The sequence below is a fragment of the Musca domestica genome, unplaced genomic scaffold (assembly GCF_030504385.1).
Source record: "Musca domestica strain aabys unplaced genomic scaffold, Musca_domestica.polishedcontigs.V.1.1 46, whole genome shotgun sequence".
NCBI classification, from domain to species: Eukaryota; Metazoa; Arthropoda; class Insecta; order Diptera; family Muscidae; genus Musca; species Musca domestica.
Genome location: NW_026712336.1, coordinates 34,442 through 95,389, shown reverse-complemented (window position 1 = coordinate 95,389; position 60,948 = coordinate 34,442). Strand labels below are relative to the sequence as shown.

Below are 60,948 nucleotides of genomic sequence, written 5' to 3'. Positions count from 1 at the left end.
TTTCTGTTGCGGTGTTAGTTCTTGCACTTTTTGGATTTTCAATGGCTTTAACCCGAGCTCATTTTTCAATATTTGCCGAATGGAATATCGCCATATGTTCAGCTCACGAGCCATTTTTCAGCCACTGCGACGCGGGTTTCGATCAAGTCGTTTCTTTACTTTTCGAACCATTTCTGCTGATGGTGCTGTTTTCTCTCGTCCACTTCCTTGACGTCGGGCTACGTTACCAGTATCACGGTAACGACGGATTGTACGAGACACAAAAGATTTATTCACATTTAAATGCTGGAGTGCTCTAACGATAGCCACTTGTGGTTTTCCTGCCAAATATAAAGAAATCACCCGATCACGCTTGAATTCCATCACGAATAACTTTTTTTCTGGAAAATTCTCACCAAAATGCTTTTGTACGCTTGTAAACAATATAATGAGCTGTCACTGTAATAATTTTAACAGCTGTCGGACAAGTGGCTTAGAAATGACAGCAGTCTGAATTTGGATGCAGTTTTTTCATCTCACCCTGTAGGCTTATGGGGAAGCTAAAACTTGTCTTTATTCTCCGAAACATAACCAGCAGTCATTCTTTAGTTACTCGAAGGACTAAAATGGTTAAAGAGCACACGTTAATTTCTTCGTGGATCTTTATACCCGACACCACAATGTGGTCAGGTTATTATGTCTTTGTGCATTTATTTGTAACAGGCAAAAGGAAACGAGATAGACCCATAGTTCCTTTTGATGATCTGCATAGAATCACATTCTGAGTCGATTTATGCATGTCCGTCCGACCGTCTGTCCGCCCGTCTGTCCATGTATTTTTGTAAACAAATTACAGTTCGCAATTATTGCCCTATCCAGATGAAATTTTGCACAAATCATTTGTTTGACCCAAGGACGAACCCTATTGAAATAGGAGATAATCGGTCAAAATTTAGATATAGCTCCCATATATATCTTCGTCCGATTTGCCTTTTATTGTGCACCAAACTTGTAATATCAGCCCGAATAGTTAGGCCTGAAAATAGGTATGCCAAATTTGATCAAAATCGGTTCAGATATAGCAATAGCTCCCACATATATTGTTCATCCGATTTGTTATTTTTGTCCTTCGCAGCCGTAATATGCACTCTGTTAGAACAATATTTGGGGAAATATATCAAATACAGCCCAGAAATACATGTGCCAAATTTTATCGAGATCGGTTCAGATTTGGATATAGCTCCCATATATAACTTTGTCCGATTTACCTTTTATTGTGCACCAAACGTCTAATATTGAATTGAATTGGATGAAATTCGGCACTTACGACGAATTGAGTCTTAAAGCTAGTATGTCAAATTTAGTGAAGATCGGTTCAGATATAGCTATAGCTCCCATATATACTGTTCATCCGATTTGTCATATTTGTTACCCACAGCCGTAATATGCTCTCCGTAATAACGATATTCAGGGAAATATATCAAATACAACTCAGGAATATCTTTGCCAAATTTTATCGAGATCGGTTCCGATTTGGATATAGCTCCCATATATATTTTTATCCGATTTCAAATTAATTGTGCACCAAATGGGCAATACAAGTCCGAATTTAAGAGATACAAATGCTTTCTTTACTGTTTTTTTTTATTGGGCCAATATGGATAACCTTTTCCCATCTTTTTAAAAGGTTTCAAAAAATTTTGGAACAAAATGAACAATTTATTTCCAACTTACAAAATAAAATATCCGTTTAGAATAATTACTCAGGACCTGAGAGCTGCTTTGGTTATGTGTTCTTCCTCATTTTAGCACCTGTCATGCTTTAGATTTTAATAAACTCTCCAATAAATTGAAAACAAATGCCATTCGGACGTTTGTTCACACCATTTTCATATGCCGTCAAAGTGGTCACAACCTTGTGACGACCTTCAATATTAACTTGGACATCGAATACCGGGCTTATGTCGAACAGCGGCATGTGATAGGTTAACTAAAAAAATATATAAAAATTATTAGGAATTTTTTTGGGATATGACCGTAAAATTTACCCCATTGTTGTTGAGACATTTCCGCTCTTCGGCGGGAATGTGTTTCGTCCACAACTGATGCCAATAGGAATCCTTGTCGAATTGATCGGCACAAAAATCATTGGAGATCAAACTAAAAACTGTAGGCTGCCAGGCACCGCGCTGGTATTTGAAGACCTCACAGCGTAACTAAAAAAGAAATTCGGAATATTTTTTTTCCAAAAATCTTGGAACCAAGTTTTGCTCACTCACTTCAATGCGATCTTCCGGCTGGACATCCCAAACGACGGTTGCGTTGCCCTGGACAATGATACTGCCATCAATGAATTCAATTTGGTACTCCGATATATCGCACAAATCGTGTATGCCATTATTATCCGGCACATCGGGACACTTGTCGAACATAATTTCATTTTCGAAAAAGAATTGAAAGTGGGAGGCCTGAGATTTGTGTAGCAAGGCGATGATGAGGAATCCTAAAACGGCAGCTAAATCCTTGTTCTGTTTGTTTTGAAATTTCTGACTAACTAATGAGGCAAATTCTAAGGGAGAACTGTTAAATAAGCTGTGGCTACACTGGTCTACAGTTCTATTGAAATTTTTAAATTTTGTTTTTAATTTCTGTTTGGAGATAAGAATAATTTTACCTCACCGAATCCTTGGTCCCTCGACTAAGCCCTGATGAGGTATATATTTTTTTTTTGAAAATACTTACAAAAAATTCGTCTTAAAACTTTGTAGCATAGTGTAACATTGGGTGGTAAACAATGTTAACATGCTAATTAAACAATTTATTTTAAGCGGATATGAATGTGAAAAATAAAGGAAGAAGATTCCGGATAGTGTAACATTAATTAGATATCGTAAAACGTCATCAATATCTACGTAAATACATATTTATGTCAACTACGTTACATGGATGTAGGACACAACGGTGTGTGCTCCAAACACGAATAGAGATCCGAAAACCAAGTCCATGAGGGAAATTTTCCAAACAAACAGATAGCATGGATATTGGAAAAGTTTGGGAGAACGTTGTTTAATTTTAGGACAATTTGAATAATAAATCTAATTATACAGGGTGAGATGAAAAAACTGCAACCAACTTCAGACGGCTGTCATTTCTAAGCCACTCGTCCGACAGCTGTTAAAATTACTCCAGTGACAGCTCATTATATTGTTTACAAGCGTACAAAAGCATTTTGATGAGAATTATCCAGGAAAGAAGTTATTCGCGATGGAATTCAAGCGTGATAGTGTGATTTCTTTATATTTGGCTGGAAAACCACAAGTGGCTATCGTTAGAGCACTCCAGCATTTAAATGTGAATAAATCTTTTGTGTCTCGTACCGTCATCGCTCGTTACCGTGCGATACTGGTAGCGTAGCCCGACGTCAAGGAAGTGAACGGAAGAAAACTGCAACATTAGCAGAAATGGTTCGAAAAATAAAGAAGCGACGTGATCGAAACCCGCGTCGCAGTGGCCGAAAAATGGCTCGTGAGCTGGACATATGGCAATATTCCATTCGGTAAGCTCGGAGTAAAACCATTGAAATTCCAAAAGGTGCAAGAACGTACATCGCAACAGAAAGAAAATAGACTCAAAAGAGCTAAGGAGTCGCTTCGCTTGGCCGAAAGTGGTGAACTGTCGAATTTGGTTTTCTCCGTTCCGATGAGAAAACATTCGTTGTCCAGCAGTTGGTGAACAAACGAAATGATCGTGTTTTCTTGCCAAAGAGGTCAGCTGAAAATGTGCACCTTCGGTTGGGGGTTGGCCACCAGAACTCAAGCGCCGGCCATGGTGATGGTGTGGGCCGCCATAACAGCCGATAGTCGCTCTCCGCTCGTATAAATCGACCGTGGCATCAGAATAAATGCTTAGTATTATCGGGAAAATATTCTGGAAGGTGTATTAAAGCCATGGGCACGCAAACATTTTGGCCGCAGGATCATCGCACTCAGCTCGCGCCACCCAAGAATAGTTACGAAATGAGGTTCCTCGCTTCATTTCCAGCGCACAATGGCCACCAAAAATTTCCGGATACCAATCCGTTGCAATATTTGGAGTCTGGAGTATTTTGGAAAGCAAGGTTGGCACTAAAAAATACCAAAATGTCGATCACCTCAAACAAGCGCTTCTCCGGGAATGGACCAAAATACCGCAGAGTAACATTAGGACAGCGTGTGATGGTTTCATTGGCCGTTTGAAGGCCATATTTCGTTCCAAAGCTGACCAATTCGAAAAAAATTGAATATATCCTAAAATTTGATGCTATTTTCAAAATGTTTTGCTTTCATTCAATAAAATCAAAAAAAAAAAAAAAAAATAAAATAAAATAAATAAATAAATAAATAAAATAAAAACTATGGCGTCTGCCTTTGTTGCAGTTTTTTTTTTATCTCATCCTGTATTAGGAGAGGTTGGATAATATTTTGAAAAAAAATTGGCAAAACGTGAATAACCTTTTCTTTCATAGTTTTGGGACGAGAAATCAAATTGGGAGCAACTGGGATACTTTTTTTAATTTTGGGACAACTTTTGGGACAAGGCAGATAGTTTATAAAAATATATAATTTCTGGAGCAACATTAACCGATTTATTTTTTTTTATAATTTTGGGAAAACGTGGCTCATTTGTGTATAATTTTGGGACAACATGAATAATTTTTTCACATTTTGGGACAACATGGATATTTTTTATTAGTTTGGGATCACTGCTTTTTAATTTTGGGACAAAGTGGGTCATATTTTATAATTTTGGGACAATACTAATAATTTTGGTAAATTTTTGGAACAACGTGGGTTACTTTGTTATAATTTTGGGACAAGATGGATCAAGCATTTTTAATTTTGGGACAAAGTGGGTAAGTTTTTTTTATAATTTTGGGACATTTTGGTTAATTTTTCTTATAATATTGGGACGACGTGGATAATTTGAGACAACGTGGATCAGTTGTGTATAGTTTTGGGACAAGGTGGATAAGTTTTTTATATTTTGGGACAACATGGATATTTTTCTAATTTATATTTATATAATTTTTAGACAACGTGGACATTTTCTTTATATTTTGGGATGGGATATTTTGGGAATATCGATATTTTTAATTTTGGGACAAAGTGGATATTTTTTATATTTTTGAGACAACGTGGGTAAGTTTTTTATAATTTTGGCACAAGTTAGATGAAGCATTTCTAATTTGAGACAACGTCGACCATAGGTTCATAATTTTTGGGACAATTTGAATATTTTTAAGTGTTTGTTTTCTCTTATTTTTTTATAATTTTGGGACAACGTGCGTATTTTGAGACAACGTGGATCATTTCTGTATAATTTTGCGACAAAATGCATAATTGTTTTTATATTTTGGGACAACAAGAATATTTTTTCTTATTTTGGGACAAAGTAAATAACTTTTTTTAATTTTGGGACAAGGTGGATCAATCATTTTTAACTTTGAGATAACATGGACCATTTGTTCATAGTTTTACAGAAAGGGGGGTTTTTTTATAATTTTGGGAAAACGTGGATCATTTTTAATATTTTGGGACAAAGCAGGTATTTTTATACCCTACAACACTATGTGTTGGGGGTATTATAAGTTTGATTGGGCCACAATTTATGTAACACCGCGAAATATTGGTTTCCCACATAGGAAAGTATATATATATCTTCCTAGCTCGCCGAGCTGAGTCGATCTAGCTATGTATGTCCGTCCGTCCGTCTGTCCGTCTGTCCGTCTGTCCATGTTAATTTGTAATCACTCTACAGGTCGCAATTATGGTCCGATCTTCACGAAATTTAGAATGGAGGTGGGGTTAATATCAGAATAGAACCCTATTTCTTTTGGAGATGATCGCCACATGTTTAGGGGTTGAAATGGACCAAATACTGAAAAAATGTCGGATTTTGCAGTAGCTATACATGTCACAATTATAGACCAATCGACGCGGAATTTCGCATGTAGCTAGAGTTTAGGGGAGGGAAGAAGCCTACCAATTTGGGTGGTCATCGGATAATATTTAGCGGGAAAAAAAGACCATATCTTTTGTGTTGAAAAATTCAAAATTGTTCATTAAACCGCAAATATTTTAAATCTCGGCGAAATCACAAAGCCATGACAAGGTTACTTCTGATCTTTACATTGATGTTAACATCCAACCAATCGGATATATAGCAAAATATGTGCGATCTATATGTCTATCAAAGAAGATATGCTTGAAAGATCTCTTATATGTCGAGAACGGCTGAACTGATTTCGACAGTTCTCATTAATTCAGAATGGCCTCTTGGCAGGAAAGAAAAATCGTCTAAAAAAACCGCATAAAAATATCTCTCTAAAGATGAAAATATTGATTTTGTAAAATTTTCTCATATTTTTTCAATTTTTTCATATTACCTTGTCACAAAATCTTGTCTTAAAAATCCGCAATGTTCCAAAGAGGTGTCTCAAATTTATGTTAAAAGTGCCCATCGAGTTGTTCTAAAATCAAATATAAGATCACCCTAGTTGTCCCAAAATCGTATATAAATGAATTCTGTCATAACAAAAATCCGTATAAAATATCCACGATGTCTAAAAATTGTTTATAAGACATTCACGTTGTTCCAAATTTGAATATAAGACCTCTACATTGTCCTAAAATTGTGTATAAGAAAATTACATTGTCCCAAAATTGTATATAAATCATTCATGTTGTCTTAAAATTGTATATAAGACATTCACGGTATCCCAAAATTGTGTATAATATATTCACGATGTCTCAAAATTTGGTACAAAATCCAAAATTGTGTATAAGACCTTCACAATACCACACAATTATGCAAAAGACATTCAGGTTGTCCTAAGATTATTTAGAAAATATTCACGTTGTCACAAAATTTTATAGAATACATTCACCTTGTCACAAAGTTGTGTATAAGAAAATCACGTTGTCACAATATTGTGTGTAAGACATTTGCGTTGTCACAAAATTTGTGTATAAGACATTCAAGTTTTACCAAAACTGTGTATGAGAATTCACGTTTGTCACAAAATTATGTACAAGACATACGCGCTGTCCCAAAATTGTGTATAAGAAAATTCACGTTGTCCCAAAATCGTGTATAAGACATTTATATTGTCCCAAAATTTTATATATTAGAAATTCAAGTTGTACCAAATTTGTGTTTAAGGCACTCACGTTGTCACAAAATTATGTTTAAGATATCCAGGCTATTCCAAAATTGTCCCAAAATCGTTATCCCAATGTTGCGCAATGTTCAAAATCATGTCCCAAATTATATTTATTTTATTTGGGTTGATCCATAATCATGTCAAAGCTATCCACTTTGGGACAGCATGGAAAAAATTTCTAGTTTGTCCCAAAATGTTATAGAAGTTATCCACATTGTCCCATATTATTGTAATACAGATCCTATGTGTCCCAAAATGGTATAAAAATTTACTCTGTCCTAAAATCGTATATAGGTTATCATTGTTGTCTCAACATCATGTATAATCATTCAGCTTGTCCTAAAATTATATAAAAACAAGTAAGCAAAGGCTACAGTCGAGCGGGGCCGACCGTTGAATACCCTACAACACTATGATAAACGATACAGTTTATATAGGCGAGATACTCGAAAGAATTCCACAAGATATTGTGACAAATAATAAAAGAAAACCATCATGTTTCGTTCTCTAATTTCCGAATGATAGCAACTTAAACGAATTTGCTCATATCCAATTTATTGGTAGATGTTGCACTTAAATGGTCTTCCTAGATCTGGAACCAATATTTTCCAAAGACCTATAATCTCTCAGAAGTGACAAAAGATTAACATTTATTATTGGTTTTTGACTGAAACGCATCTATATGAGATACAGGCATTTGACTATATTCTTCAACGAAATCAGCGTTAACGAAATAGCCAGAAGAGCGTCTTTCCTGTGTTTGTGAATTCTCCAAAAAGTCACTGGAATGGACATTTTCGTATTTTGTCTACAAAAGTTGGCAAACTCCTTCACACGTTGAATATTTTTGGATGGCCATCCAAAACTGCTTGGCTTTTGTAATGTTCGGTAACCCCCATTGAAATGTGCGTGAGGATCGGGGGATAATTACGACCTGCAGACAATTTTGCAGTTTTTTGGTCCATTTCAACCCCTAAATATATGGCGATCATCTCCAAAAAGAGTAGGCTTCTATTCTGACCCTCATCTTATCCCCATGCAAAATTTCGTAAGGATCGGGCAATAAATGCGATCTGTATATGATATCTTGATATCTCAACTACTTAGTTTTGTTAGCTGTATAAATATTACCAAATGTTTAATTCAAAACGAAAATATGCCAAAAATATGACAAAATTGAAAAAATATGAGAAAATATTACAAAATCTATATTTTCATCTTTAGATAGATATTTTTAGACGTTTTTTCTTTCCTGCCAAGAGGCCATTCTGAATTAATTAAAATATGACAAAATTGAAAAAATATGAGAAAATATTACAAAATCTATATTTTCATCTTTAGATAGATATTTTTAGACGTTTTTTCTTTCCTGCCAAGAGGCCATTCTGAATTAATGAGAACTGTCGAAATCAGTTCAGCCGTTCTCGACATATAAGAGATCTTACAAGAATATCTTCTTTGATAGACATATATATCGCACATATTTTGCTATATATCCGATTTGATGGATGTTAACATCAATGTAAAGATAAGAAGTAACCTTGTCATGGCCTTGTGATTAAGCCGGGATTTAAAATATTCGCGGTTTAATGAAAAATTTTGAATTTTTTTAACACAAAAGATATGGTCTATTTTACCTAAATATTATCCGATGACCACCCAAATTGGTGGGCTTCTTCCCCGCCCTAAACTCCGCGTCGATTGGTCTATAATTGCGACCTGTATAGCTACTGCAAAATCCGACATTTTTCAACCCCTAAATATTTGGCGATCATCTCCAAAAGAAAATATTCTGACCCTAACCCCACCTTCGTGCAAAATTTCGTAGGGATCGGGCCATAATTGCGACCTGTAGCGTGATTGCAAATTAACATGGACAGATGGACATACATAGCTAGATCGATTCAGCTCGGCGAGCTAGGAAGATCCATATATACTTTCCTATATGGGAAACCAATATTTCGAGGTGTTACATAAATTCTGGCCCAATTAAACTTATAATACCCCCAACACATAGTGTTGTAGGGTATAATTACCTCTAGTAGAAGTTATCTTCGTTGTCCCAAAATCGTGTTGGAGACATCCATTTTGTTCTAAAATCGTGCCTAGAGCATTATTGTTTTTCCAAAATTGTGTATAAGTTATTAGTGTTGTCCCACAAAATTTGTATAACATATCCCCGAATCGTGTATAAAATAGTTTATAAACTATTAACGTTTTCCCAAAATCGAGAAAAAAGCAAGTTATTTGTATTGTCTCCGAATCGTTTATCAATTCTGCACGTTGTACCAAAATCATGTATAAGTTACTCATATTGTCCTAAAATCCGACTTAAGGTATCAACGTTGTCTCAATAACGTGTATAAGAGATTTTTGAACTCTCAATCGATTTTTGTGTAGAGTAGAGTTTATTAATTTTCCACTACAACTCTCCTACACATCTTTGTGCCAAAGACCCTTTTCAACATTGTATCAGCCTCCTCCCTCTTCCTCTTTCTACCTCTTTTAAATTGAATTTAATACAACCCTTCCACATTATTATATTATACCTCTATCATATTATACCTCTCCTCTTAAAAGTTTCTATAAATTTCATTTTGGCTTCTAATGAATATTGACATTATCGATCTGTAAAGACTAATTAAAAGTATGCGCTCCATTATGAACGTTCCGCCGACGGACACCTACATGCATTGCGGGCCCCTAACCAACCAATGCCAATGATGCCTCCAATACCTACGGGTCCTAGCAGTTTCTCAGTTTCAGTTTTTATCCAAATACATTGTCGTGTCTCGCTGTGTGCGATGTGTAAAATGCTTGCCAGGCCAGACAAGCGTTTTACAGATAGCGTCTAGCAGTCACAACGTAAAAATATCAATGACTTGTAAATAACATTGACATGGATATCATGACATAACCAAGCAAAAGAAGACAACGACGACGTAGACGACGAAGAAGATACGACCAATATCAGGACACACTCACACAGATGTTGTACAACATACCCTTGGGCATGTCGTGTCTACACGCATGCATACATGCACACACACACACTGGAATATGTTTGCCAGACATAAATGGAGATATTTTATTACACCTTATTGGCATCATTAAAAGGTTATTTCCAGTTGGCAAGGTAAGCCAACATTGGCCCCACCCGACTGACAGACAGGCCGAGAGGTTGGCTGGTTTGTTCTTAACTTTTCTGCCAGAGACAGCTAGGTTTTGGACTACGCACCAGGAAGACACGCAATGAGGAAGATATGAATATATGAGAATGTATGTTTGTATGTATGTAGCTACAGGCATACATCCTTTGGTATGTGTGTATTAACCACAAATGGGTGAAAATGAAAATGGCAAATTGCGTCATTGTTCAAGTGGCACAAATTGAAATAATTATGTTTATCCATATGTGGTTAAGAGAATTTCCAATGAAAATATGTTAAAATGAGGAGGATAATGAGAAGTTGAGGCAGGTGCAAAAGGAGTAAAGAAAGGAAGGAGTGAAAGAAGTTTTATGAACGAACATGGAAGGACGATGGTCGTGTTGTTCAAAGAGAAGTTATTAACATTGTCCCAAAATTGAAATTATAACTCATTGTCCCATAATGGTGTACACTAATACACGTTGTCCCGGAATCGGAATTATGATAGCTAAGTTGTCCCAAAATTATGTACAAATTTGTAATTGTCGAAAAATTGTGTATTAGTTATCAAAATTGTCAAAAAATATGTATAAGATATCCACGTTGTCTCAAAAATTGTGTATAAGACATCCAAGATGTTAAAAAATTGTGTATAACATATACATATTGTCACAAAATTGGGTATAAGATATCCACGTTGTCCCAAAATTGTGTATAAGACGTCCACGCTTTCCCAAAATTATGTATAACGTATCCACGTTGTTCAAAAGTTGTGTATAAGACACCCATTTTGTTCTAAAATTCTGTATAAGATATCCATGTTGTCCCTAAATTGTGTAAAAGATATCCAATTTGTCACAAAATGGCGTTTAAGTTGTTAACTATGTCCCAAAATAGTGTATAAGACATTCACGTTGTCCCAAAAATTGTGTATAAGACATTCATGTTGTCCCAAAATTGTGTGTAAGATATCCACATCGTTCGAAAATTTTGTATAAGACATCCACGTTGTCCCAAAGTTGTGTATAAGAAATTCAGGTTGTCACAAATTAAAGTATAAATATTCCATGTTCTCCCGAAATTGTTATAGGCTGTCGACATAATTCCAATATTGTGTATGAGTCATCCTCGTTGCTCGAAATTTTGTGTATAAGACATCCACGCTGTCCCAAATTTGTGTACAAGATAATCATGTTGTCCCAAAATTGTGTATAAGATATCCATGTTTCCCCAAACTTGTGTAAAAGATGTATATGCTGTCACAAAATTGTGTATAAGACATCCACGTTGACCTAAAATTGTGTATAAGATGTTTATGTTGTCCCAAGTTGTATATAATTTATCCACGTTGCCCCAAAGACATTCACATTGTATAAGATACCCGCGTTGTCCCAAAATTGTGTATAATATATCCATATTGTTCCAAAACTGTGTATAAGATATCCACGTTGTTCCAAAATTGGGTATAAGATATCCATGTTGACCCAAAATTATGTATAAGATAATCATGTTGTCCCTAAATTGTATATAAGACACCCACGTTGTCCCAAATTTGTGTATAAGATATCCACGTTCTTTCAAAATTGTGTATAAGACATCCACTTTGACCTTAAATTGTGTATAAGATGTCTTTGTTGTCCCAAAATTGAATATAAGACCTCCATGTTGACCCAGAATTGTGTATAAGATGTTCACGTTGTCCCAAAATTGTGTATAAGACATCCACGTTGTCCCAAATTTGTGTATAAGGTATCCGCGTTGTCTCAAAATTGGGTATAAGATATCCCTGCTGTCCCAAAATTGTGTATATGTCATCCATGCTGTACCAAAATTGTGTATAAGTCATCCACGATGCCCCAAAATTGTGTATAAAACATTCATGTTGTCCCAAAATTGTGTATAAGACCTCTAAGTTGGCAAAATTTGTGTATAAGACATTCATGTTGTCCCAAAATTGGGTATAAGATATCCATGCTGTCCCAAAATTGTGTATAAGATATTCACATTGTCCCAAAATTGTGTATAAGACCTCAAAGTTGTCATAAATTTGTGTATAAGACATTCATGTTGACCTAAAATTGTATTAGGACTGCATGGAGGTTTTATAAATTTTGTAAAGGATACTCAATTTGTCCCAAAACTGTGTATAAGATATTTACATTGTCACAAAATTATTTCTACAGTGTATTAATTGTCCCAAAATCAAAAACATGACATCCCATATGTCGCAAAATCAAAAATATGGCATCCGTTTTGTCCCAAAATTAGGAACGTGCTCCGAAATTAATAATATAGTATCCAGGTTGTCGGCAAATCAGAGTATGGTACCCACGTTCCCCCAAAATCAAAAATATTGTTTCCACTTTGTCCCAAATTGAGTAATTTTTTCAGATTGTTTTCAGGTTGTCCCAAAATCAGCAATATTAAATGCACCTTGTCCCAAAACCTAGAATATGGTATCCGTGTTGTCCCAAAATCGAGAACATGAAACTCAGGTTGTCCCAAAAACTAGGATATGAAATCCACGTAGTCCCAAAATCAAGAGAATTATATCCACGTTGTCCCAAAATCAAGACTTGGTACCAATCTTTTCCCAAAATCGAGAATATGAAATCCACGTTGTCCCAAAATGAAGAATATAAAATCCACGTTGTTCCAAATTTAAGAAAATGACACCCACGTTGTCTCAAAATAAAAAATATTGTATCCAGTGTGTCCCAAAATCGAGAATATGGTTTTCATATTGTCCAAAAATGAAATTTATGTCATCCAATATGTCCTAAAATTACGAGAATGGTATCCAGGTTGTCCCAAAATCAACAATATTGAATCCACGTTGTACCAAAACCTAGAATATGGTATACATATTGTTCCAAAATCTATGATATGAAATCCACGTTGTCCCAAATTTAAGAAAATGGTACCCACGTTGCCCCAAAATAAAAAAAATATTGAATCCAGTTTGTCCCAATATTAAAAATATTTCATCTAATATGACCTAAAATGAAGAGAATGGTATCCAGGTTGTTCCAAAATCAACAATATTGAATCCACGTTGTCGCAAAAAAAAAGAATATGGTATCCAGTTTGTCCCAAAACCTAGAATATGGTGCCCATGTTTTCCCAAAATAGAGAATATGAAGTTAAGGTTGTGCCAAAATCGAGTATATGAATTCCATGCTGTCCCAAAATCTAGGATATGAAATTCACATTGTCCCAAAATCAAGAGTATGAAATCCACGTAGTCCCAAATGTAAGAAATTGGTTCCCATGTTGTCACAAAATAAAAAATATTGTGTCCAGTGTGTCCCAAAATCGAGAATATGGTTTTCATATTGTCCCATAATGAAAAACGTGCCATCCAATATGTCCTAAAATGAAGAGTATGGTATCCAGGTTGTTCAAAAAAAAAAAAAAAAAAAAAAAAAAAAAAAAAAAAATATTGAATCCACGTTGTCCCAAAGAAAGATACCCACGTTATCCAAAATCGAGAATATGAAATCCACGTTATACCAAAAACTAGGATTTGGTATCCAGTTTGTCCCAAAATCAAGAAAAGGAAATTCACGCCCAAAATGCAGATTATGGCATCCAGGTTGCCTCAAGATCATGAATATGGTATCCACGTTGTCCCAAAATCTAGGATAGGAGTATGAAATCCACTTTGTCCCAAACCCTAGGATAGGAGTATTAAATCCACTTTGTCCCAAAATCTAGGATAGGAGTATTAAATCCACGTTGTCCCAAAATCTAGGATAGGAGTATGAAATCCACGTTGTCCCAAAATCTTGGATAGGAGTATGAAATCCATGTTGTCCCAAAATCTAGGGCAGGAGTATTAAATCCACGTTGTCCCAAAATCTAGGATAGGAGTATTAAATCCACGTTGTCCCAAAATCTAGGATAGGAGTATTAAATCCACGTTGTCCCAAAATTTAGGATTGGAGTATTAAATCCACGTTGACCCAAAATCTAGGGCAGGAGTATTAAATCCACGTTGTCCCAAAATTTAGGATAGGAGTATTAAATCCACGTTGTCCCAAAATCTAGGATAGGAGTATGAAATCCACGTTGTCCCAAAACCTAGGATAGGAATATTAAATCCAGGTTGTCCCAAAATTTAGGATAGGAGTATTAAGTCCACGTTGTCCCAAAATCTAGGATAGGAGTATTAAATCCACGTTGTCCCAAAGACTAGGATAGGAGTATTAAATCCACGTTGTTCCAAAATTTAGGATAGGAGTATGAAATCCACGTTGTCCCAAAATCTAGGATAGGAGTATTAAATCCACGTTGTCCCAAAGACTAGGATAGGAGTATTAAATCCACGTTGTCCAAAAATTTAGGATAGAAGTATTAAATCCACTTTGTCCCAAAATCTAGGATAGGAGTATTAAATCCACGTTGTCCCAAAATCTAGGATAGGAGTATGAAATCCACGTTGTCCCAAACCCTGGGATAGGAGTATTAAATCCACGTTGTCCCAAAATCTAGGATAGGAGTATTAAATCCACGTTGTCGCAAACCCTAGGATAGGAGTATTAAATCCACGTTGACCCAAAATCTAGGGCAGGAGTATTAAATCCACGTTGTCCCAAAATTTAGGATAGGAGTATTAAATCCACGTTGTCCCAAAATCTAGGATAGGAGTATGAAATCCACGTTGTCCCAAAACCTAGGATAGGAATATTAAATCCAGGTTGTCCAAAAATTTAGGATAGAAGTATTAAATCCACTTTGTCCCAAAATCTAGGATAGGAGTATTAAATCCACGTTGTCCCAAAATCTAGGATAGGAGTATGAAATCCACGTTGTCCCAAACCCTGGGATAGGAGTATTAAATCCACGTTGTCGCAAACCCTAGGATAGGAGTATTAAATCCACGTTGTCCCAAAATCTAGGATAGGAGTATTAAATCCACGTTGTCGCAAACCCTAGGATAGGAGTATTAAATCCACGTTGTCCCAAAATCTAGGATAGGAGTATTAAATCCACGTTGTCCCAAACCCTGGGATAGGAGTATTAAATCCACGTTGTCCCAAAATCTAGGATAGGAGTATTAAATCCACGTTGTCGCAAACCCTAGGATAGGAGTATTAAATCCACGTTGTCCCAAAATCTAGGATAGGAGTATTAAATCCACGTTGTCCCAAACCCTAGGATAGGAGTATTAAATCCACGTTGTCCCAAACCCTAGGATAGGAGTATTAAATCCACGCTGTCCCAAAATCTGGGATAGGAGTATTAAATCCACGTTGTCCCAAAATCTGGGATGGGAATATTAAATCCACGTTGTCCCAAAATCTAGGATAGGAGTATTAAATCCACGTTGTCCCAAAATCTAGGATAGGAGTATTAAATCCACTTTGTTTCAAAACCTAGAATAGGAGTATTAAATCCACGTTGTGCCAAACCCTAGGATAGGAGTATTAAATCCACGTTGTCCCACAATCTAGGATAGGAGTATTAAATCCACGTTGTCGCAAACCCTAGGATAGGAGTATTAAATCCACGTTGTCTCAAAATCTAGGATAGGAGTATTAAATCCACTTTGTCCCAAAATCTAGGATTGGAGTGTTAAATCCACGTTGTCCCAAAATCTAGGATAGGAGTATGAAATCCATGTTGTTTCAAGATCTAGGATAGGATTATAAAATCCACGTTGTTTCAAGATCTAGGATAGGAGTATTAAATCCACGTTGTCCCAAAATCTAGGATAGGAGAATTAAATCCACGTTGTTCTAAAATCTAGGATAGGAGTATTAAATCCACGTTGTCCCAAAATCTAGGATAGGAGTATTAAATCCACGTTGTCGCAAACCCTAGGATAGGAGTATTAAATCCACGTTGTCTCAAAATCTAGGATAGGAGTATTAAATCCACGTTGTCCCAAAATCTAGGATAGGAGTATTAAATCCACGTTGTCCCAAACCCTAGGATAGGAGTATTAAATCCACGTTGTCCCAAAATCTAGGATAGGAGTATTAAATCCACGTTGTCCCAAACCCTGGGATAGGAGTATTAAATCCACGTTGTCCCAAAATCTAGGATAGGAGTATTAAATCCACGTTGTCGCAAACCCTAGGATAGGAGTATTAAATCCACGTTGTCTCAAAATCTAGGATAGGAGTATTAAATCCACGTTGTCCCAAAATCTAGGATAGGAGTATTAAATCCACGTTGTCGCAAACCCTAGGATAGGAGTATTAAATCCACGTTGTCTCAAAATCTAGGATAGGAGTATTAAATCCACGTTGTCCCAAAATCTGGGATAGGAGTATTAAATCCACGTTGTCCCAAAATCTGGGATGGGAATATTAAATCCACGTTGTCCCAAAATCTAGGATAGGAGTATTAAATCCACGTTGTCCCAAAATCTAGGATAGGAGTATTAAATCCACGTTGTGCCAAACCCTAGGATAGGAGTATTAAATCCACGTTGTTCCACAATCTAGGATAGGAATATAAAATCCACGTTGTCGCAAACCCTAGGATAGGAGTATTAAATCCACGTTGTCCCAAAATCTAGGATAGGAGTATTAAATCCACGTTGTCGCAAACCCTAGGATAGGAGTATTAAATCCACGTTGTCTCAAAATCTAGAATAGGAGTATTAAATCCACTTTGTCCCAAAATCTAGGATTGGAGTGTTAAATCCACGTTGTCCCAAAATCTAGGATAAGAGTATGAAATCCATGTTGTTTCAAGATCTAGGATAGGATTATAAAATCCACGTTGTTTCAAGATCTAGGATAGGAGTATTAAATCCACGTTGTCCCAAAATCTAGGATAGGAGAATTTAATCCACGTTGTTCTAAAATGTAGGATAGGAGTATTAAATCCACGTTGTCCCAAAATCTAGGATAGGAGTATTAAATCCACGTTGTCCCAAAATCTAGGATAGGAGTATTAAATCCACGTTGTCCCAAAATCTAGGATAGGAGTATTAAATCCACGTTGTCCCAAAATTTAGGATAGGAGTATTAAATCCACGTTGTTTCAAAATCTAGGATATGAGTATTAAATCTCAACATCATACATAAAGTATTTCCATTGTCCCAAAACAATGTATTTACAATTTATTTTATATTGTCCGCAAATCCTGTATATGGTAACCACATTGGCCTCTCCTCCCCCCTCCAAAGGTTAATTGGCAAATCACGTGCAGTGCAACCTGAGAATGATGTTACACTTAACTGCCAACACAACATCTCTGCCTGCTACTTAGTTGCTTGCATGCCACACACACACCAACTTTGTTGCCAAACTCATCAGACTTTAACTTATCCATCCGTCTATCCGACCAACAACAACAACACCACTTCACACTTCGCTCCCCAGCTCAAGGAATGTCGAAAGACAAAACGTGACACCGTCAACAATGTATTACATGTTTGCCGTTTTGTTTCAACTTCTTCTTCGGCTGGTACGGCAGTTAATGTCCCTGTTTGTCTTCGGTGTCGACGGTTGGTAAATCTTGTAGCGGAACAGAAATGTCATTAGGTTTGACATTTATTTACAGGAAAAAACAAAACAAAAGCAAAAAATGAAGAAAAACGAAATAACTCAAACAGAAAATTGCCACTACCCACTCTTAAAGAGTTGCGTCTAGGCTGTTGGGTGGCAAAGAGCAGAAAGTTAAAGGCATTCCATTGCAAGAGGTAATGTGGTCATAACTTAGTGCAATCTAAGTGTAGTCTTAATCAGGGATAGATATTTTTAGGATACTAAAAGGCTGGCGAAACAAAATATGATGGAGGTCTGGGTGAAAAAAAAAAAAATCAAGAAAAGGGAAATTCTAAAATTATTTGTTCTGGGACAGCTTTATTCTAACTTGCATGCGGCCTAAGCTTTAATCTGAAGAGTTTTAATAGGGCTGCCAGCTTCCTGGACGTTTGGAATAAATTGGTATTAAGGGTCAAAAAAAAAAAAAGGAAAAACTAAATATTCCGGTGGAAAATCACCGTCGCTTTTTAAACAAATACATTTTTTGTTATAACCTCCACCATAGTATGGAGGGTATATTAAATTTGTCATTCCGTTTGTAACACCTCGAAATATTTTTAGACCCCACAAAGAATATATATTCTTGATCAGCATAAAATTCTATGTCGATTTAGTGATGTCCGTTCGTCTGTCCGTCTGTGAAAATCACTCTAGCTTCCGAACGAATTGAAGTAGATTGATAAAATTTTACTCAAATGTATGTTATGTCTGCAGGACTTTTGATATTGAAAATGGGTCATGTAGGTCCACGTTTTGGTATAGGCCCCATATAACGGTACCTCCCGATATTCGGTATTTTGATGATTTTAGCGAAATTATTCATCGGAATTGTTTCAAATTTTGGTATTTGAAGTTCGTAATGGATACTACAGCCTAAGACAGAAAATTATCTGTGCAGGTCCACGTCTTCGTATGGCCCCCATATAAGGGTATCTCCCGATATTCGTTACTTTGATGATTTTAGCGACATTATTCACCGGAATTGCAGATTTTGGTATTTGAAGTTCGTAATGGATACTACAGCCTAAGACAGAAAATTGTCTGTGCCGGTCCACGTCTTCGTATGGCCCCCATATAAGGGTATCTCCCGATATTCGGTATTTTGATGATTTTAGCGACAATATTCACCGGAATTGTTTCAGATTTTGGTATTTGAAGTTCGTAATGGATACTACAGCCTAAGACAAAAAATTATCTGTGCCGGTCCCCGCCTTCGTATAGCCCTCATATAACGGCACCTCCCGATTTTCGGTATTTTGATGATTTTAGCGACATTATTCACCTGAATTGTTTCAAATTTCGTTTTTAGAGTTCGTAATGGATACATCAGCCTAAGACAGAAAATTCTCTATGCAAGTCCAGGTCTTCGTATAGCCCCCATACAACGGTACCTCCCGATATTCGGTATTTTGATGATTTTATCTACATTGTTACCGATTTTTTTAAGTTTCGCATTTGAATATTGTAATGACTTATGACAAATGTTACCTATGCAGGTCTATGTCTTCGTATAGACCTTAATATTACAGCTACATTCGGCATTTTGAAGATTTTATCAGAATTTTTAACGGAGTTTATTGTTTTTGAGAATTGCAAAATTCGTTCCAAATGGCGGAGTGTATTTAAATTTCGGCCCGGCTTTTTTACTTATTTATTTTTTAAATTTTGTCTCCCAACCTTAACCACCCCTCTTTTCTGCCGTCCACCATACTTTGTATACTATTTCATACAGCAGCATACTATTTCACTCTCAACAGCTGTGGTTGACATTCAACCGGACAAAAGCCACCATGGCAACGTTACACAACTGAATTGCCAATATTTTCTAGGGAGTGTGGGAGAGCGGGAAAGCCAGGTGAATGGCTAAGGATGACACATTCACAATGTGTTAATGTCAAATTTCCCCTCTCGCCCACCTCCAAAGATTTAAAAGGTGAAATATCAACCCGGTACTCATACAGTCATGCCACTTGCCTCAAGTACTGTTATGCCATGCAACACTATGAGGATACTTCTGTTACAACCGCTGGAATGAACTTTTGTTGATGAATTTTATTTTTGAAATGTCAAAAAAAAAAAAAAAAAAAAAAAACTACAACAAAGAAGTCTGACAAACTTTTTTTTTTGAGTGGAAGGTAATTTAAAATTTTCCTGGAAAACAGAACGTCTTCTTTTTTAAATATTTTTGAGGGAAAACAAGGAACCGGAAGCATGAACCAGGGAGTCATTCGGGTGGAATTCCCTCTTTGCTAGATAACATATCCAGGTTGAACCATAATCATGATTGAAGAATTTATTTTGTCTAAAAAAAGGGGATAATATGTCTATATTGTACTAAAGCAGGGAAAAAGGTAGTCGCGTTGTCCCAAAATTTAAAAAAAACATAGCCATGTTGTCCCAGGAATCCAGTATCAGGAATATAAGTTGCCCCAAAATGAAGAAACGGTTAACATGTTGTCCCAAAAACAGGTTTTAGAAATCCAAGTTGTCGCAAAATAAAATATAACGATTCCACATTGTCCCAAAATCAAAAATATTGTGTCCAGGTTGTCCCAAAATCAAGAATATGATATCCAGTTTGTCCCAAAATCAAAAATATAATATCTGATTTGTCCCAAATTCAAATAAATGGAGTCAAATTTTTCCCAAAATAAAGAATACGGTGTCCACGTTGTCCCAAAATCAAATATAACGAATTCATGTTGTCCCAAAATCATGTGAATATTGTGCCCACGTAGTCCCAAAATAAGGAATATGGTGTCTACATGGTATAAGCGTTGTCACAAAATTTATGAAAGAAAATTTGTCCCAAAATTACGAAAAGGTCTACATGTTGTCCCGAAATCCAGTTAAAGGGATCCAAATGTTCCTATATCCAAGTTGTCCCAAAACCAAGAATATGGAATTCACATTGTCCCAAAATATAAAATATAATATCTAAGTTGTCCCAAATTCCAGCATATGGAGTTAATTTTTTCCCAAAATCAGGAATATGGTGTCCACGTTGTCCCAAAATCGAGTATAAGGCATCCAGGTTCTCCCAAAATCAAGAATATGGTGTCCACGTTGTTCCAAATTCAAGTAAAGCTATTAGCGTTGTGCTAAAATTAAGATTCTGTTACCCAGGTAGTCCCAAAATCAAATATGAAAAATGCATGTTGTCCCAAAATGAAGTACAAGGAATCCAGGTTGTCCCAAAATGAAGAATATGACATCCCTGTTGTCTTAAACACCTATATAAGGAATCCAGGCTGTCCCAAATTCAAGAATATTATATTAAGGTTGTCCAAAAACCAAGTATAAAAAATTCACGTTGTCCCAAAATCAAGAATACGGTATCAGATGGTCCCAAAATTAAGAAAATGGAATCGAGGTTGTCCCAAAATTCAGTGTAAAGAATCCACGTTATATCAAGTATAAGAAATAAATGTTGTCCCAAACTGAAGTATAAGGAATAAAATTATGAAATGTTTTACCTTTTGTTCCAAAATCAAAAATATCCACGTTGTCCTAAAAATGAGTATACACTATCCACCTTGTCCGAAATTCAAGTGTAAAGAATTGTTGTCCCAAATTCCAAAATAAGGAATTAACGTTGTCCCAATATTCTGTATAAGGAATTCACGTCGTTCCAAAATCCAGAAAAATGAATCCTCTTTGTCCCAAAATTCAGTAAATTGTATCCACTTTGTCCCAAAATCAAGAATACGGCATCAAATTGTCTATAAATTAAGACAGTAAAATCCTAGTTGTCTCAAAATTCAGTGTAAAGAATCCACGTTATCCCAAAATCAAGTATAAGGAATAAATTTTGTCCCATAATTATGAGTAGGTCTACTAGTTGTCTCAAATTTATGAAAATGTCTACATTTTGTCCAAAAATCAAAAATATGGTATCCACGTTGTCCTAAGAATGACTATACACAATCCACGTTGTCCGAAATTCATGTATAAAGAATCCACATTGTTCCAAATTCCAAAATAAGGAATCAACGTTGTCCCAATATCCAGTATAAAGAATTCAAATTGTTCCAAAATCCAGTACAATAAATCCTCTTTGTCCCAAAATTCAGTAAAAGGTATCCACTTTGCTTCATAGTCAAATAAAGGGACTAACATTGTCCCAAAAACAATTAAAATGTATCCTCGTTGTCCCAAAATATCCACTTTGTCCCAAAATTATTCGCTTTGTCCCAAAATGAAATATAAAATATCCAGGCTCTGCCAAAAATTGAGGATAAGATATCTAAGTTGCCCCCAAATTATTCACGATTTCCCAAAATTATCCACTTTTCCCAAAATTATTCACTTTATTAGCCACGATTTCCCAAAAATAGTATGTAAAATATTCACGTTGTCCCAAAATTATTCACAATTTCCCAAAAATTATCCACGATTTTTCAATATTATCTACTTTTCCCCAAAATTATCCACTTTATCCAAAAATTAGCCACGATTTCCCAAAATTATCCACGATTTCCCAAACCTATCCAGAGTTTTCCTAAAATGCAAAAAAAAAGAAAACAATTAAAATATCCACGTTATCCCAAAATTATCCACGTTGTCCAAAAATAATACATAAAATATTATACGTTGACCTAAAATTATCCACGTTGACCTAAATTATCCACGTTGTCCAAAAACTATCCTGGTTGTCTCAAAATGGTATATCAAATGTCCACCTTGTCCCAAAAGTATCATCGTTGTCTCAAAATGATATATAAAATATCCACGTTGTCCCAAAATGATAATTAAAATATCCACGTTGTCCCAAAATGATATATAAAATATCCACGTTGTCCTAAAATGATATCTAAAATACCCACTTTGTCCCAAAATGATATACAAAATATCCACGTTGTCCCAAAATGATATTTAAAATATCTACGTTGTCCCAAAATGATATATAAAATATCCTCGTTGTCCCAAAATGATATTTAAAATATCCACGCCGTCCCAAAATGATATTAAAAATATCCACATTGTCCCAAAATTATATGAAAAATATCCATTTTGTCCCAAAATTATACACGTAATCCCAGAATGATATATAAAATATCCACGTTGTCCCAAAAGTATCATCGTTGTTCCAAAACAATATATAAAATATCCTCGTTGTCCCAAAATTATATATAATATCCAAATTGTCCCAAAATTAACTACATTGTCTCAAAGTGATATCTAAAATGTCCACTTGTCCCAAAATGATATATAAGATATCAAGGACGACCCAAATTTATCTACATTAACCCAAAATGATATCTAAAATATAAAATATTCACGTTGTCCCAACATTATAGAAATATACCCATGCTGTCCCAAAATTATCCACGTTGCTCCAAAATGATATATTAGATATCCCATAAATTGGGAATAAGATATCTAAGTTGTCCTAAAACTATATTAATATCCACGTTTTTCCCAATATTATCCACTTTGTCACAAAATTATCCACGTTTTCCTAAAATGGTAAGAAAAATATTAACGTTGTCCCAAAATGATATATAAAATATCCAGCTTGTCCCAAAATATTGCACAAGATATCCACATTATCTCAAAATGTTGTACAGGATATCTTCGTTGTCGCTAAATTACCCACCTTGTCCCAAAATTATATATAAAGTACTCACGTTGTCCCAAAATTATCCACATTGTCTCTAAATAATATATATAGGATATCCACGTTATCTCAAAATTATACATAAAATATCGAAGTTGTCCCAAAATGATATATAAAATATCCACGATGTCCCAAAATTATTAACGTTGTCCCAAAATTGTATATAATATATCCGCGTTGTCTCAAAAGTACCCACCTTGTCCCAAAATTATATATAAAATACTCATGTTGTCCCAATATTATCCACATTGTCCCAAAATAATATATCCATGTTGTCCCAAAATTATAGTTATAAAATAAAATATCCACCGTGTGCCAAAATGATATATAAAATATCCAGCTTGTTCCAAAATAATGCAAAAGATATTCACATTATCCCAAAATGTTGTACAGGATATCTTCGTTGTCCCAAAATTACCCACCTTGTCCCAAAATTATACATAAAGTATTCACGTTGTCCTAAAATTATCCACATTGTCCTAAAATAATATCTATAGTATATCCACGTTGTCCAAAATTATACATAAAGTATCCAAGTTGTCCCAAAATGATATATAAAATATCCACGATGTCCCAAAATTATTAACGTTGTCCCAAAGTTGTATATAAAATATGCACGTTATCCCAAAACTATTATTGTATAGGCAGTGTCCCAATATCGTGTATTCCATATCCGCGTCGTCCCAAAGCCATTTATAATACATCGAGTTTTTCTCAAAATTTTGTAAAAGAGATCCATATTTTTCCAAAGTCAATAACAGAATATCCGCATTGTCACAAAACTGTCCATATGATAGTCATATTGTCCCAACATTTTAAATTAGTTATTTAATTTTTCGAAAAATATACACCTTGTTGCCTCAACTAGCTCAACAAATTATTTCCCTAAATCGTCGGAAAAGTATTCAGATCCACCTCAAATACATTGTATCTTAACCATTTTATCCAAATATCATGGAAAGCGTATTCAAATGCTGAAAATAATTCCGAAACAAAATTTAATAAAGGAATTATTAAAAGAATATTTAACACACCCATACCTCAACACCTAACTCTGCCGTCGCCCTAGTAAAACAGCGCCGCTAGTTGTGCGGCGTGAAAGAAAAGTATTTGCCAACTTCTGTTGTCCTTACGTGCCATTAAACACGTACCATGCCATGATTTTTTACAATTAATTCCGCAGCTTTTGCATAAGATGACAAAAAAGAAGGCTGATGGCGGAAGAGGTGGTTGCGGAGGGGAGGAGGAATGAGCAAAGACAAAAAAACTTTTGCCATTAACTTCTTGTTGTCGCAGGATTTAATGTGATTTCGAGCTCGTTATTTAACACACAGCTAGGAGCAACAGCTGCGGCGGCACAAGTCGAGGTTGGGAGGGCAAAGTCAAGCCCACTAATAGTTATGGCAATAGTCGTCGGCGTTGTCGCTGAGACGATGGTGTTCTAATATATGTTTCATTGGTTCCGGTTGGCAAACACGTTTCACAAGTGTGTTCGTGTGTGTATGCGTGGGTGCGTTCGAACCTTAATAATGTGTCTGAAGGGTAAAGGAATTTTTGTTTGTTTAATATGGTCTCATATGCTGGCATGCTAACACCGCCCACCACAACTCACTTATTTCCACATGTCTGACTTCACATCCTACACGGGGGAGTCCCGCCTTCAAACTATGTATGAGAGAGAGAGCGTAGTTTATTTTCCTTCTAAACTATGATAATGTGAAATGCTTCCAGGAAATTACCCAACCAATTTACGAAAATATGTTCGATGATTTAATATCGGGAGGTGTTTTTTGCCATTACATTCTTCATTAAAGTTATAAACACTCGACAAAAACGTGGTTTTGTGATTTCCGCCAAACTGAAATTTATTCGCAAATCAGAGGTCACAGCATGCAGCAGTGTGTAATGGAGGAAAGATTTTGGTATTTGCCAAAGATATCAGTTAATATTTATGGGAAAAGTTGGAACGTGTCAGAAAATGCAGAGAATAGTGTGACATAAATAATGAGGAGGCATAGGGGACTAGGGATCAAAAACTATTTTAGTTATATGGCTCTTGGAGATAGTTTATACGGAAAATTGGTTGTTACAACAGCAGGATGGCTGGTTTTGGAGAAATCAGTTCGGTGAAGTTGCAGTGAAGGTATGAAGGGCGTAATTTTTTTAGATGGGTGCTAATATTGCAGATGGCTTCATACAGGTTCGGATTTCAATTCTGGAAGTTATAGTGAAGTTTTGAAGTGGGTATTTTTGTTAAGATAGAGGTTGCAGATGGTTCGATAAAGGGTCGGATTTCAATTCGGTATTCTTTATATAACCTCTTTGTGAATTTTTAAGAAAAAGGATAGCACTGACAGGTCCTGTATCCGTAGAAGTAGCAGAGAAGTTTTGACGTGGGTATTTCATTTAAAATAGCGCCTAATATTGCAGATGGTTCGATACAGGGTCGAATGTCAATTCAGGATCCTTAATATAACCTCTTTCTGGGGTTTCAAGCCAGAGGATAGCATTGGCAGGCCCTGTATCGGTTGAAGTTACAATGAAGGTTTGAAGTTGGTATTTTATTTAAGATGGCGCCTAAAATTCCAGAATTTTTAAGCCAGATGAAGCATTGGCAGGTCCTGTATCCGTAGACTTTACAGTGAAGGTTTGAAGTGGGTATTTTATTTAAGATGAGGGTTTATATTGAGGATGGTTCGATAAAAGGTCGGATATCAATTCTGGATCCTTCATATTTTTCTGAATTTTTAAGCCAGAGGATAGCATTGGCAGGTGCTGCATCCATAGAAGTTGCTGTTGCTATTTTTTTACAATTGGGGCTAATATTGCAGATGATTCAATACAGGGTTGAATTTCAATTCTGGATCCTTTATATAACCTCTTTCTGAATTTTTAAGCCAGATGGCTGTAGAAGTTGCAGTGAAGGTTTGAAGCAGGTAGGTTATTTAAGATGAATGCTAATATTGCAGATGGTTCGATACTGGGTCGCGTTTCAAGTGTGGATCCTTTTTATAACCTCTTTCTGAATTTTTAAGCCAGGGGATAGCATTGGCAGGTCCTGTATCCGTTGAGGTTGCAGTAAAGGTTTGAGGATTTGAAATGGGGACTTTATTTAAGATGAGGGCTTATATTGAGGATGAATCGATACAAGGTCGGATTTCAATTCTGTGTCCTTTATGTAACCTCTTTCTGAATTGTTAAGCCAGAGGTAAGCATTGGCAGGACCTTTATCCGTAGAAGTTGCAGTGAATGTTTGAAGTGGGTATTTTATTTAAGATGAGGGCTTATATTGAGGATGACTCGGTGCAAGGTCGGATTTCAATTCTGGATCCTTAAATAACCTTTTTCTGAATTTTTAATACAGACGATAGCATTAGTAGGTCCAGTATCCGTAGAAGTTGCAGTGGAGGTTTGAAGTGGATATTTTTTTTAAGATGGAGTCTAATATTGCAGATGCTTCGATAAAGGGTCGAATATAAATTCTGGATCCTTCATATAACCTTTTTCTGAATTTTTATGTCAAAGGATAGAATTGATAGGTCCTGTAACCTTAAAAGTTCCAGTGAAGTTTTGAAGGTTTCAAGGTTTGAGGTGGGGATAGCATTGGCAGGTCCAGTATCCGTTGAGGTTACTATTAAAATTTTAATTGGGTATTTTGTTAAGATTGGGGGTTAATATTGCAGATGGTTCGATACAGGGTCGGATTTCACTTCTGAATGCTTTGTATAACCTCTTTCTGAATTTTTAAGCCAGAGAGTAGCATTGGCAGGTCCTGTATGTAAGGTTTGAAAGTTTGAAGTGGGTATTTTATTCAAAATGGAGCCTAATATTGCAGATGGTTCGATGCAGGGTCGGATTTTAATTCTGGATCCTTTATATAGCCTCCTTCTGAATTTTTAAGCCAGAGGATAGCATTGGCCTGTACCATAGATACAGGGTCGGACTCCAATTCTGGATACTTTATATAAACTCTTTCTGAATTTTTAAGCCAGAGGAAAGCATTCCAGGTCCTGTATCCGTTGAAGTTGCAGTAAAAGTTTGAGGGTTTGAAGTGGGGACTTTATTTAAGATGAGGGCTTATATTGAGGATGATTCGATACAAGGTCGGATTTCAATTCTGGATCCTTTATATATCCTCTTTCTGGGGTTTTAAGCCAGAGAATAGCATTGGCATGTCCTGTATCCGTAGAAGTTGTAGTGAAGGTTTAAAAGTTTGAAATGGATATTTTATTTTAGATGCAGGCTTATATTGCATATGCTTCGATACAGGGTCGAATATAAATTCTGGATCCTTCATATAACCTTTTTCTGAATTTTTAATTCAAAGGATAGCATTGGTAGGTCCTGTAATCCTTGAAGTTGCAGTGAATGTTTGAAGGTTTGAACTGGAAATTTTTTAAGATTGGGGGGTTAATATTGCAGATGGTTCGATACAGGGTCGGATTTCACTTCTGGATGCTTTGTATAACCTCTTTCTGAATTTTTAAACCAGAGAGTAGCATTGGCAGGTCCTGTAACCCTAGAAGTTGCAGAGAATGTTTGAAGGTTTGAAGTGGGTATTTTTTTAATATGGGGGCTATTATTGCAGATGGTTCGATACAGGGTGGGATTTCAATTCTGTAACCTTTATATTTCTTTCTGAATTTTTTAGCCAGAGGTTAGCATTAGCAGGACCTGTATCCGTAGAAGTTGCTGTGAAGGTGGGAATTTTTTTTAAGATGGAGTCTAATATTGCAGTTGCTTCGATACAGGGTCGAATATAATTTCTGGATCCTTCATACAACCTTTTTCTGATTTTTTAAGTCAAAGGATAGCATTGGTAGGTCCTGTAACCCTAGAAGTTGCAGTAAATGTTTGAAACTTTGAAGCGGCTATTTTTTTACGATTGGGATAATATTGCAGATGGTTCGATACAGGGTGGGATTTAAGCCGGATGATACCACTGGTAGGTCTTGTAACCCTAGAAGTTGCAGCGAAGTTTTGAAGGTTTCAAGGTTTGAAGTGGGGATAGCATTGGCAGGTCCTGTATCCGTTGAGGTTACAATGAAAGTTTGAAGTGGGTATTTTGTTAAGATGGGGGTCGGATTTCAATTCTGGATCCTTTATATAACCTATTTCTGGATTTTTAAGCCAGGGCATTGACAGGTCCTGTAACCGTATAAGTTGCAGTGAAGGTTTGAAGTGGATATTTTACTTAATCCGAACCATCTGCAACATTAGCCTCCATAATGATGCAGATGGTTCGGATTTTAATTCTGGATTCTTTACCTCTTTCTGAATTTTTAAGCCAGGGGATAGCATTGGCAGGTCCTGTATCCGTAGAAGATGCAATAAGGTTAGAAGTGGGTATTTTTTTTTAAGATGGAGGCTAATATACCAGATGTTTCGCTTTTGATACAGGATCGGATTTCAATTCTTGATCCTTTCTTTAAGCTCTCTCTGAATTTTTATGCCGGAGGATAGCATTAGTAGGTTCCGTATCCGTAGAAGTTGCATTGAAGCTTTGAAGGCTTCAAGGTTTGAAGTGGGGAAAGCATAGGTAGAGGACCTACAATGCAATCCGTACAAGTTGCATGGAAGGTTTGAAGGTATGAAGTGGGTATTATATTTAAGATGGAACCTAATATTGTAGATGGTTCAATAAAGGATCGAATTTTAAGTCTTTATCCTTCATGTTACCTCTTTCTGAATTTTTAAGTCAGAGGATAGCATTGGCAGGTTCTGTATACGTTGGGGATCCTTCAGGATTTTAGTAATCGTGTAACCTCCTCAACGCTCTCTTACCTCAACCGTATGGCTAGAGAGGTTCCTTTCGAAATAGGTTTCTTTGTACCAAATCCGTTTCAGGACTTTTGGAGTCGATCTAGGGGTATCGGTCCGTCTGTTTTCCTGTCTGTCTGAATGGCTGGTGCAAACTTTAACTCTCGAAGGGAGTATACGATTTAATTCAAACTTGGTACATCATCATATTAATGTCAAACTTAGATCGATTTCGGAGATGGGCAATATCGGTCACTTCTTTCTAGTACCTCCCCCACAAAAGGTCAACATTTTCAGAAAAAATAATTTTCCGTTTACAACAAGAACGGACTATCCGATTTTATTAAAAATTCTGCGAATCCCAATATTTGTATCAGTGCTCAGATAGGTGCAAATATGGAAATTATTGGTCCACCCCATCAAGTAGCTCCTCCACCAAGGGTCAAAATTTTTAATAATTATATCTCTAATAATTTGCGACACAAGCACCCGATTTTTTTCAAATTTCACACATCCAAATCTTTCTATCAACACAAGCCCTGATTTGGAATATACAGGGTCCACTTCTTCTGGTACCTCCCCCACAAAAGGGGAATGACTATGAAGCTAAGAAGATGGGGCATGTCGGTTTACCTCCTCCTCTCACACAAAGGGCAAAATAAGTACCCGATTTTTCACAAGTTTCACAAATCCCAATAATTCTATCTACACATAATCAGGTGTGAAAATGGGATATATTGGTCTACTCCTTCTGGTACCTCCCCCACAAAGGGTAAAAATTTTGAGTAATTAAACATTTATAATTTGCGAATACCCGATTCTCTTCAAATTACACGCATCCCAACACTTCTATCAACACACAGGTGTGAAAATGGAACATATTGGTCCACTCCTTCTGGTACCTCCCCCTCAAATGTGTTACAATTTTCAATAATTATATCTCTTGTAATTTGCGAAATAAATACCCGATTCTCTTCAAGTTTCCCTCATCCCAATATTTCTATCAACCCAAAAACCTGGTGGGAAGATGATAGATATCGGCCCACCTCTTCTGTTATCTCCTCATCACAAAGGGTCACAATTTTCGAACATTGGCTGAGGGTATATATCTGTCGCCGTTGTTGTTTTCCTCCAACACTTACGCTCATTTGTCATTTTTGTATGTATGTGTGCTTGCGCTTTTGTGGCATTACCTCCCCACATGTCGGTCTGGTGATTAGCCATTGGGTACTTAAGAGCAATCTCCATCCATTATGTTGCTGTGTAACGATTTGCTTAAATACTCATGAATATCTTGTGCGATTTCATTAAGTAAATAGCTACAACAAAAACACCAACAATAGCAACAATAGAAACATATGCAAGTCTTCAGCATATCATATTGCTGTCCATCTAACCTGGGATATCTTTTGGGGGATCGAGGTGAAAATGGTGGATTATGGGGGAGCTTTGAAGTGAGAGCAAATACAGGTGTAGTAAGGTTCGATTGAAGCCGGTATGACATACCCTACACAAATAGAACTTACATTTTGTTTGGAAAAGTATTTAATAATTTTTTTGACCGAATTGAAATCTGAAATAATTTTGAGTAAAATGTTAAGAATTGGGCCATAGTTCAGTACACCAATTCCAAAACGTATGAGTGATTACATATATTTTATATCACTCATACGCACAGTTATCTAACAAACGACCGGAGATCACGGAACTTGATAAGGAGCTATTTCGTTCGATCGAACTATATTCACACAACTCTAGTCCATCTATCTATCTATGTATCTATATTCATAAAAGATTAAAAATAATTGACTGACTGACTGACTGATTGACTTATATAACTACTTATCATCGCCAAGACGAAACGACTGAAGCTAAAATCTTGAAATTATGGGAGAGGGCCACTCTTGGTCCGAAGGGGTCAGATAAGGCTGGGTTTTTGGCAATTCATACTAAAACGGTACGCAAATTACTAAAATGTACTAACTACTGTAGCCTTGATACTTGACGAACCAGAAGAGCTAGAATATGACATTTGAAATTAGGGTCACTGATAGAGTGTAGGACGGTTGAACCAAAGAGTTTCGCGAAATTCGCACTATAAGTGTACGAAAAGCACTAAAATGTACTACATTTGGTACCATATGAACAGTTAGAGCTAAAAACGTTTAATTTGGGACATTAATCAAAGTTGAGGAGTAGCATCGATGTAAGGAATTAGGTTTTTTAAAGTGTGTACTCAACTATACGCAAAGTACTAAACGGTACTAAATTTAGTACAAATTAAATTTGTAGGAACGGATGGAGCTGGATTCCCGATATTACTGGCGGAGTGTAGAATTGAAGTTTTCTAAATTTGCACTTAAGTGTACGAAAAGTAACAAATGGTACTAAATTTGGTATAATGGTACAATTTGGGTGAACCCATAGAGCTGGAATTCTGAAATTCGGAATAAGATTTCTATTGCATTCTTGGTTTGGGGTATTTAAAATGTTTTGGAAATTCGTGCTTATGTGTACTAAATGGTACCAAATTTCGATTTGGTTGAACCAAGAGAGCTGGTATCCTGACATTTAGAAATAAGATTACTGCCGGAGTGTAGGATTGGTATATGGAGGTAGTTTTCGAAATTTGTACTTCCGTGTACTAAAACGTACCAAATTTGGTATAATTACAATTTTATGAGAACCGGAGATATAATCCTAAAATTTGGAAATGAGATTCCTATAGAATTATAAGTAGTTATGGAAATGTGTACTTATGTGTACTAAAAGGTACTAAATTTTGTACAAATTAGATTTGGATGAACCGATATAGATGGTGTCCTGAGATGTTGGAAATTAGATTGCTATCGGAGTGTAGGTATTAGGATATGAAGGTAGGTTTGGAAATTTGTACTTATGTGTACCAAAATGTACTTACAATTTTAAAATGTACTACAATTTGGATTTAGATAAACCAATACAGCAAGAATCCTGAAGTTAGGAATTTAGATTACTGTTGGAGTGTAGGATTGGAGTATTTAGGAAGTATTCTAAATTCGTACTTATGTGTACAGCATTGTACAAATTTTGGTACAATTGGTATTTGGGCAAACCATGGGGGAGGAATCCTGAAATTTAGAATTGAGATTGGGTTAGGATATAGGAAACTTTGGAACTTCATGCTTATGTGTACCAAATTTGGTACAATTTGAATTGGTGTTAGCCGAAGGGGGTATATACCAAATAGTACTAAATTTGAAACAATTTGGATTTATGTGAACCGATAGGTCTGTAATCTTGAAATTTGGAATTAGGATTACTATCGGAGTATAAGATTGGGTTATGTAAGAATTTTTGGAAATTCCTTCCTATTTGTACGAAATGGTACCATATTTGGTACAATTTGGTACTAGGTGAACAGAGAGTGCCTGAAATCTGAAATTTGGTATTAGAGTCACTATTCCTGTGTAGCCTAGATATATGAAGGTAGTTTCGGAAATGTGTACTATAATTGTACGAAAAGTTGGGAATGGTACTATATTTGGTATTGTTTGAAGGGTAGAGATAAAATTCTGAAATTTGATAAAGATAGAGGTGGTTTGGGAAATTTGTACTATAATTGTTCGGAAAGTACTAAATAGTACTAAATTTAGTACATGGCTGAGAAGGGATGTAGCTAGAATCCCGAAATTTTATTTTGAGGTCTCTGTTGAGATATGGAGGTGGTTATGGAAATGTGCGTTACAATTGTACGAATTGTACTAAACAGTGCTAATTTTGATTTTTGGTTAAGGGATAGGGCAGGAATTCCAAAATTAGTCACTGCTGGTGTCTGATGTGGAGATATGGAGGTGGTTTTACAAAAGATATACTATAATTGCGCAAAAAGTACTAAGTGGTACTAAATCTCGTATTGGGTGAAGGATTAGGGCAGGAATCCCGAAATTCCATATTGAAATTGAGATATGGAGATGGTCTTGGAAATGTGAACTATAATTGTACGAAAAGTACTAAATGGTACTAAATTTGGTATTGGGTGAAGGGATTGGGTTGAAATACCGACATTTGATATTGAGGTTGCTGTTGGCATCTGGTATTGAGATATGGATGTGTTTTTGGAAATATGTACTAATTTACGAAATATAATAAAAAAGTTCTTTATTTAGTATTGGGTGAAGAAATAAGGCTGAAATTCCGAAATCTAATATAGATGCCACTTTTGGTGTCTGTGGCCAAGATATGGAGGTGTTTTTTGGGAATGCGTACTATATTTGTATGCAAAGAACTAAATGTTACTAAATACGAAATTTGATCATTTTTTAAAGTTCGACTAAAAAGTACAAAATATGTATTATTCAGTACATTTTGTACTTTTTTGTACGTATTTTCAAAATCTACCTCCATATATGAACATCACCGCAGAAGAAATGATTATAATACCATCTTGTAGATTTCCAACTCTATTCCTTCCCCAATTACCAAATTTAGTACCATTTTGTCCTTTTTGAAAATACTTGTAGTACGCATTTCCAAAATCCTCCATTTGTTTCAAGCCTACACACCAGTAGCGACATCAACCTTACTTTCCAAATACAATTCTTAGACCAAGTGATAAGATTTTAGCTCTATTCGTTCACAAAATAACAAAAGATACCAAAGTTACAGGTAATTAGTACTTTTAGTAAAATTAGTACTTTTAGTAAATAAATAAAAAAATATAATAAAGATACAGCTATCCTACATCCCATCTGCGAACATGATTTCAAATTGCAGAAATCTATTTCCAAACGTTTGTCAAATAAAATGAATTCATATTTTTGTACCTTTTAGTACATTTATTGTTCGAATTTCCGAAAGCCTAGCCTTATTTGTCCCCTACACACCAACATTGACCCACATGCAAAATTTCAAAATTCTAGCTTTAGGTCGTTTGCCTGGGCTTTGGCAGTCAGTCACTTACTCACTCCAATATTTTCCAAATAATTGTTTCGAACTACAATCACTAATATAGCTGTAACCGATACACACATAGATACCGTTTTTACATATAAACCTTGGTATTTATCTCGTCTTTCATATGAAGCTTGCAGAACCTAATTCGGTTCACGCATTCCAGAGAACATTAATGACTAACACAATGACAAATAAATGTATTTTTGAGTTTTGCATTTTAACGCCAAAGATTATATGTTTACGGTTAATTTGTTTATTTTTCTTTCGAGATGAGCTTAATGATCTGAAATTCGCAGTTGCTTCGTACACATCAACATTGACCCACATGCAAAATTTCAGGATTCGAGCCTCAACCTTTTTGTCAGTCACTGAAATATTTTCCTAATACATGTTCCGAAATATATTAACTAAAATAGCTGTGACCAATACACTTACAGAGGGCATTTCTACATATAAACCATGGTACTGACGTCGCCTTTCTTATAAAGATCGCATAATCATAATCTGTTCATGCATTCCTGAGAACATTGATGACTAACACAATGCAACAATTTTTTTTCGCTTTGTTAAGGCGAAGATCATATATTTATGGTTTATTTGGTTATTTCGTCTTCAAGATGAGTTTAATGATCTGATATTTCCAGTGAAATTGCCATTTCGGATTACCTTAACGAGAAGCCTTCCTTTTGAAAACCCTTCAATAAAACTCAAGGTCAATAGGTTCACTTATGGAATATATGGTCCACTTCGAAAAAATTCTTCATTCACCATTTTTCCATGAAATGACAACCTATCGTTGGTGTTACAAGAGGCATTTGAAACCAAACATAACCTCCAATTCGCTATGAGCTATTCACAAAAATTATCTCCAAGGGAAAACACGAAAATGGGGGACTATTACATGAGGACTCATCTAATCCATGACACACATACATCCCTCCATTACCCACTGTTTGACTTTATGGAAAATTATATTGTTACTCATCGTTTGTCATACATATTCTCCTTGTGAGTGTCGGTGTTTCTGTTAGATTGGTATTCATCCGAAAAATAAAAGGAAACCACATTGAAAGGTATCACCTTTTGAGTGGATGAATGGATGGATGTGCGCTTGGCGAGCAAACGACATAGCTGTGGTGGATTTAAGCGTTATCCGTGCCATCATCAACGTCATCATTGCTCTGAACAACATTGTGTAATAATGAGTATTGTTGGGGTTTTTCGAAAGTTTCCGGATGAGTGAATTGGTTACATGACACCTTGGATGGAGGATGACAATGATTTATAAGTAGCGGAGGTAGTTAGCTGTACCAGCAATTAAGCAGTAGATGAGGAAGAGTTTTGCAAACTATAAGTGTTGCATAAAAGGGATTTGTGGTAAAGTGTTTAAACTATGCTCAAGAGGTATGGAAACTTAGAGGCATGGGACAAGTGGTAGCCTAGGTATCCCAGGTGACCCCAAATCCCTCAAATTACATTTTGGCCTGCTCTGTTAAAGCCTCTTAATACTAAAATTTAAAATCCTTCCACTTAAAATTCATTAAATTCCAATTTCTCCATTTCCCCCTTAATAGACCACTTCCATCCTGCAATCCACGTTACTGGCCATTGTAATTGTTTTTCTCCAAAAAGTAGAACTCTCACATAAACATAAATCACAGCGGAGGCTTTGTTCATTTCTACAGTTACAATTTGCTGCCAGTTGGAGATAGACTCCCATCCCTGCAAGGGTGTCTGCTTGCCTCTATGGCTACATGTTTCCTTTTCCAGCATTGACTGTCGATGAATTTGTTTTTCATCGGTTTTAACACATCATTTTTCGTGTTTCCTCTTTCGGCAGAACAAATAAACCGAAAGACTGGCAGAAAAAAAAAAAAACATAAAAGACAAAAGAAGGCCATAAAAAGAAGTTAAACAAATGTTCGGTTGTTGGCTTTACACTGCAGTAATAATAAATAACAGCAAGGAAAAGAGATACAAGTGACAGTGGAATGAAGAAGGACGAAAGGGAAAGACTCTTTTAATAGGGGAGCTGAAACACTTCTCATAGAAGAGCTTGAGGTCTTCTCATAGAAGAGCCTGAGGTCTTCTCAGTAGAAGAGCTTGAGGTCTTCTCAGTAGAAGAGCTTGAGGTCTTCTCAGTAGAAGAGCTTGAGGTCTTCTCAGTAGAGGAGCTTGAGGTCTTCTCAGTAGAAGAGCCTGAGGTCTTCTCAGTAGAAGAGCCTGATGTCTTCTCAGTAGAAGAGCCTGATGTCTTCTCAGTAGAAGAGCTTGAGGTCTTCTCAGTAGAAGAGCTTGAGGTCTTCTCAGTAGAAGAGCTTGAGGTCTTCTCAGTAGAGGAGCTTGAGGCCTTCTCAGTAGAAGAGCCTGAGGTCTTCTCAGTAGAAGAGCCTGATGTCTTCTCAGTAGAAGAGCCTGAGGTCTTCTCAGTAGAAGAGCCTGAGGTCTTCTCAGTAGAAGAGCCTGAGGTCTTCTCAGTAGAAGAGCCTGAGGTCTTCTAAGTTGAAGAGCCTGAGGTCTTCTCAGTAGAAGAGCCTGAGGTCTTCTCATAGAAAAGCTCGAGGTCTTCTCACAGAAGAGCTTAAAGTCTTCTCATAGAAGAGGTTGATGTCTTCTCATGGAAGAGCTTAAGGTCTTTTCATAGAAGAGCTTGAAGAAGAGCTGGTGCTCTTTTCATTAAAGAAGAGCTGGTGCTCTTTTCATTGAAGAAGAGCTGGTGCTCTTCTCATTGAAGAAGAGCTGGTGCTCTTCTCATTGAAGAAGAGCTGGTGCTCTTCTCATTGAAGAAGAGCTGGGGCTCTTCTCATTGAAGAAGAGCTGGGGCTCTTCTCATTAAAGAAGAGCTGGGGCTTTTCTCATTGAAGAAGAGCTGAAGCACTTCTCATTGAAGAAGAGCTGAAGCACTTCTCATTGAAGAAGAGCTGAAGCACTTCTCATAGAAGAAGAACTGAAGCACTTCCCATAGAAGAAGAGCTGGTGCTCTTTTCATAGAAGAAGAGCTGGTGCTCTTCTCATAGAAGAAGAGCTGGTGCTCTTCTCATAGAAGAAGGGCTGGTGCTCTTCTCATAGAAGAAGAGCTGGTGCTCTTCTCATAGAAGAAGAGCTGGTGCTCTTCTCATAGCAGAAGAGCTGGTGCTCTTCTCATAGCAGAAGAGCTGGTGCTCTTCTCATAGCAGAAGAGCTGGCTCTCTTCTTATAGAAGAAGAGCTGGTGCTCTTCTCATAGTAGAAGAGCTGGAGCTCTTCTCATAGCAGAAGAGCTGTGGTGTTCTTCGCATAGAAGAAGAACTGGCTCTCTTCTTATAGAAGAAGAGCTGGTGCTCTTCTCATAGACGAGCAATAGCTCGCTCTTTTCATAGAGGAAGAGCTGGTGCTCTTCTCATAGCAGAAGAGCTGGTGCTCTTCTCATAGCAGAAGAGCTGGTGCTCTTCTCATAGCAGAAGAGCTGGCTCTCTTCTTATAGAAGAAGAGCTGGTGCTCTTCTCATAGCAGAAGAGCTGGAGCTCTTCTCATAGCAGAAGAGCTGTGGTGCTCTTCGCATAGAAGAAGAGCTGTGGTGCTCTTCGCATAGAAGAAGAGCTGGTGCTCTTCTCATAGGAGAAGAGCTGGGGCTCTTCTCATTGAAGAAGAGCTGGGGCTTTTCTCATAGAAGAAGAGCTGAAGCACTTCTCATTGAAGAAGAGCTGAAGCACTTCTCATAGAAGAAGAACTGAAGCACTTCCCATAGAAGAAGAGCTGGTGCTCTTCTCATAGAAGAAGAGCTGGTGCTCTTCTCATAGAAGAAGAGCTGGTGCTCTTCTCATAGAAGAAGGGCTGGTGCTCTTCTCATAGAAGAAGAGCTGGTGCTCTTCTCATAGAAGAAGAGCTGGTGCTCTTCTCATAGAAGAAGAGCTGGTGCTCTTCTCATAGAAGAAGGGCTGGTGCTCTTCTCATAGAAGAAGAGCTGGTGCTCTTCTCATAGAAGAAGAGCTGGTGCTCTTCTCATAGAAGAAGAGCTGGTGCTCTTCTCATAGAAGAAGGGCTGGTGCTCTTCTCATAGAAGAAGAGCTGGCTCTCTTCTTATAGAAGAAGAGCTGGTGCTCTTCTCATAGAAGTAGAGCTGGTGCTCTTCTCATAGAAGAAGAGCTGGTGCTCTTCTCATAGCAGAAGAGCTGGTGCTCTTCTCATAGCAGAAGAGCTGGTGCTCTTCTCATAGCAGAAGAGCTGGTGCTCTTCTCATAGCAGAAGAGCTGGCTCTCTTCTTATAGAAGAAGAGCTGGTGCTCTTCTCATAGCAGAAGAGCTGGAGCTCTTCTCATAGCAGAAGAGCTGTGGTGCTCTTCGCATAGAAGAAGAGCTGTGGTGCTCTTCGCATAGAAGAAGAGCTGGAAGAAGAGCTGATGCTCTTCTCATAGAAGAAGAGCTGGAAGAAGAGCTGATGCTCTTCTCATAGAAGAAGAGCTGATGCTCTTCTCATAGACGAGCAATAGCTCGCTCTTTTCATAGAGGAAGAGCTTATGCTCTTCTCATAGAAGAAGAGCTGGTGCTCTTCTCATAGAAGAAGAGCTGGTGCTCTTCTCATAGAAGAAGAGCTGGTGCTCTTCTCATAGGAGAGCTGGCTCTCTTCTCATAGGAGAGCTGGCTATCTTCTCATAGGAGAGCTGGCTCTCTTCTCATAGGAGAGCTGGCTCTCTTCTCATAGGAGAGCTGGCTCTCTTCTCATAGAAGAGCTGTTCTGCTCTTCTCATAGAAGAGCTGTTCTTCTCTTCTCATAGAAGAAGAGCTGGTGCTCTTCTCATAGAAGAAGAGCTGGTGCTCTTCTCATAGAAGAAGAGCTGGTGCTCTTCTCATAGAAGAGCTGTGGTGCTCTTCGCATAGAAGAAGAGCTGGCTCTCTTCTTATAGAAGAAGAGCTGGTGCTCTTCTCATAGCAGAAGAGCTGGTGCTCTTCTCATAGCAGAAGAGCTTGTGCTCTTCTCATAGCAGAAGAGCTGGTGCTCTTCTCATAGCAGAAGAGCTGGAGCTCTTCTCATAGCAGAAGAGCTGTGGTGCTCTTCGCATAGAAGAAGAGCTGTGGTGCTCTTCGCATAGAAGAAGAGCTGATGCTCTTCTCATAGAAGAAGAGCTGATGCTCTTCTCATAGAAGAAGAGCTGATGCTCTTCTCATAGAAGAAGAGCTGATGCTCTTCTCATAGACGAGCAATAGCTCGCTCTTTTCATAGAGGAAGAGCTTATGCTCTTCTCATAGAAGAAGAGCTGGTGCTCTTCTCATAGAAGAAGAGCTGGTGCTCTTCTCATAGAAGAAGAGCTGGTGCTCTTCTCATAGGAGAGCTGGCTCTCTTCTCATAGGAGAGCTGGCTCTCTTCTCATAGGAGAGCTGGCTCTCTTCTCATAGAAGAGCTGTTCTGCTCTTCTCATAGAAGAGCTGTGGTGCTCTTCTCATAGAAGAGCTGTTCTTCTCTTCTCATAGAAGAAGAGCTGGTGCTCTTCTCATAGAAGAAGAGCTGGTGCTCTTCTCATAGAAGAAGAGCTGGTGCTCTTCTCATAGAAGAGCTGTGGTGCTCTTCGCATAGAAGAAGAGCTGGCTCTCTTCTTATAGAAGAAGAGCTGGTGCTCTTCTCATAGCAGAAGAGCTGGTGCTCTTCTCATAGCAGAAGAGCTTGTGCTCTTCTCATAGCAGAAGAGCTGGTGCTCTTCTCATAGCAGAAGAGCTGGTGCTCTTCTCATAGCAGAAGAGCTGGTGCTCTTCTCATAGCAGAAGAGCTGGTGCCCTTCTCATAGAGGAAGAGTTGGTGCTCTTCTCATAGAAGAGTTGGCTCTCTCCTCATAGGAGAGCTGGCTCTCTTCTCATAGGAGTGCTGGCTCTCTTCTCATAGGAGAGCTGACTCTCTTCTCATAGGAGAGCTGGCTCTCTTCTCATAGGAGAGCTGGCTCTCTTCTCATAGGAGAGCTGGCTCTCTCCTCATAGGAGAGCTGGCTCTCTCCTCATAGGAGAGCTGGCTCTCTCCTCATAGAAGAGCTGTTCTGCTCTCCTCATAGAAGAGCTGTTCTCCTCTTCTCATAGAAGAGCTGTGGTGCTCTTCTCATAGAAGAAGAGCTGGCTCTCTTCTCATAGAAGAGCTGGCTCTCTTTCTCATAGAAGAAAAGCTGGTGCTCTTCTCTCTCAGTTTCTCTTCTCAGAGAAGGATATCAATTTTTCTCCTCATAGAAGAGCTCTTGCTCTTGTAACAATGGAACGATTGCTCTTCTCACAGATGAGAGGACACTTCCTTCCCAATTTGCCCACTGTCTGTGCGGTTCCCTGTATCTCTGCCACTTAATGTGACTTCCATACAAATTTCCCTTGTCATTGTGTCAGTTGGAAACAAAGAATTTTCGCAAATGAATTCAAGTCGTTGTGTTCGAGCCTTAGCTCACGATTTTTGTTTGTTCTACGATTTGTTAGTCATGTTGCTGTTACAACTCTTCTCTCTTTTCTGCTCATCATCATTGTTGTTGTTGAGCTTGTTAAAAACTGAAACAATAGTCCTTGCCGAATGAAAAACAGAAAAAAATTAAAACGCATTGCCGAAACTTTGAACTGCATTGAAGTTGCAGTAAAGACTGTGTGTCATCGATGATTTTATGTGCCACATAGGAATGTGTTGCATGCCACTTGGAGAACAACACCGCCCAAATAAATAAACATTGACTACTTGCAACGGAGTGGGGTTAGGAGTTGGTTGTTAAGGTCCCATTATTTTTTGGCTATCCTTGCAAATGTACAACAGTCAGCTATGAGTGGAGCTTGCTATCATGAGAAAGGTATAAGCACGGACAGACAAAGCTTTTCTTTTTTTTATCTTGCAGCTGCTGATGTTGTTGTTGTTCCTGCTGCCTTTAAAGAGGCAATGTTGCTATTTTAACTGCCAATGAAATTACTTTCACAGCAGGAGATTCATGTTCTATGAATGTCTGATGATTTTTCTTTGTTTTTATTGCTGTTGTTTGTCTTCATGTTCTTGTAGTTGTTGTGTTTTGTTTGTTTTGCAACAAAAGAAATAAATGATGTGTTGTTCGAAATGCTAGTCAAGCATTTGGGTTAGGTTGGGGGGTGGGGGGGGTCAGGCTCCCAGGCAATAGACCTTATGTTCCACAAAGTTCCATAAATGAGTTGATGTTGTACACGGAAAGGGATACCCAATGGCTCCAATAACAGGAACTATAAAAAGGTCAATTAACAATATTGCTTGGAAAACAAGAGTTGCAGTTGTGCTTTCTTATGTTACTCAAAGAATAGGAAAAAAAGCAGGACAACTGAACAAATTACAGTTGGATATAAACATAATTTTCATTTCAACTTTGCCAATTTGTATGGCAGGACAATTAGATTAAAGGACGAATTTTTTAAGGCAACAACAAAACAAAAGCAAATGCCGGGAGGTACCCTTATATGAGGGGCTATACGAAGACGTGGACCTGCACAGACAATTTTCTGTCTTAGGCTGAAGTATTCATTGCGAACTTCAAATATCAAATTTGAAACAATTCGGGTGAATAATGCCGCTAAAATCATCAAAATACCGAATATCATGAGGTATCCTTATATGGGGGCTATGCAGATACGTGGACCTGCACAGACAATTTTCTGTCTTAGGCTGAAGTATCCATTACGAACTTCAGATACCAAACTTCAAACAATTCCGGTGAATAATGTTGCTAAAATCATCAAAATACCGAATATCATGAGGTATCCTTATATGGGGGCTATGCAGATACGTGGACCTGCACAGACAATTTTCTGTCTTAGGCTGAAGTATCCATTACGAACTTCAGATACCAAACTTCAAACAATTCCGGTGAATAATGTTGCTAAAATCATCAAAATAGCGAATATCGGGAGGTACCATTATATGAGGGCTGTACGAAGACGTGGACCTGCACAGAAATTTTTTTGTCTGTGGTATCCATTACGAACTTCAAATACAAAATTTGGAACATTTCCGGTGAAAAATGTCGCTAAAATTATTAATATACCGAATATCGGGAGGTACCGTTACATGGGGGCTATACCAAAACGTGGACCTACATTTTCAATACCAAAAGTCCTGCAGACATAAGTAAAAAACACTTGAGTAAAATTTTATCAATCTACTTCAATTCGTTCGGATGTTAGAGTGATTTCCATAGACGGACGGACATAGCAAAATCGACATATAACTTTATGCTGTTTAAGAATATATAAACTTTGTGGGGTCTAAAATGTATATTTCGAGGTGTTCCAAATGGAGTGACAAACTTTATATGCCCTCTATACTATGGTGGAGGGTATAATAAGAGATTTTTAATTTAAAATTGGTAATTATTGATACACCTATTAAATATGGACTTAATATACAGGTAGAGATGAAAAAACTGCAACCAACTTCAGACTGCTGTCATTTCTAAGCCACTCGTCCGACAGCTGCTAAATTTTTTTCAGTGATAGCTCACCATATTATTTACAACCGTGCAAAAGCATTTTGGTGAGAATTTTCCAAAAAAAAAGGTATTCGTGAACCACAAGTGGCTATCGTTAGAGCACTCCAGCATTTAAATGTGAATAAATCTTTTGTGTCTCGTACCATCACTCGTCGCCATGATACTGGTAGCGTAGCAGGACATCAAGGAAGTGGGCGGAAGACAACAGCAACATCAGCAGAAATGGTGCGAAAAGTAAGGAAGTGTCTTGATCGAAATCACGCGTCACAGTGGCCGAAAAATGACTCGTGTGCTGAGCATATCGCAATATTCCATTCGGCAAATATTGAAAAATGAGCTCGGGGTAAAGCCATTGAAATTACATAAAGTGCAAGAACTTACACCGCAACAGAAAGAAAATAGACTCAAAAGAGCTAAGGAGTTGCTTCGCTTGGCCGAAAATGGTGAACTGCCGAATTTGGTTTTCTCCGATGAGAAAACATTCGTTGTCCAGTTGTTTGTAAACAAACAAAATGATCGTGTTTACTTGCCAAAGAGGTCAGCTGAAAATGTACACCTTCGGTTGGCCAACCTAACTCAAGCGCCGGCCATGGTGATGGTGTGGGCCGTCATAACAGTCGATGGTCGCTCTCCGCTCGTATTAATCGACCGTGACATCAGAATAAATGCCGAATATTATCGCGAAAATATTCTGGAGGGTGTATTAAAGCCTTGGACATGCAAACATTTTGGCCGCAGACCTTGAACATTCCAACAGGACTCAGCATCATCGCACTCAGCACGCGCCTCCCAAGAATGGTTACAAAATAAGGTTCCTCGCTTTATTTCCAACGCACAATGGCCATCGAAATCTCCGGATACCAATCCGTTGGACTATTGTGTCTGGAGGAGGAGAAAGGTTGGGACTAAAAAATATCAAAGTGTCGATCACCTCAAGCAAGCGGTTCGCCGGGAATGGGCCAAAATACCCCAGAGCAAAATTAGGGCAGCGTGTGTTTCATTGGCCGTTTGAAGGCCGTAATTCGTGCCAAAGGTTGGTCACGAAGAAATCTAAACTTATTCTAAAATTTGATGCTAGAAGAGCTAGATATAAAACTCTAATGAGCAAGCGAGATCAAGAAGTAAAATTGCGATTCTCCAAGGAGAACGTATCAAAAGATTTTTAATTTTGGAAGCATGCGCTGTTCACGGACGAGAGCAAATTCAACCTTTTTGATTCCGATGGCAGACCATATGCATGGAGAAGGGCAAATGAAGCGCTCCTTGCCAAAAAAAAAAAAATATATGAAGCCTACAGTGAAGCAAGGTGGTGGGTGAGTAATGGTGTGGGGTTTATTTTCAGCTTCTGGACTTGGTGTATTGCATTTTATTGAGGGTATTATGGATCAGACTATGCACCTTAACATTTTGAAAGAAAATTTGCCACTCTATAAGGAAAAGTTCCGCCCTGGTGAATATTATTATTTTTATCAAGACAATGATCAGAAACACAAGGCTTATAAAGTGCGGTCAATGTTTGGAAGATTCTTTTCGAAACTTCGAACGCCATAAGGTACGCCTTGATTAGGGATTTTTTCCCCTTTCCGCAATTTGTAGGGGATCGGGGGTGGAGAAAGCTTTCTCAGTACCTAACTGAACACTTGTACCCCCTTTTTGTTTTATCCTCTTTCGAGCTGGAGTCATCGCGGTTCTTTGGGTTGTTGGTGGCCGAAGTACCCTCCATATCATCTTCCACAATGAATTCCTGCATCCAGCCTCTGGACATGGTGTATTGCATTTTATTGAGGGTATTATGGATCAAACTATGCACCTGAACACTTTGAAATAATGTTTGCCACTCTGTAAGGAAAAGCTCGGCCTTGGAGAAGATTATAATTTTTATAAAGACAATAATCCGAAACACAAGGCTTATAAAGTGCGGTCATGGTTTGGAAGATTCTTTTCGAACGCCATAACGTTTGCCTTGATTATGGGTTTTTTTCCCCTCCGCAATTTGTAGGGGGTCGGGGGTGGAGGAAGCTCTCTCAGTACCTAACTGACCGCTTGTACCACCTTCTTGCTTTACCATCCTTCGAGCTGGAGTCATTGCGGTTCTTCTCCATATCATCTTCCACGTTAAATTCCTGCATCCGAGGGTTGACTGCATCGGTGCGTGCCGATGGATCTATTTCTTGAATTAACCTTACCTAGGCGTCGGTCTGGGAGTTCCACGTAGTTTTTTGAATTAATTCATCTTTCTGATATAGGAGTATGACAGTAACGTCGAGCTCCTCTTCTGAGAGAGGTGAATCATTCCCCAAGCCAAATCAAACGCTCTTTTGGCTAAGGCTCAGTGCTCTGGTTTTTTCAAGAATTTTTTCACATACGACGTCTCAGTACGTTAGCAGGGTCGATTCCCCACCCGCATTTAAAATTAAGTCCGTGGCTGTGTCCTGGGTCGATGCCTCCAACGAGGCGGTTAAAACTATGTCTAGGTTTGGTTTTGCTGTTTATACCTCAGCCATATGGCTACAGATTATACCCTCAGCCATATGGCTACAGAGGGTATATATCATTTGATACGGCCAAAACGTGCCTAGTCGAAATAACGGTTTTAGACCCTAGGTCTCTTTGGACCAAATCCGTTTCAGAACATTTGGAGTCGATCTAGCGATGTCCGTCCGTCTGTCTGTCTGGCTGGCTGGTGCGCACGATAACTCTCGAAGGGAGTATCCGATTTGGTCCAAATTGGGTACATCGTAATATTTTTGTCAAACTTAGATCGAGTTCGGAGTTGGGCAATATCGGTCCACTCCTTCTGGTACCTCCCCCACAAAAGGTCAAATTTTCAAAAAATATATATTTTGCACAGAATGAGAAAGGATAATCCGAATTTGCTCCTAGGTCAAGTGTGAAAATGGACAATATCGGTCTACTCCATCAAGTACCTCCCCCATAAATGGTCAAAATTTTGAATAATTACTACCTCATTAAATGTGATGTAAAAGTCCGATTGTCTTCAAATTTCACACATCCTAATATTTGTATTAACCCATGGTCTGGTGTGAAGGGTGAATACATCGGACCACTCCTTCTGGTACCTCCCCCACAAAATATTGAAATTTTGAGTACCCATGAAGCTCATAAAAGGCCAAATTAACATCCGATTCCATTTAGACTTGGCACATCTGTCGCAATATTTATATCATATTTTTGGGTCCGATAGGAAAGGGCAATATTGGCTCATTCCTTCAGGACCTGCTCCATAGAGGGTCAAACGTTTGAATAATCTTAACACTTGTCAAAATATATTTAAATAATCGAACATAGGCTGAGGGTATATATCTGGCGGCAATACCGACTGATACTTTTTAACTTGTTTTGTTTATTGTTCTCCATAAAAGCTGTGGACTGTGGAGGTGAAGATGTCCACCATGACATAGTCTCGCTCCCTGTCATGGTAAGGACTTGGCAACTAGCCTGCTACTCGTCGAGGCACCCAGATATCAAATACAGTCGGTACCCTGACTTCAAATCATGGAACGCTGATGGACACGGTTTACGTAACACCCCAGAGATGGTAACGCCATTCGTTGCCTCTACTGTCCTCCACTTAACAACAGAAACCCCTTGAAATTAAGACCTTCCAATGGTGTCAAGAAGAAACAAATTTCCTCACACATATTTCAATAGACTCCAATAATAGAGTACATAGATCAATGTTTATCATCCCCCCTCTCCATACTCCCTAGCGTGCGCGCTCTGCCGACATTTTGACAGAACAACACATATTTTACCTCTTGCGAACAAATTAACATTCATAATTTGATGGCCAACGAACATACCTTTGACACTTTACCATGAAATAGAAGACCACTTTTGTGATTGTTTACAAGCTGGCCTTATTAAGTGCGGGCAGGCTGGCAGAGGCTGCGGCATAGAGTGGCAGCCCAGACAATGATAGATGGCCCGGCGGAGCAAAGAAAAATGATCAATTTTTCTAGTGAAAAGCCATAGCCTCCCCAAATGAATTGAGTTGTTAAGTTCTGTTTAATGTGGTTGCCTAGAAAGCCGCAAATAACCTATTCCAGCTGCTGCCGCTGCTGTTGGTAAAACCCAGCGGTTGCCTGGCACTGGCAGTTGGGTGTTTTATGACCTTCGTTTCATCATCATGAGATCCTTTGTTTTCATGTGGGGTGGGAGAGCCCTTCAATTATTTTGTAAAATATCATTCATTTTATGGTTTGCCATTTGTTACAACAACTAGTCCTCGCCGACCAATAAAAATATGTTGATGAAAGATGTTATTTGCTGGTGAGCGATGAAGCAGTAATGTAGCGAAGATGTGGCAAATGAGGAATTCTCGGGACAAACAACCAGCCGTCGTAGCAACCACAACAACAACGAGAACCCATAATCACCAAATACTTGACTGCCCCAAACAGAGTTCAGGGCAAACAGAGACCGGGCTATTGTACATCATAAAAGGATGTGCAGAAAGCTTTTGGCTTTCGGCCATGGTGTGGAAGGGTTTTCAGGCATGTGGTATGCCGCCATGCCACTTCTACATCTCCAAAGAGATTTTCATTAAATGAATTTCGTTAAGGATACTTGAAACATTTTATTGTTCGCAATGACTTGACTATTTTCCTGCCCTCGTGATGCTCTAACCTAATGAATGACTTATGGCAGTCTTATAAAGATAAAATGTTAACACATTAATCAAATCAACAATGAAATTCCGGCACGTTCATTGTTGTGAGCTACAAAATGTGTAATGGTCGTGTGGGTTAGCATGGAAGGTTTGCTGGCAATTTTTATAGGCAGGATTCTTAATGTAGTGTTGTGTTCTGGAATTTAATGATTACATATCACTTCAAGCCTTCAGAATCCTCAACATATCCGTCGGTGTAAGAGCAGTACATCATTAATGTGTTTTGTATATAAAGTGGGTAGGACGTACTGGTAGCCAGTATTGTTTTGATAGTCCCCCGTTAGCGGAAGCATAGCTGAGTGTTATCGGACGCGTGCACAGGTTGCGGATAGTGGAAAGACCAATAGATACATTGGGTAGTTGTGTTTTCCAGGGAGAAATTTCTGATCAAACATCCGACTGCCCGTGATCCTTGGTCGCGGCGAGGCGAACTACTGGCGCCCCTAAATAACCAGTGAACGGTGTTGGTCTCCTAAGTCAACCGGTCTTCTTATGCTGGGGGTGTTATGTAAACCTTGCCAATCAGAGTTCATCGGTCTCCAATCAGGGTAGCGACTGTATTCGAACGTTTGCCACAATTATACCTGGGCGCCTCAGTGATTAACAGGCTTAGTTTCCAAGTCCTTACCATGGTATGGAGGCTATGCCCTTGTGGACCTCGTCTCCACCACCGTCTAAAAAACCCATGGAGAACAAGATATAATTACAACAAAATTAAAGATCGCAACTACTAATAACAAAATTGGTTACGGACAAGGCCACGGACCAGACAAAGGACATGATTTTAAATTCGACGACGACTCACTCACGATTCGAAGGTCGACCCCTTCATTACGTAAAAAACTAAAAACTTCCCCTGAAACTCAGGTAAGGTCACGCTGCAAGGAGTGAACTCCGTCGCCCGGTACCGTCGTGAAAGTCCTCCAACGGCCAGATGTCATCGATGTAGGAGCTGGTGGTTACTCTAGAACCCACCCACGAAGGTGAAAGAGGCTAAAGCGAAAAGGGGCTATAGAAGCTGAGTTAAATGTGTAAAACGTCAATTGGCCATGATGGCCAAGGGGATGACTCAATCATGTCGTACAGTGACTCAATCATGTCTGTGACAGAATTCACCAGCAAAATGAACAGTTGTCCGCCCTTCTGGAGAAAACCAAAACATTGAGTCTCAGTGAGGTAAGTTTTCCCTCCGATTTTGTGAACTCACCCCTCTCCGATGAGGAACTTTACTCCCATCGACTTTTCAAATAAAGCTGAGGCGGTCCACAAAACCGCAGAGAATACTTCCCCCGAAACTCAGGTGAGGTCACGCTTCAAGGAGTCAACTCCAACGCCCGTTACCGTCATGAAAGTCCTCCAACGGCAAGATGTCATCGATGTAGGAGCTGGCGGTGACTCTACCACCCACGAAGGCGAAAGAGTCTAAATCAAAAAAGGGCTATAGAAGCTCAGTTAAATTTGTAAAAAGGTTTATTGGCCATGGTGGCCAAGGGGATGACACATTCATGACGTACAGTTACGGTATCTGTGACAGAATTCACCAGTAAAGTGAAGTTCGCTTCTTGAGAAAACCAAAACATTGAGACTCAGTGAGGTGAGTTTTCCCTCCGATTTTGTGAACTCACCCCTATCTGATGAGGAACTTTACTCCCATCGACTTTTCAAAGAGAGTTGAGGCGGTCCATAAAACCGCAGGGTGTACTTTCCCTGAATCTCAGGTGAGGTCACGCTTCAAAGAGTGAACTCCATCATCCGTTACCGTCGTGAAAGTCCTCCAATGGCAAATGTCATCGATGTATGAGCTGGTAACTCCACCACCTGAGAAGGCAAAAGAGGCTAAAGCAAAAAGGGGCAATAGAAACAGAGTTAAATTTATAAAACGTTAATTGGCCATGAAAACCCACAGATACAGATGAAGGGGGGAGGGGGTGGAATAATCCTGATCAATATGAATCTGAAGTTAGTAAGGACATTTGGAAAGAATAATCCGCAACTGCCGATCTTTCCCTTGATCAGATTGCTCTCATTTTCCCACCCATTAATCCCAATGAAAATCTCAAGCCACCCGTGGGCCTATCTGCCGTTAAGAACTGCTTGGCGATCAGCGACACACCTTCTGATGGTAAGACAGTTCCCATTATCGCATCAACGGTGGAAGTAAGTACTCCGCGGAGGTAAAATCTCCTGCAAAAACAGCAAGGTCAATAAGGAAGAACCGGCGACTATAGCCTCGGCCGTTCCGAGGGAAATAATCATGATCAAGATGAATCTGAAGGTAGTAAGGAAGTTTGGAAAGAATAATTCGCAATTGCCGGGCTGCTACTTTGAGCAGATTGTTCTCATTCTCCCACCCATTGATTTCAATGAAAAAGGCCAAGCCACCCATGGGCCAACCTTTGGTTCGGAACTCCGTAGCGACGCTGCTACTGATGGTAAAACAATTCCCATTGTCACACCAACGGTGGAAGCAAGTGCTCTTCCCGGAGAGTCAATATCTCTTGCAACAACACGCAGAAGACGCAAGGCCAGGAAGGCAGAATTGGCGATGACTACATCCTCGGCGGCGAGGGCGGTCCTCTGAGGTACCACATCCCGAGGCCAAGAAATCATCGGTGACTCAAGCCTCCTTGTCGCCAAGCGACTCCAACCCCGTCAGTCAGCAAGACAATTGCGACCTCCACAGCCCCCAAGACAGGAAAGGGACACATGAAAGCAATCAAATCACAATCAGCTAGCCAAACCCAGATAATCTACCCGGACAACCTTCGTTTAGCGGTCATTGATAAGGCTTAGCAGGAAGGTAAAATCAGAAAGTCGATCCGATATCGAAGACAGTCTGAGAGAGATAATATTGGTAGAAGGGGTTCCCAGAATGTTCCAGTTTGGCAGTGCCACCATTCACAATAGCTTGAAAGTCATCTGCTGTGAAAAGGAGCTGTCTAGAAACTTCCTCGTCACCCAGTTACTGGCTTTCATGGACCTTGGCAAGGGCGCGATCTGGCGGCAAATTCCCTGAAGGAAATCCGCCACGCATACTGACAATACTAGATAAACAGAACCCCAATCTGCAGACGGACAACTGGAGTCTAGTCAGTTCAAGCACTGAGCTGGGCTGCCCTGGTCATTATGGTATCCATTGATACAAGTGGCCAGGAATGTATTCAAGCTTGTGAGGATAAGCTGCATTTCGGTACTGGATTGATTCAGTTCCGTCTAGTGCCTTTGCTTTATTGTGCAGATTAATCTGCATCACCCCAAATCTGTTGCTGCCGAATTTGTCCTGTTATTCACGAAAACGGATTTACACATAGCCTTTATTCAGGAACCTTAGATGTATAATAATGAGGTGACACACTGTGGGAGGGTCCTCTTTTTTACATCCCTTCAAGGTCTTTAACATGTGAGCTACCCCATAGCTTTGATCAGTATGACTGTGTGGATCTACATATGGCCAAGAAAAGTTTCCACTCAGTTTGAACAGACGAATTCAGTTTAGAGGTCAATCGTCTATTCGGAACAATGATAGTAGCTTGTGCGTTCTCAGGTAGTAGCAGTCCACCGAGCCAGCTCAGGCTGTGGGTAAAAGTTTTGACCTCGTATCTAGAGTACTATCGCAATTCTGAATAAAGATCGTAGCTCTTGTAAGTTAAAGAATATAAATCGCGTTATTTTTTGGTATAACAGATATAAGGCAACATAATTTCTCCATAACATGTCCTCAGCCACCTACTCAGTCAGCACTGCAACTATATTCCAGGTTTGTGTTTATGTGCATTCCAAATAACAAATGAATCTCCGGAGAAGTAAATGTAAGTGTGTACTATCTGTCTCTCTCTGTCTCTCTCCCTTTCTCTTCGTGGGCTGTGCCACTGTGTCACCTTTCAGAGAGTAATAAATAAATGTAGATTGTGACGGTCTTCTTGTTGTAAAAATGATTACAATGAAAAATTGTTATAATAAATCAGAATTTGCCATTTACCCTCTGGTTTATTCAAGACAACTTTACAGCAGGACAAAAAAAAAATTATGGATTAATATACAAAAGAGAAAATAAAGAACAAAACGTAATGCTCTCTGTGTGCAATGTGACAGTTCTAATAATGACAGATAACTTGCAGGCAACAATGTTGCTGGATGATTTTTACGGGTAATAGTATTAGCTAAGGTTATTGCCCCCAAAGCTGTTTTATTTTTGGTAGGAATTGAGTATCCAAAAAAGCCTCGAGGTTAATTTTAAGGCATTTTATCATTAGTTAGGATTAGATGTGAATGTCTGTTAAATAATAATGTTTAGGTTATGATATTTTTACTAAATGATAATAAATTTGGGAGGATCGAGAACGTCAGTTTTAATACCAGTTTGAATAAAAGATGAGGAAATGTAATGCTTAAAGTGGATTCTATAAAAATACATCACGTTTACCTCTGTTGAGCGGTTGTAGGACACTAAATATTTATTATAAAAAATATTCTCCAAGAACCACTTTTGATAATATGACTTAACCTAACATTAAGTGCAAGAGAGAGAGAGAGAGAGAGATTGAGAGAGACATATACCTACCGAGTGAGATAAAAAAATTGCAACCAACTTCAGACTGCTGTCATTTCTTAGCCACTCGTCCGACAGCTGTTAAAATTTTTCCAGTGACAGCTCATTATATTCATAAGCGTAGAAAAGCATTTTGGAGAGAATTTTCGCAGGAAAAAAGTTATTTGTGATGGAATTCCAGCGTGATAGTGCGATTTCTTTATATTTGGCTGGAAAACCGCAAATGGCTCGTGAGCTGAATATATCGCAATATTCCATTTGGTAAATATTGAAAAGTGGGCTCGGGGTAAAGCCATTGAAATTCCAAAAAGTACAAGAACTTAAACCGCAACCGAAAGAAAATGGACTCAAAGGAGCTACAGAATTGCTTCGCTTGGCCAAAAGTGGTGAAATGCGGAATTTGGTTTTCTCAGATGCCGATTAGAAAACATTCCTTGTGCAGTAGTTTGTAAACAAACAAAATGATCATGTTTACTTGCCAAAGAGGTCAGCCGAAAATATGCACCTTCGGTTGGCCACCAGAACTCAAGTGCCGGCCATGGAGATGGTGTGGGCCGCCATAACAGCCGATGGTCGCTCTCCGCTCATATTAATCGCCACGGTCGATTAGAATAAATGCCGAATATTATCGTGACAATATTCTGGAGGTTGTATTAAAGCCTTGGGCACGCAAACATTTTAGCTGCAGACCTTGGACATTCCAACAGGTCTCGGCACAATCGCACTCAGCACGCTCCACCCAAGAATGGTTAACAAATGAGGTTCCTCGCTTCATTTGCAGCGCACAATGGCCACTAAAATCTCCGGATACCAATCTGTTGGACTATTGGGTCTGGAGTTTTTTGAAAAGCAAGGTTGTCACTAAAAATACCAAAGTCTCGATCACCTCAAGCAAGCGCTTCGCCTGGAATGGGCCAAAATACCGCAGAGCAACATTCGGGCAGCGTGTGACGTTTTCATTGGCCGTTTAAAGACCATAGTTCTTGCCAAAGGTGACACATTCGAAGAAACCTAAACTTATTCTGAAATTTGATGCTTTTTATGACATTTTTTGCTTTCATTCATTTAAATTAAAAAAAAAAAAATTGTAAATATTATGGCGTTTGACTTTGTTACAGTTTTTTTTATCTCACCCTGTATTTGTTTGTACCCAAAAAGCTCTTCTATCTTTCCATTCGGTCCTTTTTGAAGGTTTCACCACCTTTGTCTGCCGGCTTCAATTTCCAAGCTGGCAGTGTCATCTTAGAGACCTTCGGCAGCTTATCTTTCCGGCTTCCATTTGGCAGCTTCTAACTCCTGGAAAATTGAGCTTTTTTCAAAATTATTTTATTCCGGGGTCGTTGAAGGCTATCGTTTTTCGTCTTCATCTCGCTGACGAACAGTTCATCCTTGACTTCAGTCGTGTTCTGTTTGGAAACACTTTTTTTAATCCAATTCTTCAGTGCTGTCCTTTCAAGTCTTCGGGACTTTAGTCTTTTCCTTCAACAAGTACTTCAATTTCAGTAATTGGTTCGTCTAATCCATATATGCTGGTATGTTGGTATTTTTTTGCTATTTTTGCAGCCATCACGCTCTGCTTTATCTACTTTACGGCCCTCATCCGAATAAGCCAAACTCTCCGGAAGTAGTTTAACTTTTTTCCCCAAGGCCTTTACGATGTATGTTTGCATGTACACTTACTGCATGCGCTCTTTCCTCTGCAGCTACCAATTCGGATTTAAGTTCCTGAACTTATTTTTTTTAGGGCACGGCATTTATACTCTTTCACATCATCCATTAATTTTAAATCTCGTTGAAAATGGGCGTTCGATTAAAGAAATCTTACAACTTCAGCAATGGGATCTTCTATTCCAATTCTATTTTTTTTTTGTTATTTTCTGTTATTTTCGTACCGAACCCATCAAGCTCTGCTTCAGCTACTTTACGGTCCTCCTCCGAATGAGTCAAACCCTTTGGTGGTAGCAAGTACTTACTGCATGTGCTCTTTCCTCAGCCGCCACTAATTCGGACTTCAGTTCCTGCGCTTTATTTTATAGGATTTATATTCATTCACATCATCCTCAAATTTAATATCTCGTCGGACATGGACGTTTGATAACAGCAACCATTCTTTAAGGTCTACATTGCTATCCACAGCAATATTCAGGCTACATTCAAGCTTTATGTTCTTTACTCTTAGTTCCGCCATTTCCCATTTCTCTAATAACTGGGCTTATTTATTAGACACAGCTATTTTCATAAACAAAGCCACGTATAACTTCTTTATTTTCTTATTTCCATCTTCAACTGTCATTTAATATCTCGTCGGACATGGACGTTTGATAACAGCAACCATTCTTTAAGGTCTACATTGCTATCCACAGCAATATTCAGGCTACATTCAAGCTTTATGTTCTTTACTCTTAGTTCCGCCATTTCCCATTTCTCTAATAACTGGGCTTATTTATTAGACACAGCTATTTTCATAAACAAAGCCACGTATAACTTCTTTATTTTCTTATTTCCATCTTCAACTGTCATTCGTTCATGGTTCAAAACGTCGATTGTCTCTCTCTCTCTCTCTCTCTCTCTCTCTCTCTCTCTCTCTCTTAAGCCTCGTTCAAGTGCAGTAGCGTATGATGCCTTGCATTGCATTTTTGGCACCTGTTATTACTGAGACATATACAGTGACTTCAAGAATATTCTTTATTTCGTTGTAATCTCTTTTGGTTAATAGGAGAATAATTTCTTGAATCTCTGTTACGATCATGGTTTGGAAATATCAAACACTGCGACGGTGTGATTCACGTCCGTTAGCACAGTCGGTACATCAGTTAAAGATATAAGAGCGATCTCACAATAGCTGTTGTCAAGAGTACACTCCTTCTAAGTTACGAATAAAATCTGGTCTCCGGAAATCGGAGAATGTAAATACACTGCTTCCCAAGTTAAAGCGAGAAACACATTCAATATCATAAAAATATTGCGAATATTCTTTCAAACAATAGCCAACAGGCTCTCAGTACTATACAAGATGTAATTTTAAACAGTTGTAATGCCATATAACCTCCGTTTATAGTGGAGGTGTAGTTTGTGACGGAAAAAGAAAATTAGTTACTACTTACGGAAATATGTTGTCGCTCATAAATCAATACCAAAACATTGCTATTTTTTGTTCATAAACGATGTGTAAAACAAAAAAAAAAAAAAAAGAGAATGGAAAAAAAAAAAGCTGGAGTCATACTTCAGCTGAATAGTTTAAGTGATTGCACTACGTCTTTTCCTTTAGCTTACACAGCGAGAAACAATAAGTCAGTCAGAGAGTTTATTACAAACTCAGGTCTCAAATTTGTTAGGAAAAATGAAACTGAGTCATATTCAACTGGCCATGTCCATCAATGCCCCGCCAGATACTAAGTTTATTTAATAATTCAAAATGTTCGACAAATTACTTAAAGTGTATGAAAATTGTATTTAAGTTCCTGTTTACCTAGCAATTGCAACCTGGCGATATTTATATATATATGGCATGTGGCATAATGCATTGGATTCGAAATTCTTAGTTGCAGAATTCTTTGTTTTGCCAGCACTTACACAGAGCCACCGACAAGTAATGCTACATACTCACATAAATACATACCTACATGTGTACGTACATCCATTTTAAAATTGTGGCAATCAGAGCACAACAATGAGGCCACATCATCGATAGACATTTTGATTCTACTGCTGCTGCTGCTCATTCCTTTGGCTTTGTATATTTTTGCAAGACAAATTTCTGTTGTCTGCACCGCGTTGTGGGGGTTATAATTCACGCTGTTCTTACCTACCTCCCCATTGGCTTTTTCAATAATAACGCTTAAAGGTATGAAAAGAATGGGGAAGAGACACATATCGCACATCACATCCACATACCGTGGAGTGGAAGGAGAAGAAGCCGAGGAATTTGATTCTTTGATTTATGTGCGTGTATTTATATTTGTACCTGAGACATAGTTTATTGGCAAACGATTGGTATGTCAGGTTCAGAGGTCTGTACTGTTTGTGTTTACCTCGTTGGCAATCAATTCTTTTAGCCATATTTGTAGACTACTTCAGTTGTCATGGTGCTTCTCTTCAACTGTGTAATTAAGTGCGAAAGTGTTTAAATGTATTTTCGGGTTCAAAATGTCGGGACTTATATTACATTACATGCCACTGCAATAACTAACTTTTTCCTTTATGATATCGAAGAAAATGGTAAAACTGGTAGATTTTTTATGTGGCCAGCAAATAGAACAGACGTTTATAAAGAAGATATCCACATATTCTATGATAAAAACTTCAAAGAGTTATCAGAATTAAAACTTCATGGTCTTTAGAAAATCCAAAAATCTTCCTCAAGGCCTCCTACATAAGAAAACTTTAGGATCTTCTATAAAAAAAATTCCGCTGGTCTTCTCGAAAGAAGATCTTCAGGTATAATCTGAAAGAATATAAGCACAAAGAAATCCCCAAGAAGGCTTCTCTAAAAAAGATCATATGGTACAGGTCTTTAAAGAAAAGAGATATCTAGGTCTTGTATGTAAGATGACTTTGGGGCCTTCTATGGAAGGAGGTCTTAAGGTTTTCCACGCAAGAAGACATCAAGGTCCCAAAATTTTAAATTAAGATCTCAGATCCTACTTTGAAAATAGACTTTAAGGCTCTTAAAGTCTTCTTTGAAAGAAGATGTCAAGATCTTCAATGAAAACATATCTCAAGGTCATTAATAAAAGAACGCTTTAAGAAGAATTCCAGGTCCTCTTCAAAAGAAGGCCCCCTCGTATGGAAGGTCTTCTCTGATTACAAGGCCAACGAAAAAATACCTCAAAGTCTTTATGGATAAAATATCACAAAGAAAGCCTGGAGGTTTTCTATGTAAGAAAACTCCAAGAAATACTTTAGGATAAAAAGGAGTTCTAAAAATTTTTAATGGTGTTATACGAAAGGCCATTTTTAGTTTTTCTGTGAAAGAAGACCTCAAAGACCTCTTTTATGACAGAGTACCTCAAGGTCTTCTACGACTAAAAACTTCAAGGTTATCTATGAAAAGAAATCTTCAAGAAAAATATCTACGAAGACGACCTCATCGGCTTTTAAAAAAGATCCAGGAATGGTCTATAAATTTAAAGAGCACTTGAAGGCCTTGAATGAAAGAAGATATCAAAGACATTAATGAAAGAAAATTTCAAGGTTATGTGTTAAAAACTATCACAAAGTTTTCTCCGAAGGGATACCTCAAAAGCTTCTATCAGGAAGAACAATTAAATGAAACATAAGAGATCCGGGTCTTCTACGGCAGAAGACTTCCACGTTTTCTATGTCAGAAGACCTCCATGTTTTTTTATGTAAGAAGACCTACAGGCCTCCAGGTCTTCTAGGGTAGAAAACCTCCAGGTATTCTATGGTAGAAAACCTCCACGTTTTCTATGGTAGAAAACCTCCAGCTCTTCTATGAGAGAAGACCTCCAGCTCTTCTATGAGAGAAGACCTCCAGCTCTTCTATGAGAGAAGACCTCCAGCTCTTCTATGAGAGAAGACCTCCAGCTCTTCTATGAGAGAAGACCTCCAGCTCTTCTATGAGAGAAGACCTCCAGCTCTTCTATGAGAGAAGACCTCCAGCTCTTCTATGAGAGAAGACCTCCAGCTCTTCTATGAGAGAAGACCTCCAGCTCTTCTATGAGAGAAGACCTCCAGCTCTTCTATGAGAGAAGACCTCCAGCTCTTCTATGAGAGAAGACCTCCAGCTCTTCTATGAGAGAAGACCTCCAGCTCTTCTATGAGAGAAGACCTCCAGCTCTTCTATGAGAGAAGACCTCCAGCTCTTCTATGAGAGAAGACCTCCAGCTCTTCTATGAGAGAAGACCTCCAGCTCTTCTATGAGAGAAGACCTCCAGCTCTTCTATGAGAGAAGACCTCCAGCTCTTCTATGAGAGAAGACCTCCAGCTCTTCTATGAGAGAAGACCTCCAGCTCTTCTATGAGAGAAGAGAAGACCTCCAGCTCTTCTATGAGAGAAGACCTCCAGCTCTTCTATGAGAGAAGACCTCCAGCTCTTCTATGAGAGAAGACCTCCAGCTCTTCTATGAGAGAAGACCTCCAGCTCTTCTATGGTAGAAGACTTCCAGCTCTTCTATGAGAGAAGACCTCCAGCTCTTCTATGAGAGAAGACCTCCAGCTCTTCTATGAGAGAAGACCTCCAGCTCTTCTATGGTAGAAGACTTCCAGCTCTTCTATGAGAGAAGACCTCCAGCTCTTCTATGAGAGAAGACTTCCAGCTCTTCTATGGTAGAAGACTTCCAGCTCTTCTATGAGAGAAGACCTCCAGCTCTTCTATGGTAGAAGACCTCCAGCTCTTCTATGGTAGAAGACTTCCAGCTCTTCTATGAGAGAAGACCTCCAGCTCTTCTATGGTAGAAGACTTCCAGCTCTTCTATGAGAGAAGACCTCCAGCTCTTCTATGGTAGAAGACTTCCAGCTCTTCTATGAGAGAAGACTTCCAGCTCTTCTATGGTAGAAGACTTCCAGCTCTTCTATGAGAGAAGACCTCCAGCTCTTCTATGGTAGAAGACTTCCAGCTCTTCTATGAGAGAAGACTTCCAGCTCTTCTATGAGAGAAGACCTCCAGCTCTTCTATGGTAGAAGACTTCCAGCTCTTCTATGAGAGAAGACCTTCAGCTCTTCTATGGTAGAAGACTTCCAGCTCTTCTATGAGAGAAGACCTCCAGCTCTTTTATGGTAGAAGACCTCCAGCTTTTCTATGGTAGAAGACCTCCAGCTCTTCTATGGTAGAAGACCTCCAGGTCTTCTATAAGAGATGGGCTCCACGTCTTCTATGGCACAAGACTCCTAAGTTTTCTGTGGCAGAAGACATCCAGATCTTCTATAGCAGATGATCTCAACCTCTTTTATGGCGGAAGAACTCAGGATCTTTTTTAGCAGAAGATCTGAAAGTGAAGATCTGATTTGTGAAAGAAGATCTCCAAGTCAGCTACAGCAGAAGACCTTCAAGTCTTTTATGAGAGAAAACCTCCAGATTTTTATGACCCATGGCCTTTAAGTCTTCTGTTGAATACTTGCAGATATTATTTCTTTTCTTTTTTCTCGGAATACTTCCAGGTCTTTTATAGCAAAATATCTCCACGTCTTCTGTAGCGGAAGACTTTCAGACTCTGGACTTAGTACCTCCATTTTCCTCGAACTGCTTAACTCACGTCCTTTGAAGTATCCCAGCATCTTGATTGACCCTGTTTAAAATTTTATTTTATTTCAAAAATTAATTTCAATTCATTTTAGATTTCAAGTGGAATTTCTGATTTTGAAAAATAGACTTAAAGCCACATTGTTGTTGCCATTGTCGTTTTTGTTCTTGTTGTTTTATTGATATCAGCTATTTGCCATCCAGCTTTTTTTGACAAGTCATGAGAACCATTAAAACCCCATCTAGCCACAATTTAAGTGGGCTCAAAACGCATTTCAATTAAATAATAAACCATTGAACAATGAGTATAGAATTCCGACCATTGAAGAGGGAAACCAACGATTGTGGTCATCTGCCCTCTCCCCTCACGATCCCTCGAATGGACAATGAAAAGCACAATTGGCATAGACCAAAATTCACAAATGACGAATCATTTTTATAAATTGCAGGCAATAAAATAAAAATATCTTCCTCTGAAAATTTGTGAAACATTTCGGGCTTTAATGCAAAACATTTAACGAAAACATTAAAAATAAAGAGAGAGAATAAATGTCCCTTTTAGCTGGGGGTTTTGATTTATTTCCTTGAGCTGATGAGCTTTTTATTGGGGGTACGCAGCAGTATTTGCCGGTAATAAAGTCATTAAGCAGAATTCTTCTTTAATTCTTTGAATTTTTTCACAGCGACATTGGCGAAGAATTGAGCCAGCACATATACCTTGATGTAGGACCACCTCCCCTGCGGCCCTCTTCACCCCTTCTTACATCTGTAACACATTGAGACGAAACTTTGAATCAGTGAGACCTTCCTTACACATTGGCCTGACAAGTCCATAAATTTAACAAGCAGTGCAGGAATGGCACAACATACCAATTTGGAGCTAGTCGAACGAAGCATGAGGGCACTCGTTACAATGCTTCGGGAGGAGGGGGAACACTACACCAAAACAACAACAACAGCGACTTGGTGTCAATATGCCATAGACTACTTTTTAAAGAGAACCGTGTCATGCCATGCCAGCCATGTAGCAATTGTGTTCCAGTCTAGACATGTGTGTTGCAGAATGGCCAATGGCAAATATAATAGGGGAACAACACACATATGAAGGGGTAGCCATGCTGCCCCCTCTCTTGTCCTCGTATGGCTGGCTTCTTTTCTGTTCCTTTGTTGTTGTTGTTGCTTTTTTTTTGTAAGGCCAACATTATGTGGTCTCTTGATGCCTCTTTTAGTCAGCGACGACCTGTGTTTTGCAATGGGGCCATGTAGCCGATGACGGCTACGCATGGACCATGATGGGCCGTTGTCGCTGCTACTCCAAATGAGCATGATGACGATGGAGGTGAGGATGCTGCTGCTGATGCTGCTGGTCTGGTAATGATGCATTTGTGCAAAATTGCATTGTAAGCATTGTTTAAAACTATAATCTACAAAAAGCTACTGATTTTTCGTTCGTTCGCTCTTCGTCCAATGTTTGTTTGTTGTTGTTGTTGTCTCACTCCTTGTATGATTGCCTCCCTGTTGTTTGTTCGCCGGTGTTTTGTTTCACGGACACAAATTGCAGTCCTGTAGTTTGGCAAATACCCAGTAATCGTTCAATAAATTGCCAATGGTCGTCGTCGTCAGATGATTTGGATGCGGGACATATGGGGAATTTGGAAAAAATTAACAACAACCCTAGGGGTGTTGGGGAATTAAAGCACTTTGGGGGATTTTTGGGTATGGCAGACCGATTCGGAGGAGAAATGAACAACTTCTAGGAGAGGAAAACATAAAATAGCCAAGAGAAGACAAGGAGATATACTTTCACAGAGAATAAAGAGATCTTTTTTTACCGAAGGCCATAAAGTCTTCTTCTATAGAAGGTCTTGAGGTATTATTTTTTAATAGAAGAATTAGAGATTTTTTTGTACTCTTCTTCTG

The 60,948-nt window shown here is 38.3% G+C and overlaps 1 protein-coding gene across 1 annotated transcript; it reads right to left on the bottom strand.

Moving 5' to 3' along the window:
* Positions 1 to 1,609: 1,609 nt before the first annotated feature.
* LOC101900064 (uncharacterized) lies at positions 1,610 to 44,351 on the bottom strand. Its single transcript, XM_059127553.1, has 4 exons — positions 44,233 to 44,351; positions 2,259 to 2,595; positions 2,028 to 2,195; positions 1,610 to 1,969 (listed from the first exon to the last, which is right to left on the bottom strand). The coding sequence occupies exons 1-4, from the start codon at positions 44,349 to 44,351 to the stop codon at positions 1,802 to 1,804; spliced, it is 792 nt and encodes a 263-aa protein (XP_058983536.1). The 3' UTR covers positions 1,610 to 1,801.
* Between the last annotated feature and the right edge of the window lie 16,597 nt (positions 44,352 to 60,948).

Bases quoted from the DNA above. Each gene is read 5' to 3' on its own strand.
- LOC101900064 (XM_059127553.1), bottom strand. From the start codon at position 44,351: ATGTCCAGAGGCTGGATGCAGGAATTCATTGTGGAAGATGATATGGAG. The intron at 2,196-2,258 runs GTGAGTGAGCAA...TTTCTTTTTTAG, and splicing joins AGCCGGAAGATCGCATTGAA to TTACGCTGTGAGGTCTTCAA. The intron at 1,970-2,027 runs GTAAATTTTACG...ATATTTTTTTAG, and splicing joins AATGTCTCAACAACAATGGG to TTAACCTATCACATGCCGCT.